The 72,089-nt window shown below is 27.7% G+C and overlaps 4 protein-coding genes across 6 annotated transcripts; 2 read left to right on the top strand and 2 right to left on the bottom strand.

Annotated features, from left to right (window-relative positions):
- Positions 1-28,040: 28,040 nt before the first annotated feature.
- LOC113552984 lies at positions 28,041-34,680 on the top strand. Of its 2 annotated transcripts, none has more exons than XM_026956067.1 (3): positions 28,041-28,350; positions 31,856-32,331; positions 34,453-34,680. In XM_026956067.1, the coding sequence occupies exons 1-3, from the start codon at positions 28,336-28,338 to the stop codon at positions 34,604-34,606; spliced, it is 645 nt and encodes a 214-aa protein (XP_026811868.1). In that variant the 5' UTR covers positions 28,041-28,335; the 3' UTR covers positions 34,607-34,680. The 2 variants fall into 2 exon arrangements, with proteins under 2 accessions (XP_026811868.1, XP_026811867.1); XM_026956066.1 differs by having other exon boundaries at positions 28,042-28,350; positions 31,856-32,373.
- Positions 34,681-38,246: 3,566 nt separating this feature from the next.
- On the top strand, positions 38,247-43,578 carry LOC113551221 (5'-AMP-activated protein kinase subunit beta-1). Of its 2 annotated transcripts, XM_026953333.1 has the most exons (8): positions 38,247-38,371; positions 38,486-38,910; positions 39,023-39,177; positions 40,732-40,825; positions 40,887-41,004; positions 41,633-41,745; positions 41,816-41,967; positions 43,301-43,578. In XM_026953333.1, exons 2-7 carry the CDS (start codon positions 38,743-38,745, stop codon positions 41,960-41,962), a joined length of 795 nt encoding a protein of 264 aa, XP_026809134.1. In that variant the 5' UTR covers positions 38,247-38,371; positions 38,486-38,742; the 3' UTR covers positions 41,963-41,967; positions 43,301-43,578. The 2 variants fall into 2 exon arrangements, with proteins under 2 accessions (XP_026809134.1, XP_026809133.1); XM_026953332.1 differs by lacking the exon at positions 38,247-38,371 and having other exon boundaries at positions 38,407-38,910.
- LOC113551220 (nidogen-2) lies at positions 42,026-60,121 on the bottom strand. Its single transcript, XM_026953331.1, has 21 exons — positions 59,922-60,121; positions 56,137-56,630; positions 52,795-52,898; positions 52,369-52,503; positions 51,968-52,201; positions 50,303-50,506; positions 49,011-49,232; positions 48,506-48,605; positions 47,927-48,111; positions 46,777-46,858; positions 46,370-46,545; positions 45,898-46,074; positions 45,714-45,839; positions 44,151-44,399; positions 43,885-44,087; positions 43,643-43,805; positions 43,276-43,410; positions 42,890-43,175; positions 42,646-42,821; positions 42,295-42,403; positions 42,026-42,231 (listed from the first exon to the last, which is right to left on the bottom strand). Exons 1-21 carry the CDS (start codon positions 60,117-60,119, stop codon positions 42,114-42,116), a joined length of 3,876 nt encoding a protein of 1,291 aa, XP_026809132.1. The 5' UTR covers positions 60,120-60,121; the 3' UTR covers positions 42,026-42,113.
- Positions 60,122-60,274: 153 nt separating this feature from the next.
- Positions 60,275-69,385, bottom strand: LOC113551400 (proteasome adapter and scaffold protein ECM29). The gene is made up of 35 exons (XM_026953627.2): positions 69,286-69,385; positions 69,132-69,202; positions 68,922-69,052; positions 68,744-68,857; positions 68,559-68,677; positions 68,246-68,495; positions 68,037-68,176; positions 67,773-67,959; positions 67,320-67,405; positions 66,792-66,990; positions 66,502-66,731; positions 66,284-66,437; positions 65,937-66,215; positions 65,625-65,880; positions 65,397-65,557; positions 65,233-65,334; positions 64,943-65,167; positions 64,698-64,812; positions 64,494-64,638; positions 64,319-64,424; positions 64,104-64,259; positions 63,891-64,022; positions 63,694-63,804; positions 63,527-63,633; positions 63,234-63,456; positions 62,818-62,977; positions 62,579-62,737; positions 62,387-62,509; positions 62,165-62,325; positions 61,933-62,096; positions 61,671-61,848; positions 61,487-61,598; positions 61,209-61,403; positions 61,036-61,107; positions 60,275-60,515 (listed from the first exon to the last, which is right to left on the bottom strand). The coding sequence occupies exons 2-35, from the start codon at positions 69,160-69,162 to the stop codon at positions 60,388-60,390; spliced, it is 5,211 nt and encodes a 1,736-aa protein (XP_026809428.1). The 5' UTR covers positions 69,163-69,202; positions 69,286-69,385; the 3' UTR covers positions 60,275-60,387.
- Positions 69,386-72,089: the final 2,704 nt, after the last annotated feature.

The following is a 72,089-nucleotide window of genomic DNA, read 5'->3' as shown; positions in this document are numbered from 1 at the left end:
ATTTTGATACATGGCCTTGATTTTCTATAATTTTATTTTGTTTGTTATTATTTTTATTAATCTTTTGTTATCTACAATACTTATTTTATCTAATGTTATAACAACTATTGTAGTATGTATTATAACATACTGCTTATATGCAAATAGCTGACTGACGTTAATATCAATAAATATCAAATATTGATTATAAATTTACTGTAATATAATCTTATTTGAAATTTCAAAATAGTACATGTAGTGCAGGGAGGCTGTGGTTCTATACTTTATATACCTCCACTTTTTTAGTTCAGTATGTTATCTATCATGATGTTTGAAAACTTTAGCAATCCTGTACACAATTTCAATAATTGTGATTATTTTCTCTATTTTCAGAATTATTGAAAAAATTATTTGAATCTGACCTAGATAACTTATCAAACTTTTATCCTTTTTTTTCAATGTATGTCACTTATTGTCAACTGTATAAGTTGTACTAAACTTAAAAATTGATTAAATTATGGTTTATCTGTAGGTAGATAACAAATTACGGTTATTGCAAGTATCTTATTAAAACAAAGTATTAATAGTTCAATATTTTATAACTGATTCAATGTAAATATAATATCTCATAGTTCATGAAATGCTTTGGTATTAAGAATTTTTTTTTTGGTTTTAAGAATGTTGAGAGATTTATATTAAGTTATTTAACCTACTTTGTTCTGGCCACTTTGCCTTCTAACTAACCTTGATTATGATGTGTATTATGTGTGACATAAAATTGGTTAATAATTGAACCTCTTTGATAGTTTGTTTAAATGTACTAAATAAATCAATGTTTGTATTTAATAATACTTAAGTTGTTTGATGCCAATTATGTATTGTTAATCCTATTTATGTTTATCCTCTTGGTATTATGATAGGTAGATAATGTGTTTCTCAATCCTCTCAATTTTTTTTTTTACATAATTGCATTTGATTTAGTAGGTTTTATAATTATTAAGTTATACTTTATTGTAGAGATCAAACCTTTTTTTATTATTTATAGTATTATGTAAATTGTTGTTAATTTTCATTGTATAATTTTCCTATATTTTTTTAATATGTATATTCTTATACAGCCAAAAACCTAGTAAACAATGTATCCGTTTTTCAAATCAACTAATTTAAGAACTGAGCTAAATCACCATAATTTTATATTTTAAATATACAGATTTTCCCCTAATGTGGTCCAAATAATGCCACTATATTAAGTATTAAACTAAATCATAATATTATTTTAATAAGTTAGTTTTCAATAGGTACAACAATACAAATAAAACAGAAATAAATTAAATTTTGTAGTTTATCTTGTTTGTAATGATTGTATAATATGAGTTTGAAAAAGTAATATTACAAAATGTTTAAGTCATATGACAAAATGCAATATATTTTAATATCAGAAACTTGTGATTAATTAAAGTTTGATTTTTAGAAATACAATTTTATAGTTCTATATTAATCGACTTAATTTGTTTATTTAATATTTAAGAATATTTCTATTTATTACCTGAAATTTATTAAGTCACTTGAATGTGGAACAATCCCTGTAATGTAAGATGTTTAATCACATTGTTGATAGTGTATTATAAACAAGTATAGGCAACAAAAACCGCTTCTTTTTGTACTAAGTTGCCTATTTTTTTTTTATTATGACTAAAGAATCACGTTAACCAAGTATTATAAAGCAAATTAATATTTTTAACTGTTTATTATCTACTTGTTAATGTAAGTTTTAAGTGTCTGAATTAATTAATATCAAAATAAAATTGATTATTTGAAAAAGATCTGATTTAAGTTCCTTTTTTTTCTTTTTTAAGTATTCCTTTTGTTTTTAAAAACAAAAATTGATCTTGTTTTATTTTCTTTAACAAAATTTTATTTGATATTATAATTTATTAGATTCGTGCATTTAGTTGCCTATAAATTATTGATTTTAAATTTAAATTAAAAAGTTCTATATATTCATTACAAAATACAATAGTTTCTAGCTTGTGCCATCTATATACCTAAAAATTATATAAGGACATAAAGTATATTTTATTTTACTAATTTATTGAAAACAAAAAATATACATAATAATAATTTATTATAACTTATATTAGTCATATACCATAGGTAGATAGAATAGAAAATGTTATTTTAATTTTTAACATCATCTATGTTTCTAATTACAATACATGTCAATTGTCAGTACACAATTCTAATATTCAAGGCAATTAATATTTTGTAGTATTCATTTACATATTTTCCTCAAAAATTTGAAAAAATTAGTTTTTTGACATTTATGTATTCGGTTATCTTGTATAATATTCTGTCCTATTATTCACTAATATTACTTTTTCAACACATTTTTACACTTCACACGAGTGCATAATATGATAAAATATTGAAGCAAATAACCTTGATCTAAGAGTGCAACGATCTTTACGATGCCAAAACATGAAAATCAAACCAGTTCTTTTATTTAATTTTGATTTTATTAATCACATTTTGTTAAAAAATGTAGGTATTCGTTATGTATTTTGTTTTTATTAAAAATATTATAAGACGTAAATCGTATTTTTAATAGAATTTTACACAGATATTTTGGTACCAAAGGTAATTTATTTACCTTCATTTTAATGTCATAGTCTTTAAATTTCGTAAAAAGACTTACAATACAACAAAGATTATCTGGAATATAAATTCGTCGTACACGTTACATGAAGATAGTCCATTCAATTATCCATCGAAATGTAGTTAATGATTTTGCTACTTTTGTTATTAATATATATTATATAAAAATTGACTCAATAATCGTAATTATAATTTACTATACACTTATTTAAACATAATATCGATAAATTTACTTAAAAATCTCGACATTATTAATCTTAAGATTATTATTTGTATCATTATCGAATTATATATCGATTGGTTTTGTGCGTACAAAAATGAAGATTAACTAATAAACAAATCGAAATTGTAATTTAACGAAAATTATATTAAAAAGATTTTTGAAGGTGCTATTATAATATTTCGGAGCAATCACGTTTGTTTAGTCATAAAATCGTTATGACTGCGTGTGCATATGTGTGTACTCCATCGATGCCTCATTTGTGTGCGTGTGGTATTATTTCGTTAAGCTTTCGTATGTGTGCTTTCTTACTTCTCAGGCACGGGCCATTTACGTCGACTACCGGTCGACCGACCGCTGTCGTGCGCGCGTGTGAGCCTCGCGGCAAAAACCGGTTTTCCGGCACGGTGGATTTTCTTTTGGTTCGTTAACCTTTTTGCGAGAAGAAAAAAAAAGATTGGAAAAAAATTGCATAATAATAAACGAATGGTAGCCACACAACGACGACAACGATGGCCGCCAGTGATTGCAATGTAATCGCAATTTTAGTAATTCGCCATTTTAATTTTTTTTCTTCTCCGAAAATTATACTACCTTCGTGCGCCGCGTACACGTTAGTACCTACCTATAATGTCTCGTCTTACTCATAATGGTAATGGCATGAGGGGTGGCGGTTGGCGGGGGCATCTCTATTCGTATATTTAATATATATATATTATAGTAATGTATATGTGTACGTATGTCAGTATGTGTGAAGTAGGAGGGGTAGTCTGTCGGGCTTGGCGGGTGGGCAGCGGCGACGGCGGCGGTTGAAGACGTTGACGAGCGTCGTCCTCCGGACGTTCAACTTGGCCGATGTCAAGGGCACACGCTGGTGGTTCGGCTACACGAATCACTGAACTCCTTCGGATCGTTTCTTACACAATCTCGGCCGCGAATAGCTAGAACATAAATACAAGTTGCACACACATTAAATGCGTGTATATTGCATTTATAAACTGTACCTACGTTGTTGTATGTGTTCATTTTCTCGTGTTCATCACATTATTATTGTGATTAACGCTGATGAGGTTACATGCATCCTTTTTGTAATTTGTTGTATAAAATACACGTATAGGTTACACCAGTACAGCCTTACGATCATGAAGATATTTTCGATGGTTTTCAATTGTTCAAAGTATAATGAATAACCTCTACAATTTTTTTAAAAACAACATTTTTTCACTTTTCTATAAAAATCTAATATTTTGTGGTCTTATTCTAAGTACTTGATAGGTTTTCAACCGATTTTTAATTTTCTAATTGTAAAAAAATTAAGTTATAATATGTTATTGAATAATAATTTTAATATTTAAGGAATTATATTTTATTTCTAAAATCATTAGTTATTTATCATTTTGTTTTTACTAGTCCATTATATTATTATCAGAATATTTCTTATTCGTATTAAAACAATTTTCGTTTATTAAATGCAAAAATATTTTATTTCTTCGGACGTCTCCCAATTTTCTCTGATTTTTTAATAGAAGATAGATTTTAAGGTCAAATTCAAGGTTTTTTTTTTTGTAAAAATTGTTTCAAATATTCTTGATAATAGTGCACATATTTTATTACGTGACTATAATATTGGGTATGTAAAGTATATAGTCGTATAGAATTTAAAAAAAATTAAAACGGGCAGTAACTTTGACTTTGTTATTTTAATTCATATTCTTGTATGGTAATATTACAGTGGAATGTTTTAATATTTAATAGGTTTTAAATAACAGTTTATTTTTAATTAATTTTAAGGTTTTCGTATTTACTTATGACAACATGTAATTATAACAATTCGGATGAGTTAAACGAATTAAAATATAATATAACAACAAACGCTTGGTAAAAATCTGGTCATTATTTGGCGTTAGGGCTAATTAAACAAATTAATTAACGTATAATTTAATATAATTAGAACTATTATCATATACATAAAATATTGATGAGAACGTGAAATACATATTATGAAGACCTTATAGTGTATATTCTTATTAAAGGATAATATAATTAATTAATGTTAAAATCTTCCTTTGTATGCATTGCAGAAATATTTTAACAAAACCTATAGCAGTTCTGTTTCTAAAGGCAATATGATATTCCAAAAATAAGTATTACAAAATATACATTTTGGGAACTATGTTTGTAGTTGGATGTCCAGGTGTTATTATTTAATAATCCCTTGTGCACTTCTTCTGAAACGTTTCAAAATCGATGCTAACTGGCGGCTGAAAAGATACCTTTGTCAACGATCAAATTTGTTCTTTTGTGATATAGTTTCAGGTAAAAATTCCATCTATTGTAGTGAGAGACCTTAAAATCGGGGCATTCGACTGTGGTAAACACTGAACATGTGTGTAAGCCCGGGTATAAACAGAAATGTTAGGAATACTTCTTATTTTCAGTTTGGTTTTCTTCATAATCGTTAAAATTGTTTGAGTACGAAATCTCTTGCATTGTGTATTTAACCGCGTGGGTAAGTTACTGGAAGATGCTTTGTCATTAACATTTTAATATTATATAAACATTATGAACTCTTATAAGAAAAAAGAAACAGGATTATTTCTTTGTAGTTCCTTTTAGATTTTCATATAAGTATTCTTGTATGTATTAGAATTGTATGTGTACACAATATTTACATTTTGTGTAGTTAGCTATTTATATGATCGTATTTAGATAGTTGAAGGTTTCTATTTTCTTTGTGTGAGATATTTAAAGATTTTAATAAAATTATATTTAGCTTATTATTTATCTAATCGGTTGCACCTGACATCTTAACTGCAGTAGTTCTTAGTTTGTAATAAGTAATAACTTTAATATTTGGAAAGTACAAAATAATGTTTAAACTTAGTTAAAATAAACGATTCGTTATCTGTTAAAAATATTCTTGTTTAAGATACTCGTGTTTAATTATATTAAATTGTATTACAATTTATTTAAAATTAGAATTTAAAATAATGTAGTAAGCAAAATAAAATATCGGACATATAGTATACATTTATTATGCTACTACAGGTTAAAACTTAATAGTTTATTAGTAATTTCTATTTTATTTTCAATATTAAAAAAAAGTTTTTAGGTTAAAAATTTTACTTAGTTATAAATTCAAATTAACTAAATTGTCGTATATCTATATATTATTCATTGATTATTGTAAATTGTAATAGTATACCATATAAATAAACTCTCAAGGTATTATAATATAACAAATAATTTTCGATAAAATGTATCTGTTTCATCTTTTATAGCCCACTTGAATGTTTTTGCCATGATCAGTTGGGAACATTCAAACAAAAATGTACCAAATAATATTCTATGACATATTTTGTGATGTTTACTTGAATTAGGTGTATTGTATTAACTATTATATATTTTTTTATAAAATGCAATTTTATTTGTTGAACCTATTTAGTTAGAATCCATAATTAATTTTTATTAATATTACACATTATATACCTCAAGAGTTTATTCGAGTATTATTTAAATTATTAATTTTGTTATATTTTCTCATTTTGCGTAGATTTAATATTTATAGACAGCATCACGAAAATCCGAAGATCGGTTACGTGTTCGTCGTCACAGACTAACTAGACTAAGTCCGTGACGTAATTTCCTTCTACAATATTGGCAGTGGTGGTTGTGGGCATGTGACCGTGGTGGTCGAGGAGAGTGAGATACTGCATGGCTGAAGCGTGTACGAGTCGTTACCGCACGCCTGTATGAAACAAAAGTTCGTGAAGCATTCGATATAAAAATAATTTTAATAATCATATTTTGTCGGTCTGTCCATCCGTCCGGTCGGTCGCGCGTCAATCCCTGGAATTGCCGCCGTCGCCGTCCGTTCGATTCCAGTCCGCAGTCGTCGGTTGTGGCAACACTGCGAGCGCGACGCGTCTGTATTGTGCGTTCCCTTGCGCGCGAGCCTGCCGCGCCGTTCGTCGTGTTGTGTTGTTACCTGGTGCATGTGTGCGTGTGCGCGCCGTGTGTTGCGGGGCGAGACCGGTTTGGCGTCATTCGCGAACACCGCAGACAAGGAGCATTTGACCATGATTTGTGCCGGGCTGAGGTCGTTTCTTCTCACCCATTGTCTTCGTAGACCTTCAAGGACTGCAACCACCTGTCCGTCATAATATTGAACATGGTATATTTTCTTTTATTAGTATTTTCTATTTTTGTTACGTTTCTCTGCACTACATGTCTCGGTATATGTTAAAATAATATTGTATGGTTTTCTTTTTTTTTCTTCTTTCCGATTTTTTCGGGTCACCGAGAAAAAAAGTTTACCTTACCTATAAGTCAGTGCACATCGACAACACTAATAATTTAATTATTTCAACCCCTTCTGAAAACTTCTCGTCTCATTAATGGGTAAGTATTACTGCTTAGTGCAACATCAATATTTTCGTTCACCACGTAAATTATTGTTATGTACCTTTTTATACTTTTTATTTTACTGATTTAGTGACGAGTTTTTCGTCGTATGACCAGAGAAACCTTACGGTGCTCGATCGATTTGTTATTATACATTATGTAATAGCAACGGCTTAGCAATTTTCCTCTCAAGGTCTCCAGTAGTCCAGTCGTTCGGGAAAAAAATTCTATGTTTAAAAATAATCGTTTTGTGTACATTTCCCTGTGTGAAACCCTCAAGGCATTGGCATCTTTATCTCTAGACGTCCGAATGTTTAAAAATAATTTAATTACTTTTTCGATTATACATTTATTTCTTTTGGTAGCTTACTATTATCTACTATCTACAATTCGTTGGATTTAACATTATAAAGTCATGTTATATATTAACATATAATGTTGGATACATTTAGTCATATTATAATAAGTCATATTTAATAGATAAAATATATTTTTTGTCTCGATATCAAATTAATCGACAGTTTTTCTTACTCTATGTATTATTTTAAGACTATTTCCTTTTATAAATAAAATAAACGACTCGTGTATTTTTCTTTTTAATTCGATTTCATTAATTGGTATTTTATTATAGCAAATTATTTTTATTTTAGTCAACTTTTTAGTATAAAACAAATGTTTCTATTAAAACTGAATGCGCTTATTTTGGGTTTATACCGGTAATAATTTTATTTTATATATGATGAAAGAATTAATTAGGATATCATAATCTAATATTGTTTAATATAGTTAATTACATTTTTATTATTTAACCAAGATTTTTGTTTATTATTATATTATTGGTGTGTATTGTAGAATTTTATCTTATACTTAGTATTCATTTCTGGCATTCGATTTATTCATCATAAATATTATCAATATTAAATTTAAAAACGTAATTAAATATCTATTTAAAAATTTAAATTTTATAATAAGTTTAAATTTTTCTGAGTTTAGGTGGTTACAAAATTTTAACTTGATTTCTCTTGTAATAGTTTTGGATTTTAAACATGTTGGTTTTAAGATTAATTTAATTTTAACACATTACACTAGTGTAGATTTGTTTTCCAAGTACCTATTATTTTTAACTCTTGCGTGTTGAATTTTACTTAATGGAGTGGTATAGTGCATAATTTATAATTAATAACTTTTATTAAATAAACAAAATCGATTCTAGAATAAATAATTTTTAGTTGAACGTTACATTATGTTATTTTAATTTTAAAATAAATAGCTCAAATGTTGGTATATAAAAGAATAATAAATTAATACTTATATTGTAACGTATAATTCAATAATTTTTCTGAAGTAATTTTAAAATGTCTGTTGTTAATATTATATTATTTTTACTGGTTAATTGTCTGTTAGAAAGGAGATTTTAAGACCCGTAATGATAAATATACATAATCTTCAAACTATTTTATGCAGTTTTAAATGGCTAATATTTTCATAAACACAATATTACTATGTTAATAGTATTGTAGACTGTAGTGTGCCCTTTTTTTTGGAAATTTATTATAAAGATTCTCGATTCTTGGAATTCAATATTTTCGTGATAAATATGTATTAGATAAATATACTTGTTTAATTTTAACCGCTGTTCTAAAGCCGCTTCCTAAAAATTAACGTTTGGTGTTAGCAACGTATTCAATTTACATTCGAAATTTTTTCCTATCGACGAGGAGTAGAAGCCCCTTCTTTCTATGTATTACAATATAATATTGTTATGCTTGCAGGCCCCCGAATTTCGTTAAAATTTCAATGTGAATATTGTGTTTTCACACCGTCGGGACCGCATGTTCATAGTATTGTTGTCACCCCTGATGGAAAAAAACGGTTAATCATATAATGGATATTAGCCCGTATAGAGGAGTGACGGCAGCCGCGGATAGGACTGAAAACGACCTACACCACCATCGCTGACTACCGTATATACACGCGGTGACCATTGTTAAAATTCTTACCCTAGGTTAGTTGTTCACCCTTACTCATGGGCGTTGGCGCCGTATGGTATGATATTACGCTCGTCGTCGAGAGGGGGTGTCCCTTCGGCCTCTACGGTCCCCTCTCCACCCTTTTACGTTGTCGTTCGTTGCCAACTAGCAACGCCGCACACAGTACGTACCGCGCATACGCACCGGTGTACGTGCGGCTCTCAGACCTCAGTTGCCGGCAGTTCGGTTCTCGTCTCGGTCCACGTCCCTTGCGATCCGATACGATGCCTTTTACTTTTTATGTTTTAAATTTTATATTTTTTCGTCCGTGTTCGGTTAGTTTTGTGTATTGTTTTACTTTATAGCCCATTCGTGTTTGTAGTGTTAACCATTCATCAAGGTAAGAATTATTTTTAAACTCTTGTTGTTGGTTACTGTTAGTTATTTGGCTAACACGTGGACAATTTTTAGGTACATTAAAGTTGTACGGCACCGGTGTCTCTTAGAAACAATAATTTGTTAAAATACCTAATTGGTTATATAATACCGGCTACGTAGATCCTAATACCTATACGATCAAAATGTATATGTTTTAACTGCTCTCCGTTCAATTTCAGATCATTGTGATGTAGTACTCGTCTATTTGTGTTTTCGATATAGATCTAAATGAATAGAGAATTATATACTAAATAAAAATGTTCTCAATCGAGTGTATCTATAAGTTCAATACCGCAGTGTATAAAACCATTCGGTAAAAACAGATGGCAAGCCTGTGTATGTGTGTGTTTGCTGTTTGAAGGTCATAGCCGGCTTCGGCTTCCTACGCGACCCTCGCCCATCCCCCACAAGTCACCCTAATCGAATGAACAGTCTGTTTTTATAATATATACGTATAATACTTACACACAAAATCATCTATATATATAATTTTTTTCCTCTAACCCCCAAAGTCACGGTATTTCACGCCAACTCATTTTTCTTACACTCTTACCAATTCACATTTTAACTTTTTACTCTTCAGTATGTCTACACTAACTAATAGAATAAAATAATATTTTTCTTTTCGACTTTTAAACGTGGTAATTTATCATCCGACATACTCCACTTCATACAAATATAACGAACGCAAAAATCGATTTATATTGTTTTTGTTGTTCCCTTCATCCCTTTTGCGTGACCTATAGCATTTGTGCTCTTCCCTTTTATACATCCGAACATCTGCCTTGAAACCCTCGTAGTAGAAATTTTATATTATGTTGAAACGTTAAGTTTTTTTCTTTTGTACAACAAACCTATCAGAGAATATTAATAATCGTAATGACATTAGCTATTTATTCTACCTACCCGTTTATTTTTGGAATCTAATAAAATATAACAATCATTAAAATTATTTAAAAAAACATTATTGTTCATGTAGATGACAGATTTTACTCTGTTATAATATTTTATACTAAATTTATTTTCTTGTTATTTACCTACCTTGGATTACTTTAAATATGAAAACGACTAATTTGTTATTGTACAAAAATGTGAATTATATTTTTAATTTTAATTGTATATTTTTTTATTATTCATTAATGTTTCATTATCTGTTTACCTCCACGGATTATTAACTTATTTTAACAATACTATAATTTTATAAAATTATTACTCATTAGTCATAATAAATTAAAATTTATACTTTTTTTTATCTCGTAAATTCTAAAATAATAATAATATTCGATATAAAGATTGTTACTGTTACTGCTATAGTAGTTGTTGTAAGTCAATTATGATTGGCTGCTGGTGTGTACAGGTTACCAAGAGTTATTGAACCTGACAAGACAACCTTGAATCGTCGCTGAATTTGGCATAGCGGTATTCACCAAACATCGTCTCTCCTGGATAATAATGATCATATTATAAAAAAAAAATTTACTGTGGAGAGGGAATGACTATAAACACTGGAAAAAATCGTGATTCAAGCTGTGGTAACTCCAAACCATTGCCGGCGTTATTTATTTTGTATCCCGCAATGGTTGGAAGTTCCTCAATTTGGTCACGCTAACCTGCTCATTTGACTTCAAAATTACATTGCTGTGAACCCAGTCTTCATTTCAATTATGGATGTTTTTGTAATGGGTTTTGGTAACTCCACCACCGATTGCGTTTTTAATTTTGTTCCGCAGCCGGTGGTGACTGTTTCCATACACTGTTACAATATTATCTTCAGTTCCTCCGTAAATAGGAATAACAATAAACCTGGCTGTTTATTAAATATTAGTTATTATTAGTGTTTAATACTTTTAAAATCACTTTAATTTTGTTTCAGTCTTAATGTGTCAAGTATAATGTTTATTGTAATAACATTGATACTTTAAATATTTATGGTTATTTCCAAATAGGTATTGTAAACTATATATTTTTATTTGTATTTGACATTTTTATCAATTTTTCTACTTAGTTATTATATTATGTAAGTATTTAATAATATTAATAAAATATTTAGTATAATCCTAACAACTGGTGATGCTATTAATGTTTTGCTACCCAATATTTGTATGGTATATAAAAAGATTCAAGTGTCCAAGGAGGGCAGTCTTTTTTTGGAATCTTATAAAACACGTTTTATAATGACTCATGATAGTTTTTGATGGATTAACCTTAGATAACAACTAAAATAATTTATGAATTATATTTTGTGTCGATTTCTTTCTACTCTCTAGGGATCTTCTGTATTTTTAATGTATGACAAATAAATCATTGAATTGTTCATGATTTGAAATTTGTAATAAAATTAAATAACAAGTAATTACTTACCTTTATGAAACGGCTTAATTTTTTTTTACTAAATATTTTTAAATATAATGTGGAATGTTAATTATTAAATCCTACCTGTTTGGTTATATTGTGGATTAGTCAAGCGGTGATAAATATTTGTCTAAAACTGGTTTATTGAAAAAAAAATATACATTATTTTAGTCTTCTCACGAAGAATAATGAATATTTTTCAGACGAGCCACTCTATATATAGCTGCTTGAACTCGTTATATATCCCTCGACTGTCGAGACGCTCGGTAATGTCAAAATTAGATACATGCATCTTTATAAAAATGGTGTACACGGTATCTTTATTTTAAATGCATTTCTTGAAGAATATGTATAATTATTGTTCTTAGTTAAAAGTATCCAGGTTTTTTATTTTGCGATTTTTATTTTTTTACGATATTCTATAATATTGTGTCTACAAATTTGCTAACAGGTATTGCCAAAAAAAAAAATGTTATGATAAATACTCGCCATGGTATTTTATCATGGTTACTTTTATATTATTTACTATTAGTGGCTGTGGGAAATGAAACTTGGATAGGGTATTGTGTTACGCGTATCCTTGGTCAATGATGTATTATTTATTATTGTGTATGTATGAAATCTTAACTACATACGTGTGTATATATATATATATAATTGCACGGACATGAATTGCAATGATTCGGCGACAAGCGGAGGAGGAGGAGGTAGGCAGGTTTTGTTCAGGTGAATGGATAGAGTTCTTAGACCGATGGCCGGACATTCAACTCTTCTCCACGGTACATGAACTCGTAGCGGTAGTTGTTAGGACCATCTGGGAAAATTCTTTTTTGTTATTTTTAAGTTGATTTCACGTGCTTAAGTTGCAATTTTTTTATTAAATAATTATACAATATTAAAAATAAATTACAGTGGTTGGTGATAAAACTCTTCATTTATAAATTAATTTAAAATTTTGCTTAAAATTTTATAATGAGCATCACACTGCGTACCGAGTAGGATGAACTATAGGTGCCAATGACCATAGTCCAAGGATAACCGTTGGCCGTTTTTATTATTTTTATATCATTATCCATGGTTGAGACTACGCCCATTTCGTATAATATGAACGTTATTATTATATTGTTTGTGTGGAAAAATGCTCGTATTAAACATATACATCTGTATCTTTTATAAGCAGCCGATAGAACTGCCCAACCCGTTGAAGGTCGAGAGCCTCTTTCAAACAAAAGTTAGTTCCTATACTTCCTGACTATTTTTTTTGTTATTTAATTGTAGTTCTTATACATTACAGACATTTTGCAGAATTTATAATTTGTTCTTTAAATTCAATTTATTTTCGGTATATTTAAATACTTTCCTTAAAAAAAAAAAAAAATTTAAAACAATTTATAACAGCCATAATGGTAAATGTAAAATATATTTTATCTGATATCCAAAATGATTAGATTTTATATCTTATTTATCACATTATATTCTATGTATAATTTATTATGGATAAACGATGAATTATAATATAAAATAATATACATTTTAGACTAGAACAAATCAATTATAGTAAATGTTTATTAATGATTAATTTTGTAAAGTTAAATTACAAAGATATGTATTTATAATTTAATACCTATATTATTTTTTATAATTTGAGTTATAAGATTATAAATTATAATTAATTAGTTTTAAATTCATATTTATAATTAAATTTGTATCTAACAATGTATAATATTGAAGATAAAAATATTAATATATTGTAATATTATTTCAGATTTGAAGAAAGCACAAATATTAGTATGGTTTCTGGGATATTGAGATACCTAGTAAAATACATAGACCTTATACTTAGAAAAAATTACACATTTCTTTTATGTTAACCAATGTTCTGTGAGCATATAAATAAGTATACAGAGTGATTATACTCACGAGTACCTACTGCTGATATAAGAATCCTGCTTTATACAACAATAAAACTAGTACAAATATTTATTTTATTATTGTGACATAATGAATTTAATTTTTATTATTTCAGTAAACACAAAAAGCAGTTAAAGTTGTACCGATCTTACTACAGTGAAGTAGGAGTTAAATTAAACCAGTACAATATTGGCTAATGGTTATTATTGATTCTGTACATACATTTTGTTATATTGTAAAATATGTATACAAACAAAGTCAAAATAAATATTGGTATCAGTTTGACTATTTATTTCTCTGATGTGAATTCTGTATGTTTTTTTGTAGATTATTATAGAGCTGAGTTTAGACATGCAGTAAACCACTTATATAATTACTTTGTGATCAAATGTGATAATATGTCAAAATGTATCTTAACATTAGTTAAAAAATATTGTTTAAATTTTGTTCTGTATTATAATAGTTGTATTATGTGTATGCATACGTTGTTACTGACTTCCAAAAAACAATTTACTATTTAATGCTAGAAAAAAGCTTCAGTGTAAACCTAAATATTTATTTTACTAATGCCTTGATTTTATTTAATTTTTTAAAATTGTTTTTCAAGCCTTATTTACCGCAAAATAAGTTTGACTTAAGTTAATTTTTTGTAAGACATACCAATATGTTTAAAAATTTAGTATTAACAGCTTTTGATTCTTGTCAGTATTAATTTCACTAATTTGTTTTTAAAACTACTTTTAACTATTTACAGTGGAGCGTCGATTATCAGCACTAATTGGGACCGAAGGGGGTGCGAATAATTGATTTGTGCGGATAATCAAACAATCATAGAAAATTTTAATATAAAGTTAAAAAATAATTTACTATAGATATAATACTAAATATAATATTCATACATGTTATAAAAAATATAATGTATTTATTTAAAATAATAATCTAATAAAATAAAATAATCTTGCATTTCATAATATAACATTACATATATATAGTTATGTATAATATATCATAATAATACATGATAGTACATAACAAATGATAAAACTTAATTAAATTAAACTAAAAATAAATTTGTACTCAAAAATTTTGTAGTGCGGATAATCGACGCTCCACTGTATTTAAATTTTGTAATCAATCATTTATTCATAATTATGAATAAAGTTAATAATTAATTATGTTAATTTACATAGATATTAAATTAAGTTTTTAATTTTAGAAGATTAATATCATGATTTTTAATGTTTAAATAAATAAAATTTGATTGGAAAGTTTTTGAAATAATCATGTAGTTACTGTATTGTCTAAGAATCATTTTGTTAATAATTTTTTACACTAATTTTTAATTATATTGTAACTAAAATAATTTTTGTGCAACATTATTAATCATACATTTTCTATTTTATTATCTACTAATTTATTTTTTTGTGTACTTTTTTAATATTATTATTCATGTATGATATTGCTAAGAATTGTATTTAAGTTTTTTATTGTGTTCCTATGTATGTTAGGTATTTTTTTCTTTATGCTGTTTTTAGCACTAGGTTTTTACACAAGTCTTCTCATCGAGACTCAGTATTCTTATGTGAAATTGAATTAAGTAAATAATGTATATTGATGTTTCAAATTATTGATAAAATCTTTATAAACTTAAATCATTAGTTAAAATTAAAATAAATATAGTTTTTTTTAACACTGATTTGTTGCTTTGTAAATTTATATATTACACATATTTTCTAATTAACTTAATCTCACCTTTGTCATTAATTAATGCTAAATTAGATTTAGAGGTTTGAATTTTCATTTATTACATTTTTTTTTTTAAACAATTCTTGTATTTTAACACGATTTATAAAAAAAGAATATATTATGTTATAGTTTTACATTAACTTATGGTTTAATATATATCTATACATGGATTAGTTCAAATTCTAATACATTTTTAAATAAATATGTTAAGATTATAAACTAATTCTTATGTAGATAATAACACTGTAATATACTCAATAGTTGTTATAATTTATATATATAATATCCAACCTTAATATCATTATATTATGATCAAACATAATATAAGTAAAATATATTATTGAAGTGATATCCTAATTTTTAATCTATATTTAAAAATGATTATTAAATGTATATATTTTAATAAGATAAATTATTGATGTATACATAGGTAGATACTTGAAATTCAAAGCATGCAAATATAATAATTCCTCTTACTTTTATTTACCAATAAGATAATAATTTATTTAAATGAATAAAATGGGCAATTACATATTTAAATATTTTATATTTAAAACACATATCCAAAACTAATAAAATTACCAATATTAATAGATTATGTGAAAAATTGGTTATTTTTAATTAACACTTAAGATATAGTTTCATATTTCTATTAAGAGAATTTAATGTTATTTTTTTTTTTGCAGATTGCTACTATTTCTCTTTTTATTATTGATTTCAAATAGAAAGGATTAAAGGAGTATTGTTTTGATTCTGAATTAATTTATTTAGTCTTAATATGATTTAAATTTGTATTTATTTTATTTAAGTATAATTTAAAACATCCTATCCGCATGTGTTATCTCTGTCTTATGCATATTACCAAAACATATTTTCATTACCTGTGTAGCACAATTATCGTGTATATCACCATACTCTATAGTTTCAATTTTATGTTGTTAGCTTAAATATTAAAGTTAATTGATCTATTATCTTTTTTTTTTAATAAAAAATTTTCTATCTTCTCCCGGATTTTCATAATATTTAATTTTTAAACTGAGTATATAAACTTTAAAAATTATAAAAAAGATAATACTTACTCTTAAGTTTAATTATATGTGAATTTTTTCTAACATTAAATCAACAACAAAAAATTGAAATTGCTTAACACAAATTTGCTATGTTGTTCATTTATGATGAGTTGCAAGTTGTTTAATGTTAGTCTCTCTAGATTAATTATCTATTATAAAATTTAATATAAGATTCTTCATAAGTATTTCGTACTGACATACTGAAAATAAAATATATACAGTTTTTGTTTAATGTTTATGATTATTAGGATGAAATTATATATTTTAACAATGAATTATCTTAGTATAATTTACATCATAGCAATGACATTTTTAAAATATGTAAATTAATTTTAAGATATGTCTATATCTCTACATTATATGAACTTAATACCATTGACCATTTAGTTAAATTTTCAGGAAAAATTAAATCATTGTGCGGTAATACTATAATAGTAACACTCATTACTTTCATAGAAATATCTAAACAAATATCAAGAAATGTTCTCAGTAACGACAGTAACATAGACTGATCTATTCTTTGTTTAGGAATTACTATTCATAAACAATGATCATTGAATTCAAATTTAACACATCTATTCAGTAATCTACAATTTGTGACTGATACCTATAATATTATATATTTATAGATATGTATTGAAACTTGAAAACAATATTAAACTTTTTCAATTTCAATAACCAATATAAACATCAAAAATAACTTCTTATTGAAAGTTAATAAGTAATAACTATTGCTTCGGGTTAATTAAAAAACAATATTTTAAAAAAAATTAATAAGATAGGTAGAACCTAACTAAAAGTATTGAGTTGTCAATAACAGTATTTTCTTAAATAATTTTAGTATTTAATAAAACACTATAGATAAATTGTTCAACTATTCTATTCCCTCTATTCCTATAGTTATTTTTGCAATTTATTATCAATTATTATGGAATACGCTAACTTATACCCAACATTTTCTAAACAACTACAGTAAAATGATAAATGTGAAGATTTATTGTAGTAAATGGTAAATATTTAAACGTGTGATAGGCTTATGTTTACATCAGGACTCAGTAGGGGTTTTAACAACACTTCAAAAGGTTGGAGTGAATTTCGTACCATAGAAAAAAAAAAAAGGAGGACAAGTGGGTATCACTCTGCTGTATAGTAGGGGTGGAGAGTAAGTCACTGGTCACTATAATGGATGTGTTAAATTTGAAAGCAATGACAGGTATCATTGTATACGAAAAACGATTCTGAACGAAGATGATTTGTCAATTAATGATATTATAATTAGTAGGTTATATTAAAATATTACCTATTTTTAAATTGTAATATATCGTTATTTTACTTGATTTCGAAAAAAAATTGCATTTCATACGCTCATAAAATTTTTTCTATTGATATTGACGCTGGAATTTTTTTTTACAGTTACTTGAAGAAAAACTTATGGATAACCTTGTATTGGGTTTTTTAACCTTAGGTAGGTAAATCACAAAAGTTTTATGAATTTTCAACTTCAAAAACTCCTTGCAAATTTTCGCGATTTTGATATATTTCGTAAACATTTGAACTTTAAATACTTATAAACAAAAATTGTGACTAACGATTTTTGATTTTTTCTTTACTACGATAAGTACAGCATATAATAAATCTTAAAAATGTTATAGATTTTTTGAAAAGCCAAATTTTTTTTATCGGCATTTAAAAATTGAGAAAAATAGAAAATTTCAATTGATAACGCTAATAACGCTAATATAGTAATATAAATATAATATTATATATGTAATATATATATTTGGTGAAAATGTCAAGTATTTACAATGATTCTTTTATGAGTTATAGCAAAATCAAAAAATCAATTTTGTCGAAAAGTGGTTATACGTAAAAATTCCCGTTTTTCCGTTATTTTTTCAGGGTTTTTGCTGACACTTTTGAAAAGTACTGGACATTTTTTACTTTTGACCCCCCAAAGTACCAACTAGATGAATTTTCCTTTTCAAAGAAAAGCTGAAGTCCTTTATCCTTTAGCAGGTTAGGTTAATATTCATTTTTTAATTTAAATCATTATTACTACTCCAAAACGTAATGACAGACACAAAAATAAAAAATAAAACATACATCATTGTAGAATCAATATATTCATCACTCCGCTCAGAATCTAAAACATGAAAAACAAATTGTTTTATCCGCTTGATGAAGACTTCTCACATTTTATATTCTATAACTTTAATAATATTTACTGTTAATGATTGTCATTATTTATTATTTTTTTTAATAGTTACGTGATAAAATTAATTATGGAAGTCCAAAACAATATAACACTACTAAAATTTAAGTATACATTAACGAATTTTACAAAAAATGTAAATATTTTGCCTATTTAACCTTTTTAAGGCATTTTTAATATAAATTTAAAAAACAATATAACCTACCTTACTATTCCTACTCCTGTAAAAATTATACAATTGTAATTTTTATTGGTATATTAAATAAGTAGGTCTCAAAGTTTTTTTTTTTTTTAAATTGATAGTCCGCCAGACCGTATAACTAAAAAGATTGGGAACTGTTGCTGTGTAATAAGAGTTTACACGACTATAAAAATTTTGGTAAAGATAGTATTAATAGTATTATGTATAATAATGTTTGAATAAAGAATTGTTGACATCAATAATTCATGTTTTTTGTATATGCCTGTACTACAGGCCCTGTAGGCGTTAAGTTTTTAAGTTTGAACACAACATATACTTAACTAGTAATATTAAGTAATAAGTATAGTCAGTAAAATCACTTGCTAATATAATACAGTGAAACCTCTGAATAGCGGACACTCTCGGTCACCAAAATGTTGTCCGTTATTCGGAGGGGATACATTTTTTAAATTTATTTGTATAATAATATACTATGACACTATGTATGTATAACGTTATTACTTATTTTTTAATACGCTTTACTTATACAATTTGTTTTAATGGTAAGCAATTACGTTGCAACGATGTTATTTTGCTACAAATATACATGTGTTAAAATTAAACGTATAATCTATATGTATATGTTGTACTAGTGACATATATAGAAGATTAGAAGGGGCCTTAGGCCTGGGCCCATAGTGAAATTTCAGATTCAATCATAACATTTTATTATGTATTTTGCTTAATTGATTATATGTATAATGTAATAATAAATATGTATGTATAAGTTAAAATTCCTCTATTTATATTATTTATGTCATAATTAAAACCACCCGGCAACCTAAAAAATGTTTCAGTTGTATATGCAACCATGCTGGTGGTAAATTGGCCCATAGTGAAAATAATTCCTATATACGCCACTAAATATAATATATCCTAGACTGACAAATCATCTCCGTTCAGAATGGTTTTTCGTATACAATGATACCTGTCATTGCATTCAAATTTAACACATTCATTATATAGCGACCTACTCTCTATCTCTACTATACAGCAGAACGATACCCATTTGCTCACCCTTTTTATTTTTTACAATATTATACTACAATATAAATTTGAAATTTGATTTTAAACTTATAAATTAGTAAAAGATGATAATTTTAGAAGCGGGGCGATCGCTCCATCGCCCCTATATACGAGCCGCCACTGCTATACTTTCCTTCTTGCAACCAACGACCAAAAATAACTACGTATTATATTTTGTTATTAATAATTGTATTATAATTCAAAACAAAAACAACGCGAAATTTAAATATGGATTTAAAAATTGCAGTGGCGTACTTAGACCTGAATTTTGAGCGGGGTTTTAAGGGGTTACGGGTACTAGAAATTTTAGTTTTCTCATAATAAATAAAAATTCAAAAATTTCGGGGTGAGGAGGGGGGGGGGTTATTTCCCCCATGTTAGTACGCCACTGACAAATTGTATGGTACTCGCGAGTGATTTTCGTTCGACGTCGAAAAAGACGAAGTTTCCGCGTGAAAATCGAGTACGCGTGACAGAATATAAATGTGGTCGCGTTAACGAACGGTCGGTTAGCACGAAGCTGAACCCACTTTCATACACTAGTAAAAGCTCAATTACTCAAGAGTAATAATTGCAATGTCAGAATTAACTAATGCAGAAAGAATTAAAACGTTTTAGGTATAAAGCACGAAACTGTGTATTTTACAATATAACAATATAACAGCTGGTTAAACAAAACTTGGTGCAACGGCTGGACGCACGAAACTGACCGTCACAGACCGTCTATAGGCGCACCAAAAACAATAACAACTAAAAGGTCTTGCTAAGCTAACAATCGGTAATTAAATCGATGGGTCCAAGAAAGGTCCAGGCATAATATTCTTGTCTATGGGAATTGCTGGCTAACCAACGGCCTTCCTCTTCTCCTTAAATGTATGCAATTTTCTGTGGTTTTGAGCTTGCTGCGCTTCTGTTTTCGGCTTCACCAGTTACGAAGGTCACTCTGCTGCCTTCTCGGACATCACGATGCTGGGTCCGTCTACTCTGCACCGTTTTTGGCGCTGCCCGTTGCTGTAATTTTTTCGTCAACGACTGTGACCCGTCTGCTAAGACTCGCCGGTAAATAGCGGCACGCACCAGGTCTTGCTATAAATGAAGGATGGACATGCGGTTTATCCGTGCGGCCGTCCGAACATCTTCCTGGTGACCCGACGCCTGCACTCCTATCTGTGGGAATAGTTCCACCGCATTAACGCTGTATTATTTCTCTTCCTCGTCACATTCTACCGTTGTATCTGCTGGAAATGACGGTGAGTAAAATGCAATTTTATTTATTAAAATAGAATGCGGTTACAGAAAACATTTTTGTAGCTAGCAGTTCGTTGTGTTAAATTACCGAACTACACGCGCGTTCATCGCGTAATTTTTTTCCATGTGTGCCTACCGATCGAAACTCGTTCACAAACCCCCAACCTACACAACCAAAATTTTCTATAAAAAAAAAATAAGTTGCCTTAAAAATTATAAGACAGTTATAGATTAACAATTATTCACAGTCATATTTAATCCATACTATGGTCATAAATTGATGTATATTGTTTAATTTAAAAAAACAATAATAATAACATGTTTTAAATAAAATAAATGAATACTAATTTTATGCTAAGGGTAAAAACTTACAGAGGTTAAAAATATTTTTGCATATTTTTATAAACCATTACCTAGGTACATTTTTTATAAAATATTCGAATTGAACCCCGATATTGCTAATATTATTTAATAGATATTATTTTCCAGATATTTTTTCATAATCCACTATTTTTGTATCGGCCATCTTGCTAGAGGAAAATATATGGTTTTTCGTAGCCATTATGTATGGCAGGGCCCTAAATCCTAATGCCAGCATTGTTTAAAATTTCAGAAAATATCAAAAATCAAGATAATGTTTATTAATAATAATTATGCAGTATACTTTTGTCAACTGTTTACCTGGTTATTTATAAGCAACGCGTTGATGATAGCCAGAGTATTTTTTACTATAATATAATATAAAAATATAATATATTACGTTTTGTACAAGGGCAATAATAGACTGTTGTAATGTTGTATATATAACGAAATATTATTTTATATAAGAAGCTGGAGTCAATAAATGCCGATTCGACAAAAATTAATAATGTAATTGTCGACGGCGATGACAAGAACGGACAGTCGTGTTGTGTCATATATTTATTTTATTTCAATTAATAACTATTTGTTTTTGTTCTCATATCAAGGTACGCACCAAAGCGTTTATGGCAAGGGAACACTTTAGTAAAAATAGCAAGACACTATAATACTTCATTTCTCTTCCAATACCCATTATCGTGGTCAGTTGAGAAATAGTACGATTTTGTCCAGGTTAAAGAGATCTCACTCTCAAACACTCAGTACTCGTTATCGTGGTCATTTGTTTGAGAATAACGCAACCCTAGAGTTATAATGTGTATAACCCTGTGAGGTATTATTAAATTATCCTTTGTGTAGTACTCGTTATCGTGGTCACCAAACTCCAAAGCAAAGTGGATATTCACCTTGCTCCAAAGGATTGTTGAGTAAGTTTCATTTAGTATTAGCACAATTTGAGGACGTCAACTGATAACCGTTTGTCAACGAGTTAGGACAACCATCATGAGAAGCTGCAGACGTCGTCTCGTATTTTCGTTCACCAAACGATCTAAATAAATCTGACAGCTAAATTCTGGGAATGGGGCATAGATAGACCACGGTAGTTGTTGGTTTGTTTAGTTTGTTACTTGTTGTTACGTTCAAGGCTGTGTCTGTGGAGGGATCCAAGTGGTCCGGACTCCCCCCAAACTTTTTAAAAGTAACCACATTTTACTGGTCAATATAATTTATTGTCTATAAAAGTATAAAGAACCTATATTTAAAAAAATGTTGGACTCCCATTTTTTTTCATTTACGACCTTGGTTACGTTTAGTAGTGCACAGCGAAAACAACTGTATTTTATAATAATAATAATATAATTGTACAATATCGCGTCGGTTGCGTAGTACCTACGTGTTTTTGTTTAGCTTATTATTGTGCATGTCAAGATATTGTTTTGAAATAACATCAAGTCGATCGTCTTCGAAAATAATTTATTTGTTCAGATAACTTGAAACGCTCAAACAGCGTTGACAATGATTATCCTAAAAATACTCGACATCGGTTCACCGGCAGTGAAGTGCGGCTCCGACCCTGTATTTGAGTTACAGTGTCTAACCCCAGTGGCGCAACTAGAGTTCAAATCTTGGGGGTGCTACAGTTATGAACCGCTTAAAAAGTTGTATAAATAATAATAGTCAATCTTATATTATCTACACTAATTTGCAAAATACTTTCTTGTATTTTCTTGTGAAGTTAACTTTTTTATCATGATATTCTTTAAAGTCTAATACACATTAAGAGAAAACATTGCAAAGTTCCAAAAAAATAACCTTCAAAATATAGAAATATTATTTTATTACTTATGTTATTTATTGTTTATAATTTATAAATTTTAGTACCTTGGTTACATGAATCAGAATCTTCGCGGTGACCACAAAATTATATATATATATTTTATTTTAATAAAATAATAATTGTTCGTTTTCATCAGCCAAACTATTACTTTTATTAGTTAACTCTTCTATATACTTAGATTTTTAAAGTTAGAAAAAAGGATCGGCAATGAAAAATCTTTTTTAATTACTGTAGAAGTGTATTATTAAGTGTATTTTTATCAGTGTACATCAGCTAGGTGTTTGCAATCAATAAATATACAGTACCCCAAAGTATGGTTATGAAAGTAATCACATCAATATAAACCTGAAAACAAGGAAGTGCCTTTTGAAAATATTCATAAAACTATGGAATTTAATCATAATGGACAGTTGCAAGAATTTGTACTTAAAAGTTTTGTGGCATCTTTTGGTCACCAGGGGACTTGCAGTGGAGCTAGCTGTCTTAATTTCAAACGAAATATAGATAAAGCAGTTGAGTCTCCACAACCTTTAAATCCACTACCGAAACATCCTGATAAAATTTCACACTCAACTAATATCAAATATGAAAAAGAAAAGGAAAGAATAATTAATTAAATAAACGATCAATCCTTCTGAAGTCGAATTAAGTTTCTTGGATTATCTCCAAAATTGGTTATCGTCACCAACTATATGATTTCAATTGATTTTATTTGAAAAACTGTTAGTGATAATACTAGTGAATACAATGGTTAGTAATAAATAATAGTTATTTATAATTATTTTAACTTTAAACTCAAAAATTCAAGTTAAGTACTGTTGTTTTAGTTTAACTTTTTTATTTTGATGATCTTTCAATATTTAAGATAATATTTATTTACATTTAATCTAATGTTAGATATCATTATTAAAAAAATACGATAATTGTTATAAAACACCATACCTACATATCTATATTAAACATATATTTACTTGCAATTAACACAAGATTATCCTATAAAGATTTATTGAAAATATTGTTATAATAACTTTATTAACAGCAAGATTCAATTTCAAAGCATATTTTTTTAATGCAAGAAATATAAGTAGGATATTTAAGAATTTTTAAATTGTCAAATATTCTCTATCCCAATAGTAGTGTGGTCCTCTAAACATTAATTTTTCTAAGGCGATCAGAAATCCCTATTTGTCACTATAACCATATATTTATAAAAAGTCAATTAAGCAGTATCAAACACTTTATATATTTATAGACAATTTGTTTTTTATTTATAATATTATAATTTTGAGTTCTTTCGCGTAATCATGTAAAAATTATCATGGACTTTACTCTTTAGTAATAACTCAAGTACTAATTATAGACTATAGTAAGTTCATTATGTATATATCATATGCAGTAAAAATAGCCCACGTTTTGTTGAGTTTAAATATCGCTATAAAACAACAGATTTATGATTTGTTTAATAAAACTAATTTGGTATGCAATAATATTAATAATAATGATAATATTAATATATGCGGGCGTTACCTATACTTTCATAATTAAATCGCCGTTTCATAAGCAAACATAAATTTGAAATGATGATTAGTGATAGAGGTACCAGGTACCTAATCAAATTTAAATCTATGTTTATTAATATTATTCAACCTACAGAAATATTTCATAATATAATAATTCAATTTCCGGAAAAATTTAGAAAATAAAATTCACACAACACTTAACAATATTTCTTTCACATTGTGCAGAATTTCAAATATCTATAAATTATTATTTTGGATTAATTGATTATTTTTAATTGTATTGAAATATCCATAACAAATCATAGTCATAAACTATGAGTTTTATTTATTTTGAAACTAAAAAATATATAAAATAAAATGTTTTACTTTATGTCTTAATTAAATTTTATGAAGTAAGATTTTGTATTTTTATCCTAGTCGGGATTTCGAGGACAAAATAGATATTGGAAAAAAAGTTGGTTTTAAAAGGATTGGTATTGACTATCACAGCAAAGTGCATATATGCCTTCATATTATATAAATAAGTAAGTATATTATAAATTTATATTTATTAATTAAATTCAGTAGGTATATTATAAGATGTCTTTTAATAAATATAAACGTATAAGTAATTTAAATACTTAATAACACTACAAGGCTGTAATTCATCATTAAAATTTGCTTTTGTAAAGGCGTTTTAATCATAATATAAATAAAATAGACCGCGTGAATCGCGAACAGTATCATATTCATATATGTATAAAATTGATTCCGCTGAATGCAAATTTGCTATGTTTTACGGCCGTATAAGACCGAGACAATACGTGCGGGTATGACGTCCTCTTAATTATTATTTACGTACCTAATACATTACTAGGTACCTAATATTTTATTGATAATAAATATTTGGTATTTATTGTTTGGTAATTTATTTGTTTACTTACTTACTGTTACACTATCACACTGGGAGGTAAATTTAAACGTGTACAGAATTCGAAAATCATAAAACTATTGTCTGTCGTGATTCATGACTCACGTCAAGAACTCACGTACATCATCAGTTAATTTATTGGTTTATATGTAAAAATCTAAATACCTAAACACTTCAAATATGGTGTTGCAGGTTTAAAAATAGATGTTTCGACGCAGTTAAAAAAACAACTTTTTTATTGTATAAAAATATTATGAAGTAGGTATTATAATATGTATACTATACCTTTCTGTAATATTGATAAAATAATATAGTATAATTATAATATTATGTATCTACTAATAATTACTATATAACATAACATTAATATCGTATAAGTTTTATTTTTGCTTTCATAATTTATTATACTCATTAATTATTATAATTTAGATTGGATTGTAAATAAATTTAAATTAAGAATAAAATTTAATGTGATTTGTTGCAATATAATTTTTATAAACGCAAATGTGATACTGAGTAGATTAAACATTTAAAATCAGGTAGACAATTGAACAGGTATCGCTCTGTTTTTTTAGGAAAAAAAGTTGAAATTTGTCGAAATATCAATTTATGATTAGATACTGAAATCAATTAGAAATTTAGAAATAGATATCTACTATCTAGTCCTTCCTGTATATTAATCACAATAAATGTTATCTACTCCTAATTACTTCAGACTGTAATATAATATATATATATATACTTTTAGTTTTTATTTATTCATTTTTTTTTTAAGTTTTCATTTTATTTTCTACATTACTTATAGTTGTATATGCCTAAAAATAAAACTTAAATGATTTGTATTTAACATACGTATAAACAAGTTTTTCAAAACTTACATAATTAGTAATTATTTATGAGTTTATGACTAATGTATACATATCTAGTATCTATAATAACATATAACTAATATAACTGCAGTTAATTATAAGAGCAAAAATGTAGTTGCTTACTTGTGTCTTATACTATATAGTTTGTGTTTAAATATGTTTGCCTCTAAATGCTGTTCCTGTTCATCAATAGCCTTGATATTGAAATCGTTTCATGATAAACAAGAACAAAATTAATATTGGGTGAACAACAGATGATCAATATTATAACAAGACTAAACTACCTATTACATAATAAATGAATAATCGGTATAATGCATGAGGTCATTGTTTAATAAGCATGACTATTATTGACTGGAATACTATTTTTGTCGGGAAGACATTTTTTTTAAAATGTTTTTTAATTTTAAATATTTTAATAATCATAACTAAAGTAACATTTTCATAAAAAAGGTAGACAAGAATTTTAATTTCGGAACTAATCTTCCATACCAATAAAATATAATTCTAGTCAATTATCGAAATATTATTTAAACCTTCTCATAATTATTTTAGTTTTTATGTTAGACTGAACGTTCAATAAATATTATAAATAATAATTTATAAAATATATACAAAACACTGGATATTTTTAAGCTTTAAAAATCAAGTGGAATCATATTTATAAATATAATATATAGTGTAATTTGTAATAGATCATTTGATATGTCATTTATATTTATAATCAATCAACGTTTCAGTTTGTCCAATTTTCATTAATTAATTTTACCATACAAATGAAGTACCTATATATGCTTGTATTGCTCAATGTTGTTGATTATTTGTTTCCATTCCACGTCAGAGTTAGAAAAATATAATAATGATAAATAAGTAAGTATAATAATAACGTATTAACTCAATACTCATAAATATTATATAAATAGTTATCGTAAAATATTGAAAAAAACAAGACGACATTGAAACCCAGATCGGATATTAAGGAGTCATACGTAGAGAGAGAAAGATAACCAAGTACACTTATAGTTTGCCTGGAAAATGTTTACCTACATTTCAAGGTTTCATTGTAACGAAAAATGTCTGTAGTCATCATACAACCACCATTCATTGCATTGGACACCGAAAAGCCAAACCGTGTAATGTGCGACAAATCGATGTTATATAATTTTTTTCTTTCAGAAGATTTGTTGTGATTTAATCGAGAGCATCCGTTTTTATTAGTGTGCAAAAACATTACGCCAATATAGATAACCGTTCAAGGTCCTCCTTTTATAAGATTTAGTACCTATACCAAAGTGAGACGTTCATCTTGCAGTTCAGTTCGTTCAAGAATTCAGACATCAGAACACATATAATATTGATACAGAAAAATGAAAATTTCTATGGTAAGTCTATAGTTACAATAATAAGATAGTCAGATATGTAACTCGTAATGAATAATAAAAGTGTACATTTTCTGTGTGTCTACTCGATAATTTTTACATATATTGCGGTGTTATACTGTACATTATAAGGGAATATGAACTTGTAAGTTGTATATAATGTTCAATGATGTTCAATGTTTATATAATTTCTCAATGGTGAGTAACATTTTCTTTTTTAATTTTGTTTTATTCTTGGTTTTATTATTTTTAAGTATTATATAGAATTATCTAATTATAATATTTAAAAAGAAAAAACTATATATGCGGATAAATAAAGATCTAAAATTTTTTAACTCAACTAAGAATAATAATATACTTGTTAGGTATCTCGTTAATAGACATTCAATTCAGATAATTTAGTTTGAAACTTATAAGAAATAATTAAGTAATAGGTATACCAACTTATAATATGTACCTAATATATTATAGTTTTCTAAATTATTTTACTATTTTGGATATTCATATAAACATCAAGTATATAATAAACGTGTATATTGTTATTTATTATATAGGTTAGGATAGGTTTCTTTTATATGAATATGAAAATTATCCGTTGACTTGATTTTTCTAAAACCGTTAAAATAAGAATGTTGAACTGTTGCATATTTATATTTTATTATATTATTTTAAATATAGGTACATTCTTTTCAATTTTAACTGAATAAAAAACAACAGTTCGTCTTTTTAAATGGCATATTATTATTTTAGTAAATTTAAAAATTTAAAAACAAACATTTTAATTGTTATAAAACATTGTTACATTTTAAAACTTAATGAAAGTTTGTACATCCATTTTATACCATTATTAATGTAATTTAATTATATTAAATTATTTAATAATTCATTATAATATTTTCTGGTTTAATAACTCATATTATCATATATCTTTTGTATTTTTTATTCATTGGAATCTATTATATTCTGTACTGTATGTTCTAAATACAAAGATACATTTATTAATATAAAATGTATACATTTTTGATTTTTGTCGAAGGGAATCTACTTACTGAGACCAGGGCATTGCCGGGTATAGTCACACGCACTTTGAATTTGATATAGTTTAGTTTGATTTAAAATGCTAAGCTAGTTCAAAATCGGTATGGAAAAATAATTTGTGATAAAAATATATAATATTTATAAATCCGACAAAACGCTGAAACTAAGTAAAACAAATTATATTAAATGATCATTAGTTGTTTTAAAAAGACTGTATAGTACAATAATAACATTAATTGGTTTATGAGTTTGTTGAATTATTTTTGATTTTATTATTGAATTCATATATAATATACTTGCTGTCCCACGCTCCAACCAAGATGGTTACTGATTGATTCTGAGTTAATGATATGTTATAATATTTAAGAATATGTTTGTGAAATTATAAATTAAAAAACGTATCATTACGTATTTATGTTTTTTAATAAATAAGTATAATAATTTTACGATTTACATTAATAGAATTAAGAATTAATAATACGTGTTTATAAATAAATTATATCATATTATTTCAATTTAAGTAGATAAGTACTACTATATAGTCACTTATATCTATAGTCGAAGTTGACGTCCTTCACCAAAAAAAGCACGTACAGCGATATGTCGGACTTTGTAGTTAAAAAAAAAATATATAAAAATAATAATAAAACTGGTCATTTTCCATATTCACAAACATTTCGAGGTTTGACAGTTTATTTTACATTTGTATATGTTTAAGACCAGCTACTTGTGGTTGCAGAGGTCATACACTCATACCTGTACAGATTAAGTTAAAATTAAATCCATCGAACCATTTTATTAGTTGTATATATGTTGCCTAATTTCTAAAAGCTTTATAGGTGTCGATGTATCGTACAAAGTTAAATTGTAACAAGTACCTACCCACCTTCCAATATAATATGTATATATATATTATATATATTATTATTTTTAGAAATAATAAAAAAAAATAAAACAATTACAATTTCTAGACGTGACGTATTATGAATCGATAAGTATCAAATATTTAATGTCCGTGTTATTAAATGCATATTAATGTATTAATGTTTATTGTTGTTTGTACATAATATAAACAAATCACAGATAATATCCTACGAAGTGCGGGTAATAGGTATATAGTCATGATGTACTTATAGGTGTACAAAAATAAGAATAATATATAATTTATACTTTTGTTTAACTTTCAAGGGCGTATAAAACTTTAAAAATATACAACCGTAAATATTCCACCAGTTAATTTTGTGGTAGTGAATAAAGATTTATTTTAAAATGTTTAAATGTTAAATCAGCTTACTACTGATATATTCTTAGCCTATTACTTTTAAATTATAATTATTATTTAATGTTTTTATTTTTAGTGGATAGATAGGTAATTATAGTATATATTACTGTAGGCTATAGATACATCGAATCGAATTAGGTAACGAAAATCATATTTTATCGCTTACCTACCCGCTACCGTGTAAATATTTCGCTTCCTGAATACCAAATAGCCATATTTTCTTGTCGCGCCACCTCTCACACCTCCACCTATATTGAAAGTAAGTACTGCAGTCTCCCAATCGTCAAATAGGTTAATTAACTAATATTGGTGTGCTTGCATTAGATTATTTAGAGTATAAAGAATATGTTTTTAAACAATTATTATTTTTGGTAAAAATATTTTTACAATGCATCATAATATTATAATATAGTTCTTCGCGTGTAATATTTATTGTAAACAAATAAATTTGTATTTGTTAACGTTCTAATAATTAATATATGAAATTTACTTTAATTGTATACAACAATTATTTAACAAATTCCAAAATATCCGATTGTGGTTTTGAGTTCATTAAATCTCACGACGTCATACTTGAAAATAAGTTGTATCTTTCAGCAGTTAATCGTGCAGACAATTTCTCAAATAACTCAATTATGAACAGTTTCGGAAGGAGGCTTAAGTGACCTTATTATTTATTTATGTCCTATAACATATTGACATTCATAAAATCATAATCGTTCGATATATTTTATTAATTATTAGATATTCGATGCATATAATATTATAAATATACATTTATTTTTTTTTAAATAAACATTGGAATATGTCAAATTATAAATTAAATTTAAAAAAAAATTGTTTTTTATCGTCAATGGTAAAATATAAATTATTATTATTTACTAGTTATACATATGCTTGTATATTAAATTAATGTAATAGTGTATACATTTATATAATTCTGTGAAAAAATAATGAAACATTTTTCTAAATTTTCAGTATAAAAATAATCTTTGTAATAAGTTACATTTTGGGGAGGGGCGCCTAACTTTATTCCTCTTTCTAAAAAACCCTCTCACTATTTGTACCATTACGTGCACGTACAGTGTACAATGTTGGATTGTTGGGTATTTATTGATGAGGCTTACAATAATGTATTATTCTATTATACACTCGCTCGTAACAATAATTATACTATGGTGTTTGCAGTGTTTGACGATCTTCGCAGCGTCGGCCGTATTAGTGGCCCACGACTGTCGGGCCGCGCCTGCTGTGCCTTCGTTCACCGACGAAAAGGCAGACCACGAGAGTTTAGACGTCAACGAAGTGGGGCCGGCCGAGGAGGACTGGAAGCTGTACAGCCTGTTGACGAAGACCAAGTCGTACGATCCGTCGGACACCGAAAAGACCCGCGAGCTGCTGAAGGAGATCGAAGAGTACACGCGGCTGGTCACGACCACGGACGCGGTGACAACCGACGTTCCAGCGGACGAATCGACGGAACTGCCGGCTGCGGACGCAACTGACGCCATCGAAACGGATCCCGCGTCGTCCGACTGGTTCGCCTCGACGTGGAGGAACATGAACCGGGACGACGACGACGACGACGGGCCGCGAATGGGCAGGCAAGACGACGGTAACGTGGAAGAAATCATCAAAAAGATTTCCAACGACTTGAAGAAACTGTACGTCAAAATCAAGCAAGTGATTACGGTGGTGAAAAACTGGTACGCATTATGGAACGTTGCTAATACGGTGTTCGTCGCGGCGGGATAAATAACATAATAATATGCTAACACGACGTTGAATACAGTAATACGATAATGACAACACCAATGACTGTAGAATAACAGCTATACCTAATATACCTACGTACCCGTGTAATAACATAATATAATCTATTATTATTAAACATTCGTGAATGATAGACATCGATATTTAAGATAATAATTATAAAAACGGTTAACACATAAACGTCACCCTCTATTATACGGCTCCGTTGCTCGTTTGTGTAGTTACTGCAGCAGCAGCATCATCGACCCGTCTGTTTTTCCACTCGCGTATATTCACACGGACAATGATGGTACACCAAATCAGCATAGCGCATCCAGATATTTCCCGAGGGGGGCCCGTATAACAATGTTGGATAATATACGCATGACATCACATATTAAGTTTTTCTATCTCTGTATTATTATTGTTACGATTTGCATTATAGTATAGATATAAGTGTCCGAATGCAATGCAATATTATGTATAGTATGCCTCTGCACGTGCACTCTGCACATACAGCTCAAAGCGGGTTACGCGGAACTGCTCGCCGATCTTGTCGTTTCGTGCGTCTGTATACTACGTTTATTCGCCTATGGGTGTTATGCATTTTTTTACACCTATACGCTAAGATATATCGAGAAATGCATTCCAATGTATCTTGTTGAATTGTTGCTTGTGCCCTGTTGACAGAGATGAACATCATGGTAAAAGCTCGTAATTATCTACAGCATCCCACGTGTTCTTACATTGTATAACCCATATTAACGATCGAACTGTGCACCGCATAATATGATAACTAATTACTAATAAGTAACATTCGTGTTTAGAATTTAGATATTTTCATTCTACATAGCAATATATGATGCATTGAAATAGGTGTTAACTTAGAAAACTCATAGAAATTATAATCGTTCTGGTAAAGTTATTTAATATAATACATCTTTTTGAATTATTTCAATACTATTTGATATGCAGTACCTATAACAACACACTAAATATAAAAAAAAAGAATGCTTAGTATTAAGCCGTTGACTTAGTAATAGGTAAATGAGAATATTTAATTATGAAATCAATGATTAAAATATTATAAAAAGTATACTTAATTAAGTATTAAGTACTAAAGAATTTAAAACAAGTTGAAATATTAATAATTTTACTATTTATTAATTTACTATTGTATTAACTAATTAAGTACATAATTATTAATTTTTTATTGTACTCTAATAACATTTTTACTTATTTTCACTAAAAGTATTATGAAAAAAATGTGTACAATTGTTTATTTTTCTTATTAAAAAATGGAAGTAATAATAATAAATTTTATACAAAACAATATTGATAACTTTTAAACATTAGTTATTACCAATAATTAATTATACTTTATTTTAAATATAAATTGATATTTTATTGGAAATCCAGTCCTAAATACGCTATAATTGTTTACATTAGTTATATATGTAGTACCTAGGTATACTAAATATGCACCTAGAATAGATTGTGGTTATAACTCAATGACATAATTTTAACCTTCACTAGTTTACATGTTGTTTTTAATTTTTATAGATACTTTTTAATATTTTACTTTTCATATTTCTTTAGAGCTTTCATTATCTTAGTTATATATTGCATATTTATTATCTACTATCAATATTCAATTGTCTCTGTTTCATTTTCACACATTTTTAATAATTAAATTGTATTATTTTGTACTTCATATTATTCTATTTTATGTCATTTTAATTCTACTCTCATTATATATAATATAGGCAATTTGTACTTATTGTTTATAATTGGCTTTTTCCTGTCAGATGATGACAAAATAAATTTATTTTTATTTTTTTTTGTGTTTTTAGAAATAAAAAATTCTTGGTAATTTAAATTACTCGCCCAAATATGAAATTTATTTTTTATCATTTTAATTTATCATATTCATAAGTTATAACTCATAATTAATGTCATATTGTAATACTAGTATACTACACTTCATTGAACTTTGTATTTTAAAATTATTATGATACGAATTTTTTTTGCAGGGTCAATCACGCTAGGGGTTCAACAGTTGAATTTGATGGATATCCAATGTCTGCAAGTGCTTCTGAATCGGATGGAGTGTTTGTAATTGCCGATCCTCTAATTGGGGATATAGATAAATCTAATAAATATATTTTACCCATAAATGAAGATTAAATCATAAATATTAATTTCCGATTAAACTTATATGATTTATTTAAATCGCATATCAACCACAAATTGGTTATTTAAATTATATTATTTAAGTTTAGTTTTATTTAGTAAAATATTGTTCCTTTATTTATCTTTGTATCATTTATTTATTCTGTACTTACTTGATCATATTTTCTCAAAATATAAAATAATAAATTATTACACAAATATACTTTTAATATAGCATGGACATTGATTATGACAATTTTTGAGTTTTATAGCTAACAACACCTCAAGACACAATAACTGAAACATTTGCATATAATTATTAACCTTTTACCAATTTTACCATTACTATCTATAAACTATGTTAATGATGCATATTGCACATATATAACTATATAAGTCACAAATTACATTATTAAAATATATATTAAATTCTGTATACGGTATACCCACCTACTTACTTAATTAGAACTTTTACTTAACCTTACAGTTTTATTATTTGTAATTATACCTTAGATACCTAAATCACAGATACCTATGTATGTGAATATTCAATTATGGTATTTCATGTAGTTTTATACTGTTAAATGTGAATTTTATATTTTTGTTACATAATTTCAGCAGACAAATAACCAACGTTTTTTCACTATAGTTCTTAGTGTATATATAAAATATAGAATAAGAACAGACTTGAGAAACGTTTTTAGGTATTAAATTTAAAATTTCTGGACAGTCAGGAATTTTACTATTAAGTAATTATAAATTAATTTTAAATCAATACTTTTTTTATATATAAGAAGAGGGAGGTAATACATCCCTTCCCGATCACCACTGAAATAAAGACTGTTTATTGTTTTGTTATATGCTGTATACAGTGGTGTTGTAGTGGTAGTGGTATGCTTTCGTAGAAAATATTCGTTTCTTTATATAATTGTATCTAAATAGTAAATAGTGAATAGTATATTTTTACTCACTATATTTTTGTGAGTCAGAAGAGCAAAGAAAAGCTATCATTTGAAGAGCACGTGTTTTTTGTACACATTTCATACGAGGAAAATGCTGCGGAAAAAAATAGTTATAATTGTCCATGTATTTAAAAAACTTCTTCGGACAAACAATAAGAAATTCAAATTGATTATCATCATTTCCCGTGTCAAAATGAAATTCGTATCACAAAAATTAAAAATTAAATTAAAACAAGCTAAATTATGAAAATCTACGGCTGCCCAGTTATTTTCAGAAACTCTATAACGGGTCTTTCAAGAAATATTCTAATAGAACTTCGCAAAGAGAAATCAATAAAAAAAAAGATTCAAAATCAAAGTTTTCCAAAAGTAACTGATAATCTAAAAATTTAAAAACATAAAGCATGTATTGCATATATTTACACATACAATCTACATGATAAATGAATTAATAAGATATAAAGGTATAATATGATGTATCCTGTACACTTTCGGACCACTGCGGTGCGTCTCACTATCGTATTTTAAACAAATTTATAAAATAAATATATTAATATTATAATTAATCATAATTATTTTACTATATTTAAAATGAAACATACCTCTAGGTGCCAAGGGGTTATTTATATTGTTATGAAACCTATGTGAATGAATCGATGAGTGAAATTAACTAACAAGATGTTTTAAGTTTAACCGTTTTTCAGTGATACTTCTTTCATCGTGCAAGTAATGTTTGAGAGTCGTGGAACAATCGAATTTATTATTTAGTTAGAGATAAACACCCATTTATTTGGATTTTAATTAATAAAAATAAAATTAAACTTGCTCTGCAAATTGCAATACATATAGAAGTGTCTAAACAAAATGTTCCGAATCGAAAACGTTAAAAAAAATTAAAACTTTATGTTAATAATTAAACTCAAATTAAATTAAACTTATTGAAGTGGACACATATTAAAAAAAATATATTCTTCAATTTGAGAAAATATTGTAAATATGTACCTATTATGATTAAAAATTTGTTTATTTATTATATATTTATGTATTATTGACATTTTGACATTTATTATTAGGTTATACTATCTCACTAAAAATATTATGAAATTCGTTAAATATTAATATTTAAATTTTAATGGTTATACTATTTAATAATAATTATTATGATAAAATAAATTCCAATTAACATAAAAATATAAAATACTGACAATAAAAGTTCGTGAATATTAAATATGTTGGATATTTCTTTATTATGGGGTTATTTTTGGGGATCTAAATTTCGATCGATAAGGTCATTTGGGGTTTTCTTAAAATGTGACTAATAATTTCGATTGTATCAGTAAAATAGATAGTTAAGTAATCCAGCTTATAATGAATTAACTGAATTAATAATGGTCTTAAATATTTTACGTAATGTATTTATTTTATTTTATTCTGTATACAAATTAAACGCAACGAGGACTTGACTGGATGATCAACTGATGACAGCCCGCGTACCATTTTTAATTGGTCCGTACAACATTTCAAATTACTTTATAAAAATATTAAAAATATAAGATACTAGGATTTTTCTGTATTTTATTTTATTATATTTATAAAATCAATAAAATGTTTATTGTAAAACTTATAGATATAAATATTCTCATCTAGTATTGAATTATAAATGTCAATTGTTATAAATTGCATTTACTACAAAATATATAAATTTTATTGACATTTTTATTTTTGCTTTCTATGTTCTCTTGCTAGGGCCGAATTTAATAAGTGACGTGGGGGGGGTTACACCCCTCCCAACTTAAGATACCTGGTTCATTTTAGTCGGCAAATTTGTCTTTTTGACATAATTGTCAGCAAGTCGGCAATTATGATTTTATAATGTTGTATGATTATATTATATTAATATTTAAATATAATTTATTGTAATATTTAATAAAAAAATAATATAAATATTTGATTTTGATAGTTAATATTTGTATATTTATAGATTACTATCTGCCTGTTACTGGTAAGCAACATACCTACCTAACTAAATACATGCATATTCCCTTTATAGGCCTAAGGCGACACTTTATGATTTATATATCATCATCAACTCATTTTGTATTTACCACGTAGGTATATTAAATAATATTTTTTCTATGCTGCTGATGATCTATGTACAGGTACAACCGCATTACCGCAAACTACAGAAAGTTTTAATTCGTCGAAATCTATTACAGGAAAGTCAAATTTAGTTGACGGGCTAGAGTAGTGTGACGCGATTCCATACAATATACATCATTTTTTTTTTTTTTTTTATCATACAAAACTTTTTTTAATATTACCCTAATGTAACACGAATACACGATTTCCTCATAAAAATTGCCTTGAAATTACCATGTTATAGGTATAGGAAGTAAAATCAAAATGAAAAAATTTAATAATATGATTATTTATTTTCAAATGTTGTTGTATTAAAAAAGAAATCCAATTGTATAGCTAAAATATACAGAAAAAAAGTTATTGGAACACATTAAAATAACTATAATAAATATGTAAATCCAACCCGTAATATAGCATAGATAAGTAAACTAAGCATTGAGTAGCGAGTTAGTGAGTACTGACTAGTGACTACTGACAACTCTGCTGCACGTCAGATAGATTCGGTGGCCGGAGGATACATTTTACCGGAAACGTGACAACGAAACTTGTCTTGTTGTAGATAGTTGTTACGCAGAATAAAAAAAACCGTACAAAATGTATCCAATCAGTAATCACTGTGTGCTGTAATCATCAACGACCTTAGGATGATGGCGCCGTGGTCTTGATAAGAGACAAAAGTGTAAGACGAACATTTCTCTTGTTTTTTTTTTTTTTTTTTACAGTATTGTGTTTTAATTTTATATAAATGTTTTTGTTTTCATGTTCATTTTTTACCGTTCGTTGACTCGCACAGTATTCTAATTGTTTTAATGATCGCTTTCGATGGACCGGACGATAACGACGATGCGCAAACAACAAATTAAAACGTACAATTAAAAAAAAAAAAAAAAAAAAAAACAATTATTCCGTGTAAACGCCGAACTGGCGTCGCGTCGAACTACGATCGCGTTCTAAAGCCTCGGGAGTCAAGACAATAACGATTAGTGGCAAGTCGTAAAAAAATATTCATTCCGTTTGACCGTAGACAGTTGTGACCGATCGTGTACGGTTATGGGCAACACTAGTGGCAGTCAGCGACACAAGTCGGCAGGTCTGATCGTTCCTTCCTCGCCAACAAAAGAAGTGCAAAGTCAAGCGTTTGTGTTTGATAAGACTTCGGATTCCATTGGGCTACACGATACTAATGCGCTGTTCCCACAGAGTTCGTCTAAACCAAATGTATGTCAACAACAGTTATTTGATAGGCACATCAGTTGTGTACTTTGAATGTTATTTATTTTTCTTTTATCTGCCTATTGTTTAATTTGAGTTAATGTTCTCGTTCCACAAGGACGATGAGTTCACTGACGGCATCCCGCATTCAATGTCGGAAAGTGACACCGAAAATAAAATGTTACCGACCGTGTTCAGATGGGAAGGTGGTGGCAAACAAGTGTTTATCAGTGGCACATTCTCTGAATGGAAACCTATACCAATGGTTCAAAGGTAATTCTTATATCGTTTAATACAACCATACTTATGTGTATAACAAATCATAAACTTAAATTTTGTTCACTGTAGGTAGTTACCATTGTTCATTAAGAAGGGAAAGTAAGGTTTGAGTAGACAAACATTGGATCAATATATTTGATGTTTACAGTATACTTGATGTAATTACTGTTGATATATTCATTGACTTCACGAGTGTGGGTCATAATATAACATTCATTATTCTTAATTTCCAAATCATTGACATAACTGTAATACATAAGAGAACATTGTATCTTAAAATATAACAGCATAACAAATAACTAACATTAATGCTAAAAAAAATAAAATTGGTTCTGCTGAAAACAAACTTTTATGTTACTTGGTTGTAAGACATAGATACAACACATGATGATGTGACATATTTTATTGACATCAATTGCATTTTGAAAATTAACCCGGGTAGGTATATAGTTAACATTTTAATATCAATATTTTTAACATATAATTTTAATTTTCTGTATAAAATGTATAACCTATAGTTTTATAAAGAACACTGAATTACCCATAGAATTAAATCATACATTATTCTATTTAATTTTAAATGTGTTTTTATGTATATATGCTATGTTTAACTAAAATCATTACTTTGACCAAATTTAAACTCGTAATATCTTTATTTTACATTAAAACTGCCTTTACGTTTTTATTGTCGGTTATTGAATAGGAATGGGTTCTTGATCTCAAAAGTTTAATTCTCATATCACATCTAACTTATGAGAACACTTTAACTTTGAATTTTATAATCTCAAATAGTTTTAGCATAATTAAGTTAGAAATGTTCAAGTAACAGAATAGATTAATTATAACTTATTTTTTATTTTTTTAAGTATTTATACTGTTCTACAACTATTAAATTTTTAAATGTTTGAGTTTGAATAAAATTCAAGTTTAAATTTAATTTGAGAAAAAAAATTGAAATTGTTAAACTAAAGTTCCATCCCTATTTGTATAAGTTCAGAAAAATAGCTAAAACATAAATTTTAAATTTTTTAAGTACACAAACAGCTGATAAGATATGACATCCCTTCCCATTTTGTTTTCAAATTAACTTTTTTATATAACCAATATTACAAATCACACACAGAAATATACAAAAACATATTAATTTAATAATTATTTTTATGCATGTATTTTATTTTATATAGAAATTTAAAATTTAATTTTTTTATCTAATGTAAAGGACTATGTTGCATTATAAACATCAGTTTTTTATCATCTGGCTCCTCAAAACCTTTAATCGTAATTTGGATTTTATGTTTTCTATGCAATTTCTTAACTTTCTTTAATTCTTAATTTAAACAACAGCACTACACCAGAAAAGTCTACAGTGCTACAAACTTGGGACCACAGTTTAAGAACCACTACTTTAGAGCAAATACATATTTTTTAGTTTTTAGAATTATATCTAATTTTTAATTAAATACATGAACATTATACATGTGATTCAAATTTATTTTTCTTTTAAAAAATATATAAATAATACACTATCAATTTAATTTCTGATTCCAGTCACAATGATTTTGTAACTATAATTGACTTGCCAGAAGGTGAACATCATTATAAATTTTGTGTTGATGGCAATTGGCAATGTGATACTAAAGTTGTAAGTTTATATCTGCAGTATTTTGAAAAAAATCCGTTAATTATCTGGTTTTTATTTATAGAGCATGATTGAAGGTGATCCAGGTATAACAAATAACAAAGTGGTAGTTAAGAAAACAGACTTTGAAGTTTTTCAAGCATTGGATGTTGATTCAATCGATGAAAATGGCATTGAAAAAGGTAATCAACACATTTAAATTATAAACTGAAAACTTTTAAGTTCTTAAATATCTTCTATACTATATGTAAATATATTAAAAATCAAAACCAATTAGTACCTTAAAAAATATGTTAGCAAATTCAATATTTCTGTATAAATTATTGAATTTGCAAAAAAAAATTGTTAACATTTTAATTAAGAAAATACTATTAGCCCTGTGTAAAAGTTACTACCCAATGTTCATATTGTTCATAAATTGATCAAGAATTTTCAATAATTTGTACCTTTGTGGACATTTCTTCAAAAACCAAACCTTTTAATAAAGATTACACGATAATCTAATTTATAGATAATTGACTATTTGAGAAAAATTTATCTTGAAAAAGTATGTAAATATTAATTAATATATTTTTTTTAAATTAAACAAATTAATTCAAGGTTATATATTATAACAATGTTTATGGGTTTTAATTAACGTCTGCACTGTAATTTATATTGATACTTAAACAATTCAACTATATTATTTAAGAAATTTAGTAGTTACTAGTTCATCAAATAAAAAAATATAAAAGGTTTGATACATTTATATGAATATCTATAATTTTAATCTATCTATACCACTTTTTCAATATAATTTTTTACATTCAGGTGGATTTTCCCAAGATATTCCTTCATCGGTTCCTTGGCAGAAAGTTTCTGGACCACCAATTTTACCACCACATCTTCTTCAAGTGATACTTAACAAAGACACTCCAGTTTCGGTAATTATTTTATTATTTTACTCTTACAAAATAATAATTTTTTTTTTTTAAATAAAAAATGTTGTTTTAGTGTGAACCAACACTTTTACCAGAACCAAACCATGTGATGCTCAACCATTTGTATGCTCTTTCGATTAAAGATGGAGTCATGGTGTTGAGTGCAACACACAGATATCGTAAAAAATATGTTACTACTCTACTGTACAAACCAATCTGAACATGGTATATGTTTTATTTTTTTACTATCAATACAATAATTTTTAGTACAAAACACATTAAATTAAAGGTCTGCTAACATACATGGTTTATTGTTTTCATTGAACTTTTTAAACAAATTTTTATGAATTACTTTTATTCAGTCTTAAATATTAGGGACATTTTCCAGTAACTGCTGCAATTCCGTACAATTTGCCATTACCATGCAGAGGTACAGGTAGACTTTCTCTTTTCACTTTTTCATTTCTTCCAGTGAATTCAATTTTCCCTCTAAAATAAAAATATATCATTATTTTATATTTCATTTAACTTTTAAAGTATGAGAACACATACGATATCCAATCAGTCCAATAAAAATTGTCTCGGGTTATAGCTAGTCCAAATGGATAACTGCAATTAGCAACAGCAGTTCGTTGTAATCGACTCTCTATTCCAATACATTCTAGAATATAAAAATGAAAAAGAATTAAAACTTATTTAATAATCATATACATCACTTAAAGTCTTAATTTATTAATTAATATATATATATATATATATATATATATATATATATATATATATATATATTATTTATAATATTAGAAAAAAAAACAAATAATACATTTCTTAATATCAATTTTTGACAATATAATTAGAAAGATATATTTTTTTTTGTAAAATATAGTGTACAATTATAATTACCTATACTTTTTAAACCTGCATCTGCCCAACAGACTTCATCTGTATACCAATCTATAGCTATAGAGTTTGGTAATTTGACATTAGGTCCTTGAACAAAAACTTCCCTTTGGCTACCATCCAAATCAGACCATTCAATTTTAGGACTAATTCTATTCCAGTCTGACCAAAACAATTTTCTAGCCATAAATATAAATGTAAATTATTTTATTAAATTATTTTATTTTTACATTAATTATTATACTACCTTCTGTTTGGATGAACTGCAATTCCTCGGGGATTACTGAGTGAAGAATTTGCTATTATTGTCACATGGGTCTTATTAGATAAATCTGCTGCCATTATTCGTTTCAAACCTGAATCTGTCCAATAAATCTTTCTATTAATCCAGTCAATAGTTAATCCTTCAGTTGATGTAGCTTCTGTGGTAATAGATTCTTGCACATTTGAACCATTCAGTTTAGACGACTTAATTGTCCGGTCTGCTATGTAACTCCAATACATCTGCTCTTCTAAACAATCAACTGCTAAACCTTGAAATAAAAAGTAATTTATTATTAATGACCAGGCATTGAGAGTAATATTTAATTATTAATACTTATATATCATAATTATGTTATTTTTAATGCTTACCAATGGCTATTTTATCAAATTGCAGATGAATTGGATAATCTCCTCTTGTTTTGTTTGGAACTGTTGGAATATGCAATGTTGCCATCCCTTGATTTACAAGTAAGTAAATGTCTTCTTTTGTCGTTTTTTTATTTTCTTAAAACAAATGATACTTAAGTATAAGGGTAAAATAAGTCTGAGCAGAAGTGATTTGCTAACCACTTGGCTACAAAAAAAATATTAATTTATTTTTTTGATACATAAATTCTATGTAAATATTTAATATTTTGTTTTATAGATGCTATAAATTGATGTTTTATAAACAAACTATTGTAATTTAAATAAATGTTAATTATGTTTATATATAGTTTTTAAATATTTGTCTAACCTTTGCAATAATAACCATTTCCTATGTACCCTTGTCTACATTGACAAATATAATGTCCTGACGTATCAGTCACACACTGAGCCGATGGATGGCAAATGCTGGTGTTTACTACACAGGTCTCTGTGCACGATAACTCTAAACCATACCAGTTTTCTGTGTATCCCTTCAATAAATAAAAGATTAGATTAAGAAATTGTATATTTCATTATTCGTGTTAAGTAAATAGCTTATTTATTTGTTACCTGGGCACAAGAACATTTAAAAGTATTTCCTACATTGTTACATTCAGTATTTGCTGGACACGAATTCTCTGTGCAGCCAGTTTCGATTACCCGTTCACACTGTGTAACACCATTACCTGTATATCCATTATTACAACGACATACATAATTATTTCTTTCTCCTTGTACACAGTTGGCATATTTGTGACATTCATATGAACAGCCTGAAATTGATTAAAAATCTTACATTACTGTGGTTTATTATAAATAACATTTTTCTGTCTTACGTGATCTTTGGCATTTGTTGTCAAGCTTTTGATAACCTTCTAAACACTTGCAGCTATATATGTAACTGGTTTCGTTATACATACACATTTCATTCGGACCACAATTTGAGTCTGATACACATTCACCTGTTGGTGTACATATTATACCATCTCCTTCGTATCCACTGTTACATACACATATTGAATGACCTTCAACTATCTGACAGCTAGCATGTGCATCACAGATGTTTGATTTTGAACACGATAATTCTAAAACAATTTTAGTAGCAAGTTAAGTTCACAAAATATAATATGTTATGTATTAAATTATAAACTATTTATATCAGCATTCAGCAGTTCTTAAACTGTGGCCTACAACACTCATGTTGGGGTCTGCGGTGCTGTCTTAATGGTTTTGGTCATGGACATACAATAGCATCCCTAAACGGTTTAGGCTAAACCCTTTTATAGGAGAGGGGAGAATTTCATAAATTATATAATATATACTATATAATATGCACTATAGGTAAGTGATATAAATTATAAAAATTTGAATGAAAAAAGGACATAGGAGAGGCAACTGCCCCAATCATCCCCTCTAAGGATGACCCTGTGGTCACACAACATACATGTATGTAAAAAAAAGGTAAGTAAAAAAATTAATAAAACCATGGTTTTGAAAAGTCCTTCATTAAGTAACTACAAAAATTGCTGTTTAAAAAAAAAATTATCATTACTTACATCTATATGTTATATGAAGTTGTAGTTTTTATATACTTTGGCAAATACCTATTCTAATATACTTAATCACACAATATTATATTTTAATAAGTTAGTATATATTATGAAACAGTTGTTCATTCCTTTAAGTCAAAGAGTTAAATATAACCAATTTTACATCAAAATTTCACTTTTAAAACGTACTACGTTAATTAGGTAGATAATTAAATTGTATCTTTCTTATTATTTACTACTTATATATTATTCATTTAAACATTTTAAATTTCCATAAAATAATGGTTGTCAAGATTGTCCATACCGGGTCTTTTCTTCCTCAGAACCAAGGTCCATATTATTCTATGGAAGTTTAAAACCTGTTGGCTTATATAATATACATAGGGTTACATTTTTAATATACTTAATAAATTAGTTATTTTGAGTTATATATTTTAAAAATATTTATTCTTGCGCACACTACTGTACATCGAATGAAAATATATTTTTTAAACTATAGTTAATTTATAACTTATTATAATTATAGAATATATAACATTAGGTACATAATATATATATATAATAGAAATAAAAATAAAAATAAAATATATAACGTTTTATAAGATTTTCGTAGAACTAATAATATATTAATATACTATATAGTATTAGTACCTATTTAAAAATGAAATGTGTATGCCATTGAATGTTGAATAATTAATGGATATGAAAAACTAAAATTTGTAACTATAAGTATTTAGATAAAGAAAAACGCTCAAAGATTAGCTATAAATATTTTAAATTGATGTAATATATTTTATCTATTTTTTTTTTAAATTAATAGGTAACACTATTTATTATTTGTTTTCTTACCCATTAACGAACATTCATATCCATCTCCTTCATAGCCCGGATTGCATTGACACTTGTGTCGTTGCTGAGAGTTTATAAAGTTACACTGGGCATGAGCGTGACACGTGTTGATCTCGGCACACGAAACTACAAAATATTTTAAGCATCAATAACATAATTAATTAATTGTGAGACTGAGACTCACTCGATGATTCTGTTACGGTGATCTCCGGTTCTGCAGTAGAAACATCGTCATAGGGTGCACAATATTGTCCGACGTCAACGTACGATGATGGACATTGACACAAATCCCTGATGCAAGTTTTCTCCACGGGACATCCCTGACCTACGTATCTATGTCCTTCCAATCGGCATCTAGGGGCTATAAAAATATGTTATTAAATTATATAAAGCATCCAATCATTGCTGTATTATAGGTGCTTATCATAGTTTTATAGTAAATTTTTATGCTTTTGGAAAACAATCAGTTATTTTTAAAGTTTTAAATTGTTTTAAATGATAGTTAAATACGAAGAGTTTTGTGAATGAGATACTGAAAACAATTAAACTGTTTTGCCCTGTCAATGTTAAAAATATTGTTTCTTTTTCAAATATACGAAATTCAACTGAAAAATGTGTATACAACACTTCAAATGGATCACTTCAAATGAACTTACGTAATGGTAAACACCTAAGTCCATCGCCTATGAAACCCGTGTTGCAAGAACATGCGTAAGTGCCCGGATAATTCGTGCAATAACTATCCCTGTGACAGACTTCTGGTATACTGCATTCGTTGACGTCTACGCACTCGAAATCGGTGGAGTCGCTCGATAGCAATCGTATTTCATAACTATAGTCGACAAAATATCAAATATAATAATATATACTGTTTAATCCGAGGAAACGTAAAGCTAAGCACGAGGTTAAAAATTAAAATATACTTAATGTATATATAAATCTGCTTAGTTAAATAAAAGTTGTTTTTAAAAATAATTTGAGTACATTATTACGACTCATTTTTAATAACGTAATAGATAATTTATAACGTTATTAGTTTCTAATAAATAAACGACTAATTTACCCTTGAATACAGGAACAAGTGCTAATATTATTAGGCACATCACAAACACTGTTCTCGATGTTATAAGCCCTCGATGTTGGTTCTAAAAAATAAACAAATTTCAACGTTAACGTACATACATTTTTAAATATAACATTATAAGTTATAATCCTTTTCCAGGGCGTCGCGGTGATAAATATTTTTATTTAAATTCCGGTTTTGTTATACTGTTATCTTATGATGGTTGAACAAACTATCTTATATCGGATAGATATAAGATAGTTTGTAATCTAATCGGATAGAACTCATGAAAACTAATAAATTTAAAAATATGAAATTCGCTTAAAACTTTTTTTTTTTAAATAAAACTCAAACCATTCAATAAATAATTTTTAAGTTTTAAATATTAAGAATCTTAAAATGTTATAAAAAAAGACGGTTATAGTTAAATAACTCATTTTTAAGTAAACTTCGTGACAAATTAAAATCTGTTTTCAGTAATTTTATCTGACAACTATGTAATTGATTAAACTGGCAAAAGATACTTTAAAGTTGAGGACATCATCTTTATCTGTATATATTACACATGTTGGTTTTTTCGATGTTTCGATTTTCAAGCGAGATGTGTGTATAATTTAAAATATTTTATAGTTTTATACACACATAATTCGCAAAATAATCAAAATATACATACTAAAGAAAAAAATCCAACGTTCGAGTACAAATAATAGTCTTAACTTTAAGTTTGATAACTTATAGATCAATTCACTTTTTGTTAAAGTTAATCAATAATTACACAAGATCGGTTATGTTGATTAGAAATGTGCGATGTTACGCGTAGGTCAGAGAGAGAAAACAATTAATAATGTGCTGACAATTGACATCCTCTTAATATTAAATATTTGTTATTGATGTGTTATTGATAAGCACTTCTATATTTCATTACACTACAGAGTACAGTAGTTAATATAGTTATATCTATTATATTTATAAACACTAATGATAATGAATAATGATCACTTCCTAAGCACATTATTATATATACCTTTACGCCCTACACTACACAGTATACACCTATCTAATCTCATAACAAATTTCCTACGTAAAACTCCTTAAAAACGGTCAGTATCGACTATCGAATCCTTTAAAAATATAATGCAATGATATTTACCTGTATTCGGAGCCTCAGTAATTGCTCCGCAATAATAACCATTTCCTTCAAATCCCAGTTTACACTGACAGCTATAGGTACCCACTTCGTTAACGCACATGGCATTCGGGTCACATCGATCGATCCTATCTTGACACTCGTTGATATCTACACACCCGGACTCGGTACCGTACAACGAATGGAATCTGTGGAATATTATAATGCAAGTACACACATTGCAATTAAAAATAGCACATTCAATAGCGATTTCATTTTTATAAACAGATTCTGTTACGGAGCTTAAGAAATTACAATTTTCCAAAACAGTGTAATTTTGTAATGTAATTGAACCAGGCAAAAAAATGTATTTCGAATACTACATAAATCAAAACATATTATGAGATAAGATTATAATAAGAATATAATAGATTTATTCTGCAGCTGTAGTGTATAATTAATAATATTTATTTCGTTATTTTAAATTGCAAATCGAGTCGTATAGGTACTATTAGGACACTATAACTGCATTGTCATTACAAATATAGTTGGTAATAATATTATGAGTAGGTATGAGCTAAATAATATTGTATTTATACATACCCTAGATTGCATTCGCATCTGAAAGTACTGCCCTCCCTGACGCACGTGCTGTTCGCAACACATTTTACATGTCCGTCGCTGCAAGGGTCCTGCGTATCTTCTATGTATCCATACGAGTATTTCATGTATAACGCGTACAACAATAAATTAAAAAATATTATAATGACTTGTCGCTAATGTAGGTATTTACCCCCACTAGACATCGTTATTATAATCGTGGCTTAAGTACTAAGTAATATCTATACCGGGCTATACAGGAGATTTATTCGAAAGAGTTGAGGGACAGAGCTATCACACTCGAGCAGAGAATATTCTTCTCTACTCAATAGTTTACTAACCCGTTATTAAAGCTATATTATTGTTGTAATGGCGTATCACGTATGACTATAAATTTCAACTAAATATATATATATACTTTTAGTTTATAAGTCTTTTAGCTAAGTGGGTAATGCCAACAATTATTTGAATTATAAATTGAATATTTATTTAGTAGTTTAGTACGTACCGAATGGCAAAAATATGTTGTTTGTGCTGACCAGTCTCAAAATTTTTACTTTTTCTTCGTAGTAGGCGAAAGCTTTGGAACTCTGTAACATGAACGACGTAAATCCCTTGGCGGCCTTGTTACATGGTTGAGAAAATTCGAATTTTTGTGCCACGGTCACTTGTTGTTCGAAATCTGACCCTTCTTGTTTGTACCTGTACGTATAATACGAATGCATACGACCTGTTAACATTTTAAAATGAGAATATTATAAACTACCATCTATCTAATCATATTGATATTCAAATATTATATAGTATAATTATTATTATAAATTATAAGATCTGAGATTTCAACGCACTTTGAACGTTGACTCAATCTAAGTCTTGATCATCTCTAATAACAAACATATATTTTCCTCAAAATATTATTTATTTATTTTATTTTTTATAATTTTATTTATTACTTGATTTTAATAAAAACAATTTTCAAACTCTTTTTAAACTCGTAAAACTCATACATATAACTTAGATATTGTCGTATACTGTAGACAGTTATTGTAAATATAATATTATTATTTAATGTTTATGGAAAATATATGAGAATATTTTAATAGGTTAGGCCAGTGAAGCGGAATGTGCTGACAGTTTACACTGGCAACAACAAATTTTGATTTATAACTTTGTCGCACGCGCAGGCACGGCGAGTCCCGTTGTTGCTATAATAAGTGATTCGACGAGAACATAAGTACGACAGTCGCACGCATGTAAAGCGACAACCGTAGTACGGACTGTGTTTTAAAAATTAGTATAAATTTTATGTTTGTTTTGCACCTGAATAAAAGTATTTCCGACTAATAAACATAAACCGAAGTATGATAGTTTTATTTCAGTCATTTTTACGTTCTGACCCTTGATGGGAACAGCACCGGGATATATGGATAAGTACTATATGTGTCAATGAAGTTTAACGAAACTGAATAGTGCCAATAGGTACATGTAATCTTTGAGTCATTCTAGCCGATTAGGAACGAACGTAGAAATCGACAAGCGTATATCATTGTACAACTCACGAGTTAACTGTGTCGTTCTAAATTATTTTAAAGGGTGTTATTAGCTAGAGGGTATACTGTACAGTAGGGTATAGTAGGTTTAATTGTATATCACTCTACATAAGGTGATACCACAGTATCTATTATGCTAAATATTATAAAATCGATTGTTTACGATCACTGTAAATCGCGAAGCGTACATTAACCTAAAACTACACAGAGCAACGCAGACTATATAATATTAAAATTTTAATTCACTCACCGTTTGCGATCGTATACTGCTGATGATTGTCGTTGGGCAATGTGAATCTGGTATGGGGCAATGGGACTTGAGGCGTTGTTCCCTGTACGGTGGCGTCCATTATTAATTGGTCGAACGAATTAAGTCCGAAAAACCGTTGATGAATGGTTATTCTGTGTTCAGTTCCCGGAAAAGTCACTTCAGAAGTGTAGTTTACCACTCCTCCTATACATTGACATACACGTAATAATATATATCATATATTTTATGTAATTTTAATACAACGTATAATTTATAATTAGGCACTAATATTTAATAGTGGGTTTTTGTAATATAACGCATAAACGGAACTAAATACATGTAAATAAACATTATTGAACTTAAATTAATTTTTAAAATTGTCCAACAAAATGTTAGAACTGTTCGAGAAGTATTGGGTTTAGATAGTATTTCTGAATAACGGGGATTTCTGTAATATTAATATGTTATATGTAATATACTATAATAAGAATATGTCGTGCTGGTAATAAAATATGTAACTAAAAAAAGTCATTTTTATTTTCATTTTAAAATAAATTTCAATGATAATTTAACTATAGATGTATTATATTTAATTTGTATAGATAAAAAAATTTTTCCCTTATTAGCGTTTATCATCCCGCTGCTATATCAGTAGCGGATTTGAGTTGTATTTTTTTGGGGGGGGGGGGCAATATCCTTTTGGTCTAAAAATTCACTCTGTAATTCAACTTCTATACAGATTTGTGAAAGAAAGTATTATTTATAGGCAGCTTATGATGTCCAGTGTTTCTCAACTGGTGTTCCGCGGAACCTAAAGGGTTCCGTCAGCCAGTGCCAAAGGTTCCATGAGAAATTTGGGAAAATATAAATAAATTAATAATATTTTTGATTTGAATTATGGTTCTAACATAGAATAGCTCCAAGAATTATATGGGGGTTCCATAAAACGTTCAAGCTCCTGCAAAGGTTCTGCGAGTAAAATAAGTTGGGAAACACTGGTATAGACTATAGGGGAGGCCATAGTCCCTATGCCTCGCGCCCGTGCTATATATAGTACCATTTTCTACGGTTTTTAAATATTCTGAAGGTCATAGGCTCATAACCTATAGGTGACTGGGAAATAATATCAATTTCCTACATAAAACTGGTAGGTAATTTCACTATTGACAGTGCTAATTAACATAATTATCGATAATATATTACATTATACCTATACGAAAATACGTTATTATGTTTCCTAATGTACAATATTACATATAAAAACTACATATCCGGCATTCCGTTTAGGGTTTAATTTTAACTAAGTTTTTAATCTTTAAATAATATAATAAAAATCTTCAAAATTGCAAAATATTACAGTATAGTAGGTACCCATTCAAGCCCGGTAAGTGTTTAAACACGCCTAGGCAAACTTGAGTTTTGCAGCCCCTTACATATAAATACTACATCAAATCTATAATACAAAAATGTTAAATGCCGCCCTAGGCGTGGGCTTATGTCGCCTACCCCTTGAGCCGAGCTTGTGCCCATTATAACATAATTTGACGACATACACGTTAATTATTTTTTTTTTTTGTCCAAATATAATAATTAATATAACACAATATGTCAACATATAGTATCTATATAATAATTAATAATAATATACGGTTTAATCGCACGGACCTGTCAACTGGTATCCGTTGTACGCGTTTTCCGAGTGTAACGAGAAAAGCCATGCGACTACTGATGGGAATACGGACAGGTATTGCAACTCGAAACCCAAGTTGGTGGGCACGTCCGAGATGGCCATGTACACGCGGCCGTCCATCGTTGCCACGTAAGCCTGTAAATCTGACTCCGGCATTACGATCCCGTTGACGTCTATGCTGACTTTTCCACTGACGCGGACTGGTACATCTGCGCGCGTTGCATAAAAAACACAAAATTATAATTGAAATTTTCTCATTTATTTATATGTGAATAAAATGCTCTTAAATGGTATTTATTATTTTTAATACGTTCACGAATTCATGATAGTTCAAAGTCGCTCGTGGATATTATTTAATGTTTTGAATGCAACTTACTTTCTTTAATACAAGTAACACCGTTGCCAAAGTACCCTTGTTTGCATATACAGCACATATCTCCTTGTTCGTAATCTACGCATGATGCTTGGTTGTGACACAAAGCTCCGGCTATTGCGCAAGTCAAACCCTCGTCTGGAACATAATAGTAATAATCACCGTATTAGATAGCAACGCAATTATAAGCAATAGAAGAACGTAGGGGGGGAGGGCTTTAGAAGTTTGGCCTCCTCTAATATAATTCCCATTTCCAATCACTCTCAAAAAAAATATTTTCGTCTGACGATTCCGGAAATAGGTAACAATATTTTATTATGTCAACAAGACATCGTATAAAATTGAGAAATAATTTATAAATATCCATACAAAATATATAGTTTGTTTGACCAAAACGATATGTATATGTATAGGTATATAATAAAGTACCTGGTCGGACGCTTCCGGGAAATTCGGGTGGTTCCACGTTTTCATTCGTTCCGATGTTGCCCACACGATACAACCAAACACCCGGCGCATCCGTGTTACTCCATCTGTGCAAAAACAAGATCAATCAAAATTCAGAAGTATACAATATGTGTATGTAATAATATAATATTGTATAAATATAATTATAGATATACTATATACATGAGCGAATAATTATTATTTTCAAAAGATTTACTGCCGATGGTGGCTTATAACACTATTAATATCTATATTATTGGATATACTGAATATGTAATAGATATACTCGTTTCTGGGACTAAGTCCATCAACACAACATTTATCATTATCCAATATTCATACGAATATATAGTATTGTAACACGTAATAAAATAATAATAATAATAAACATGCTGGCTAATAATTGTATATAGTGCCAATACAGACAAAGATTTACATATTTTAATATTTAATAACATAATATTAACCATACTTCCCAGTATGTATTGTCTGTCGTCTATCGATGTTTTAAATATTTTTGGTAATAGACATTCTCTTTATCGTTACAGTACTAAAATTATACCCAATTGGAGTTAATAATGTTATTAGGTAATAAATAAAACGTAAAATCTGATATTGGTGTACATTTTCCTTTACCAAATAATACGATTGTATGATTTTTAGAGAAACTGACTGTTGTATAAATAAAAAAATACTTTTATAATGGTAAAATATCAACAGTTTACGCAACCTTTAATATGGCTTGAAATATAAACTAAAAATATAATAAATAAAAAGTGAACTTTGTGAACTATAGATATTTATTTATCAGCAGTTGACTATTGTTAATTATAGACGTTTTCACGTTGGCTACATAAATAAACTTTTCTTGTATTTAATTTAAAACACGAGCATATTACATAGGTATTTATATTATTCCTAGACCATAGTATAATATTAGATAGATATAAACTATATAGTATATGAATACGAAATTATTGTAATGAAATAATGATAACATTATTTTAGTTTATAATTTAACATTTCTAATAAGTTTCGACTAATTAGTTACATCCTAACGAGATTACACTCTTTAACAAATATTTATTTAAATTAAAATACGCTGCAATAATATAATTTAGAATCGTTAATTTGTTGACGGGAGCAAAAAAAAAATATAACAATTTAATCAAACGTCATAAATGTTGAGTAAGTTATTTAGATAACTAAAGAGTTTTTTTAATATTCATATAACGAGGTATAATAACTATAACAATAATTATTGGTAGATACAACTATATACTAAAATTAAATATCTATAGTGGATAAGTTAATGAATAAAACCAATTAAAGTTAGTTAACTTAAAATAATAGTTAATAATAATTAATCAATCGACGATTAAGTCAACATTAAAAACATTCAGTTATAACTTAAAATAAAGTTAAAAATTAAAAAGGAATACTTTCAACAACAAGTTTAAATTTAAAATAGAAAAAATATTGACTTGGTTCAATCTCGTAATTCATTCATAAGATTTCATAAATATTACTCATCATTATGGATGGATATCACTATTATAATATAATAAGTCGATGGTTAATAATATAAAGGGAAAATACTTGAAATACTAATAATGTATGATAAACATCATCTAAACAATTTTTTACTATCGGTAAAGATAATAGGTACTAATATGATTCTGAAATTGTATTGTATTCCGTCCACAGGAAATTTATATGTTTTTTTAGTATACTTTGAACTGAGTATGTCAGTATGACATTATTGTTTTGAATATTTTTTACATTGATATTATATAATCTGAGCGTTATTACGATATAGAAGTTATAGATTATAGATTTTATGCCGGCGATGGTGAGTTTAAGATTCAGCGAAATATCAATGGAGTGCAAGCAGATTTAATTAATTACTTATTTGAATGTTTATTATAATAAATGCGTATATAGGTACATACACGTATTATATGAACGTGTATTAGTACTTATCGTGTATAGATGTACTTATTGGATCTCACGAAAGGTTCCTTTTTATATACAAAAAAAAATTTAATGAGTAAAGTCGTTAGGGTATAACGACTAACGAGTTATTATAATATTATAATAGCAGGAGTAAATTGTTAACAACGTATATATACATACGTAGCATGTTACTGCCCATAACTGCTAAAGGTAATACAATTATAATAATGTCTATATTGGTTACTATGAAGAACTATTATGAAAAATACCTGCTTAAAATGTATATTAATAACGAGTGAGTTGGCATAAAACAGTTGGAAGAGGTAGTTAAAGCGATAATAGGTTTTTGTTTAGATAAGTATAGTAAGAGTTTACAGATGAGCGTTGTGAAGTGATGAGGGGCCATGCCAAATTTATAGTCCTGCATCACACTACTCCAGCTAGTCTGAATTTTAAACGCTCATCATTAATAATTTAAAAGACTTCATAAATATTTCTACTTAAGGTTATACAATTAAAAACGTGACAGTATTGAAAAAAACAAGTAGGTTTAAAAATGTTGAAACAGTTACATTTTTTGCTTCATTCAAAACGTGTTGCATACATATCGTTTTTAATTTATAATACCTACCTAGATAATACCCATACCAGCTACAGGCAATGAGGCAGCTATATAGTTTAAATCGGACAAAAGTATTGTTATTTTCGAAAAACATAAATATCTACTCTAATAACCCAGCGATGATGAATCAATCATTCATCATCGATTGATTTACCCCAGTAAAGCCGTCTACCGCGGGTAGGTTACCACTTACGCAAATATTGTGATATTTCTGGTGGTTGATAGGTATAAGCGCCAAAACGATACAGATAAGGAGGAAATAAAAAGTATTAAAAACATTGGATATTATAAAAGTGCACTACGTTCAATTTTAATCAACCCATTTATTGTAATCATTATAGTTTATAAGTTTATATTTTATAATTAGAGTTCGGATATGAAGGCAAAAACCTTTTTTTTTAATAATAATAGACAAATCATTTTTGTATAGAAATAAATGTGTGTCATTTAATATTTAAAACGATGGATGTATTTTTTTATTTTTTGCCTTTTTTACTTATAAATGCATTTTTAACCTATACCTATATAGATACTTACAATATGTTTTATATCATAAGTTATAATATATATTAATATATTGACGCAAATACTATATTTGTTTTTTTGTATTCCCGTTGACATTTAAATCAAAGTCAAATTACCATATTAGCTTAGAATATTGCATATTATAATAAGGATAAATTACGATCAGGTATCTATATTATGCGTACTGCGTATTATAACTTATCACGTCAGAGAGAACTTACCTGTCCAAATTGTGTATCTGATCGCTTCCCGATCCTCGGAGCACGTGTATGCGCCCGTCGGCGGCGCTGAACCCGGCCTGGGCCTTGGCGTCCGGTAGCCCGACCTCGGACATACCGCCGAACGACTGCACCCACTGGATGGGCGACGGGTACGCGAACTGAACGAATGTCTCGTGGCCATCCGTGGCCACGGCCACCTGGAACGTGTTGGTCCGGTCGGCGTTCTTCTTGTAGTAGCCCACCCGGTGCCACGTAGCCACGAACACAGACACGGCGGCGAATCGGCCCTGGTACCGCGGGTAGAACCGGGACACCTGTGCGTCGGCGTGGGCCAGAGTCCGCGGGTTCCGGTCTTCCCGGTAGTACACCTGTCCGCTGCCCCGGAGGTCCACATTGGCATAGAACGCGGCCAGCGCCGGGTAATCGAGCGGGAATGGCACGTTGAAGAACGTCGGCATCTCGTTGTTGAACGACACCAGCCCATTGCTGTTCACCTATGTATGTACAATATTGTAACCATTAGGCGTGTTAAAAATTAATAGATAAAAATATCAATCGCACGCCAGGAGTACATTAAAGTTCTAGAGAATAGCTAGAGGGCGACCATAGGCTGGTGTTTGGCAGGATGGTGGAGACTATATTCGGGTAGAAGGAGGTTGCAGAGCGTGTTCGGTTAATGATTACCTAACTGGTAGATTAATTATGGTTAATTCTGTGGGCCGAAGGCCAGCTTTCCAGGGTAGTTAGAGTCCCATCTCTGTATACATATCTATGTTTTAAAGCTCGGTGAATAAACAATACGAGACCTGGTGGCAGTATTGTGATAAACAGTTCCCACCCGTTCCTTGTTTTTGGTAAAGAAGAAAAAAAAGGGAGTGTGTGTTGATAAGGTATGCCCTGTGATGAGACGATTTATTTACCAAGTGCCCAACGTCTCAATCAATATGCCCATGTGTATTAATAATTGCCTCAATTACCTTAATTACCGAAATAAATTTTAGATAATATTTTCAAAGCGAATTTGAAAAATTAGGATAGTTCACTGTGTGCACTATATATTGTTGAAAGTCTGTAGTATACAGTTTAACGTATAGACGTGTAGTGATTACGATGTAATATTATATTAAAAATTGTTAGATATGAGTTATTGTAATTTGTAATCGTTTACTGAGAAACTAATATTGTTTAATGTTTTACTCGTGATCATCTATTATTGATAAAATGATAACATTAGATATTCATTTATTTTTTCTTTTTGATAATATTATTTTAATTTTAATATTAACCTGCCACGAAAACACTATCGAAAATGACCTGTGGTAGTGTGCAATTTGTATTTGTCTATTATATGTGTATTAAAAGCAGTAAAAGCACATTAAGTTTAAAAAAGTCTAATAATTTTAGTATAGAGATCCGACAATAACTACCTACTTTTCGAGTCTGTGCATGCCTATGAGAGGAACAGAAGTATATTGACAAAGGATTTAAAATACGTAGATATCTACTGAATTACGAACAAATTTGAAAATAAATTTGATTAGTGTGAATATATATATATATTATTAATTTCAGTTTATTATAAATATACCGGCTCATACAAAATTTTCATTCACGATTTATTTAGTGTACCTTATAGCACGAGTCGGCAGCTATAAGTTATCTACACCCGTCCACCACATTTTTTTGGTTAGTTACAACCTTGCACAATTAGTTAAAAAAATATTGAAATTGTCGAGCAATTCGTAATTTAAATATAGACAGTTAAATCGATATCCAGCACTCCGTTATTACTTTGTCTTTATTTATCTACAACTTACAAGACAGTTATTTATAATTCATACAATCATACGTAGGTGCCTACACCACTGTTACATTAGTACAAACTACCTTCTACCAGACCACGATTAAAAATATCTTTAATCGTGGTCCAGACCTACTGGCTACCACCATTGACTAGGTAATTTATATCAATACCGTTCAACAGTACTACACTGTCTACACTTGTATACAATTTTCTCCAATAGTATATTAGTATGATCTAGTATTCTAGTCTATATAATATAATTTTTATATTTTAACAAGTGCAAATAAACTAGCGAGTTAATACCGTGTTCTGCAAATTATAGTAATCGTTTAAGGTTTTCATTTGGCTGTCTGTATATTTTTTTTTCGAAGAAGAACGAATTCTGGGAAAAACTATATTTTTAGAAAATTCAGTTCGGTATTGCATTGTTAATAATTAATATTATTATTTAACTGTACCTACAATAGATTATAATTGTTCGAAGTAAAAACATCAATACAGTGAGTTTTTTTTTCTTAAAAATTAATGTTAGAAAATAAAAATTATAAATAATTTATGTTTACTTTTACTGGAGTAATCAGGCGTAGTCAAAACAAACGCTGATATACTGCCATACTGCCAAATTCGTCTAATGTTTACCGCTCGGGTCGATTAAATTAAATACGATTTAGTATTTTTGACTTTTGTTATATCAACTACCTACGTTCTACATAATATATACATTTTTAATTCAATTTTTACAACAATATTTTATTATACTTTATAATACTCATTAATCAATGAAATAAAAATGAATCTATTTTTAGATTGTAACTTTTATGTCGTCATATTGTCATCATTTATCACATACTAGTATTTAATATAAAATTATGCATACCTAAATCATAATATACCTCCTAAGTAATTTTTGCAACTCATGATATTTTGCCCAAATTACGCCACTGGTTTTACGTATACAATAAGTGGTTGATAGAAATTCTAATACTAGTGAATTACGCAGGGACCTATTTTACGTAATTTATGTACATTTTATAATTAGTTATATATTTATAAGATCATTATATCATTATTTATTAGGTATAGAAGTTTTAAAAGTTTAGCAAACATGATAATTTATCATTGATTTCACTATTTAATATATTGGTAAGTAGGTACACAATATATATAAATTAGTAATTACTTACTCTCAAAAACGTAATCTTTTGTTTCTTGACTGTTTGACCTTTTCTTTGATTTATTAAGTATTAGAAGATATAACTAAAAGAGTTTGCTGTACCAATTGATTAATAAAGTTCCGTATAATTTTGAGCATATTAATGTTATCGTTATGTAATTGTATTTCTGAAAACAAATTACTTACCTATAAACCATTTACCTATCATTAACTTGAACAAAATTCTAGCACTATAACTCTATGAGAGCACACAAGTTTTAATGTTTACATTAATGAACATATTAGGATACAATTTCGTATAAAATCAATGTAAATTATTATAGAATTTTTGATTTCATTGTTTTATTGCTTTATTCAATTCTTTGTTATGTAAATAAAAATATTTTATTTACCTATCTTGAGCGTTAAATATAAGAAAATAGTTATTTCAAATTAAAACTGAATGCTTTCTTACTTAAAAGTAGAAATCAAACGATTTTAGATTGTTTTTGTTACTGGTATTTTGCAACTATCCATAATATGATTTTGTATAACTAGGACCTAGGTAATAATATTGTTTTTTTTATGCAAAAATATTATAATGTAATTAAAAAATATTTTAATTTATTTTAATTTTTGTCATCACTCATAGAACAACTATAGATTATATTAATTTCAATCTTATTAACACATAGACTCCGTTATTTTTTTTGTTATTAACCGATTTTAATTTTGCTCTGGACTTAACTAATTTATTAGAATAGAAAAATATCTCATAAGTAGTTAATAGGTGTAATAAGTATGTTAACTGATGTTTTTATAACTTACGAAAATGGTGTCATAAGTCTCATTATAGAACTTCACAGGCACACTAAGCGGAATGCCGGGGCTAGCAACCTCGTATCCCACTCGCAACTGTGTATCACCGGCAGTTGGTCCATAAGGGTAAACTAATTGTGTAGAACCATTTATCCCAAAGACTAGGATTAAAAAGAAAAACTGTAACAATTTACTGAGCCGTTCCATGGTTTTTGTTAAACTGAAAGTGAATGATGGCCGTTACAGTATTCGTAATATGATAGTATAGGTTATCTATAAGATTTTTCATACTGTTTTAGACTAGAGTTCAATAGTCCGAGCAGATAAATTTCATATATTCACAGGAAAGAAAAAACAATCAGTATAGTATTAAAATAGTATTATTATATTAATATATGTATAAAAAAATTTCAAAGGTCAATAGTGATAAAAAATATTAATTTTTATAATTCATAATTCAGAACCACTATAACCACTATTCCATTGATTCTTTCATTTTCTGTAAGAGAAGTTTGACCTCCGGCGATTCATCTGAGATAAAGTTAATTGAAAACTCATTGTATAGGCTTATATACGATTCCAGCTCTTCTGTAGCTCTTAGATCTAAACAATTTACAATAATTTATTTAGTAAAGAAAACTATATTATGATGTCATCACTTCCTAAATATTGATTAGGTCATTAACATCATCCATCCTGTACAATGTACACTAAAAACACTAATAACTTAATTTTATTATGACAGACAAGTCTATATTGTATAATAAAAATATAGATTATAGGATGATATACACTATACAGTATAATTCATTAAATATATTCATTTTTGGGAATTACTTAGTAACAAAGCTATCAAACCAATAATTCACAAACACAAAGAAGTATGTGTTGTACCTTATAATATGTCGCATTGTTTACCTAACTAAAAAAATAATCTTAATTTAAATTATTTTAAACTAATATTTAGACTATAAATAAACCAATGTAAATAACTTAAGATATTTTTTATATAATTTTAATAAATAAAAGTTATGTTCAATAAATACTATTGATTTAATAATTGTATTTAATTTCATAAGCGATAAATTTAAAATTTATAAAATATACAAAACATTTATCTTACCTTTCAAGTTTGTTATCACCAATATGTAAACTTCTAGTGATAATTTTCTCAAACTTATATTTTTAGGCACACCTGAAATTAAATATTTCAATGGGTAAAATAATCAAAATGAATAATTGTAAATTATGATTTATGATCAATTTAATTTACCATTAATTAATTTTTAAACTTACCAAATGAAAAGTGTAAAGCCCTTTTTACATGACTAAGTATGTATTTTAGTTGTTGCTTGTGACTGGCATACAGTTGAGCAAAAGCTAATCGTTCTATTACTTTTAAGAGTGTACCCACAATAGCTAATTGTAATTGTCTAGTATTATTTTTTAAATGATCTGCACATTGAGCAGCAACTGTTTCTCCAAATTCAACTATATAAAAATAATGTATCAATGTTTATTTTTTACTTCAATCTATGATAATTATTATAGAACAATTTAGATTTATTTGATACCTTGAGTTGTCAATGTTTGAGGCCATGCTTTTCCAACCAATGAGAATAAAGATTCTTTTAATGTTAAGGTTTGTAATTGATCATCATTATCATCATCATCATCTTCAGTACTCTATAAATATAAAATTTAGATTATAAACCATTATTATTATTATAATTAATTAATGATGAAAAAGCATCATACTTTTTGTATTATGTGCATAACTAATTGGTAAGTTTGAGCAAATCGATCAATTTTCAATTTTTCCAATAACTCGCCAAGAGTTTTTAAGGCTACCATTCTATAGTTGACATTTTCTTTTTTACATTCATTAAAAACCAATTCTACAATTTCTTCATTTTTACGTGTTTCTGCTAAATCACTGAAACATACAAGTTTAAAAAAATATATTAGTAAAAAGTCATTATAAATAATGTTAATACTTATAAAATTATTTTTATTTTACCTTGAACTTAAGTTTAATTGTAACAAGGCTTCTAATAAGAATTCTTTACCATCCCAAGTTCGGCCAGCCAAACCAGTTTTAATTGTTTCTATAAACTTATTACGGTGTTCTTCATTTAATTGTCGACCGAGTTTATTGGCTGCATCACCAATCGATCTAGCTGCCTACAACATAACATATAAATTAAATAATTAAGTTAATAAACAAATAAGTTATTTTTCTGTGATCTCACTTGTGCTTTCATTGCCCATGATGGGGACTTGATTGCAATACCCAAAAATTCATAGACAGAATCTAAATAACGTAATAGTACACCTTCTGTATTGTGCACATTGTCTTCCCAAAGCTCTTTCCATATATCATGGTTTGACACAATTAAAATTGTTCCATTATCTTAAAGTCAAAAAAATTGTGTTAACTAATAACAATTGAGAATTATATTTATGTAAATTACTTGTTTCTTTTTTGTGGATAGCGAAGAATACCAATGGAATAATATTGGCCAAGTATAAATCAGGTTTCTCACATTGACTTATACCTTTTAGTGCATACCCAACAGATTGTCTGATACTTTCATCTATAAATTATTTTTTTAATTATATTTTCATTAATAATAAATAACTTCAAGGCACATTTTAACATTTACCTTCATTTTTGATGTACACATCTCGCAATGATTGAATTAACTTGTTAACAGTAGTCTCTTTTGCAACTGTAGTGATTACAGCTATAGTAGAAGCATAGCTTTTTCTAATTGTAGCGTTGCGATCAGTAATACCTTTCATTAAGGATTTTAAAATTTTTTCTAAAAAAAAAAATATACAATAAAAAAATGTATACAAATATAGAAATATTTATATTTATAATATGTAATATGTTCTTCACCTAAAAATTTTGAGTTGACTTGTAGTTGCTTTTGAGTGATCAACAAACTAATAAAATGTGATGTAGCAACTTTAGTAGGTAATCCAATATTAGTGGTTAGAAGATCTTGTAAGAGTGGTATTAAATCTTGTAATACTGTCTCATCAATATAAAGTAAGCTCTGAAAGTTAAAATAAGTTAGAACCAGGATTCAGGAGTTCTAACAACTACATTTTTTTTTTTTTTTTTTTGGCAAGTCATAGAACATCATAAGTATGATATAAATTTATTTCACACTTTCCTTGTAAAAAAATTGTATTTTATTAATTTATGTGCATTAATTTTTTAGTGTTATAAGTGTTTTAACATTCTAACCTTAGTAATAACTAATAACACAAGAATTTTGAATAAAAATTAATCATATTTTTTTAAGTTACCTTTGATAATACATCACTTGAACTCAGTGTTCTCGCTGAAGCAGCACGTTGAGAGTCTATAAATTCTTGAGTATTGGGGTTAGCTCCAGACATAACACTTAACATACTCATAGTAGGTGTTTCCACTTTATCTGCACCTCTTAAAAGTGCTATTATTAATTTTGCCAAGTCTCCTTTTAATTTATCACCACAGTTGACAATCAACTGAGATATCATATCCATGCTAAAATTAATATATATATATACATATAATAATATACAACAATGATAGAATTATTAAAAAAACTGTTTACCTAATTGCTCGTATACTTGACTCTGTATGATAAAGGCCTTTCTCTAAAATTAGTGGCAAAAGTAATTGTAGCAGTATGGTATTAGAAGTGCATTCATTCACGGATAGCTAAATATAAATATCACATTTTTACAGATCAATAAAAAGAAGTTATTTTTATATATATACTTTAGATAATGTTTTTGCAATAGATGTGGCAGCAGTTCTAGTGCCTTCATGAATATCATCCATCACTCTTATTAGTTGTTTCCAAGCTTCAATTGTTAAATCCAAACATTTCTGTAATGTACAGATCATTATAACTCAAATTGTTTAAATGTTAGTTATTATAATATAATAGAATACTAATGATAAGTAATATTTACCTTGAATATTTTATCCCCGGTATATTGCAAAAAAGAAGGGAAAGCATGACAAACAGATATTCGAACTTTCCAGTCGGGACAGGTTAAGTTTTTTACTAAATCCGTATAAATTTCTTTATAATATTTGTCAACCTAAAAGCAACAAATTATTTATATTTTAAAATTTTCCGAAATCAGATAATAGACACTAAAATAAAGTAAAATAGCATGTACCGTGAAACGTGTATCTGAAACAAGATAACTCCAAATAGCACTCATTGAAGTTTGTACAACTGGTATAGGATCATACTGATATCGATAAAGTCTTGGTATAATAAATGGTAATTGTTCATTAAGTTGATCATCGATTTCCAACTTTGATTTAGATTCCTTAAAAAAAAATTATAAAATTTAAAATTATTTTATTGTAAAACTACAATCATACTAACTTTTTTCTTGTCATAATTTGCTAACTGTATAAATTTATATAGTAATTTAGGTCTATTCAGATCAATTACTAGCGAACACAATTCTTTGTATGTTGACAAAATACCTCTAAAAATAAAAATTTAATTTAAAAACAACAAATATTAAATCAAATTAACTTTTTATTAATCTTCTTACCCAGAACTATCTTTTACATTATTTCCAATCACCATGTATTCTGATAATTGTTTTAAAAGCAATTTTAAAATAGGTTCTTTACGATCATCAGCTTCATATTTATATATATTTATCAAAGCCTTAGACGCAATATCTCGTATGTAGTCTAAAAAACAATTAATGTATCAAAATATATTTATTAATATTCAATAATAATATACATACTATTCTTTTCTGCCAGGAGTGCAACATACGCAGTTTGAATACGAGTAAGTTTTTGAGTTACTGAAGTTAATATATTACATTCTTCTAAAACATTAAACATCCAAACACAACATGCCTAAAAATAAATACAATATAATAGCAAAAAGTAATTATTGTAGAAATCTAAAATTCAAGGAATACTTTTAAAATATCCAAGTTTGTAAAAAAAAATATTTCAAAATAAAAATCATTTATATTTTAATTACTTGTTTTGAATTTGGATGATCTTCAGATTCAATTTTTTCTAATATATTGTTTAAAAAATAATCGGCCAATTTTTCACATTCATCAATTGATAAATCTGTTACAATTTTTTTTTTAAATTCATCCTCAGTATACTTCCAAAAGTTTCGAGACATTTTTGATCGAGGTCCAAGTATAGCACAAGATATACTGTCACCAATTGATAAATGGATCTCTATATCTTTTGTCTGTAATTTAAATATACAAAAATAATGAAATAAAATAGTAAAAAATAATAATATTAAATACATACATATTTGGTGTTATTTAAATATTCTTTAATAATATCTTTACTTCTTGATGAGGTTTCTCCAACACAAATTAACCCTGTGCATTTAATTGCTTTATTTCTAATCTGAAATATATTTAATTAAAAAAATTGTTTTAATCTTGGAATCATGTTAAATTTAATTTTACCTTTGAAAGCGTTGAGCTATTAAATGAAATGCTTAATAGTTTATTTGTTAGAGATAATTTCTTAGACTCTTCAATGGGAAATGGATTCAGCCTTCCTATTGCACCAATCACATCACAAGCAGCACCAATTATTAAAGGACTAGTATCATCGAGCAATGTCACTAAATAAAGATAAATGTTAACATGATATATTCAAATTATGTATGTAACTATATTATATTTATTTACCGAGTAAAGTAAATATATCTTCTCCTACCAATGGAGGACAAACTGTATTATTGTAATATTGATACTCTTGAAGCGATGATAGGGCATACAAGGAAGCATATAAATCCAAAGATTTACTTCGGTTTTTATCCATTAAAGATGAAATTAATTCTTTAATACGCTTTTCAGAGATTGTTTTGTCCACAGCTGATAGAATTATACCATACAGTATTCCACTTATTCGACGCATATCTTCATTACTCGACACAAATAATTTCTATAATTTTATTGTTTATTAATTTATTGATTTTTTAGAAGAAAATCAATATTTACCTGAATTGTATTTAAATCCTTGGTGAATTGATTTTTTAATTCGTTTGGTAATGCCGCAACACATGCTAATAAATTATTGAGGGGTATTACACTTGGTTTGATTTCTAACAATTGCATCATGAGTTTAAAGTAATGATCGATAATTTTTGCATCGGACTGATAAACTTTTGACAAATATTTACAAATATCCGGTGTATGTTTTGATGGATGATATAAAGTGTTGTATGTAACTGGTAAACCAGCACTAAATATTAAGCAATGGTTGAGATATTCAGCTATCTAAATAGAAAATAAAATGAATAATTTAATATTTATTCAAAATTTTTATCTATAGTTTGAAAACTAACATCTAATAAAACAGACGAGTCATACTGTTGATTACTTTCAACCACAGTCATCACCATATCTGGGAATCGAGGCAATAGCAATGGCTTGTCATTTTTACCAACAAGATTACCAGCTTCATCCACACTGTACAATATCTTTTTCAAATCCGAATCACTAAAATATACATTTTTTTATTATTAGAATCATTCATTTAAACTTCACAATAGTATTTTTATACCCAATTGAAGATGAATGAGACAGAATCAACAATAATCTTGACTTTGCATCATCAGCAGGAAATAGGTTAGACAAATAATGTGTGGTAACTTGCTTTAGAAGGCTGTCAGACATTTTACAATAATGAGCCATCAGATTCAACATTTCAGTAAGTTTACTGGAATCACTATATGCACTGCACATAGTAATTAAACATGACCGAATTGATCCTTTTAAATCAGGGTTAGTTTCCTGAAAGAATAGTAAATAATAGTAAAAATTATTTATTTCTTTTATAAATAATTTGTATACCCTTAGCAAAGCATCAACAAATATAATCAGTAGCCTTAAGTCATCTTTTACTGAAGTAGGTACTTTGGAAATCAGTAAGCCAATCAAAGTAAATGTCATCTGTTTTACATTTGAATCAAGGTCTGGTGCTTTTAATACTTTTAATAGACCAGAATTTAATAAAACTGGAGTAGCTTGAAGCAGAATTTTAGCCGGTTTTCTATAAAAAAAAGTATAATAATATTTAAAAATATGGTTATAGATTTTAAACTATTTCATCACTACCAATTAAGTAATTACTAAAATATTTGACTATTCAAATTATTCAAATATAATATATTTGGTTTATTAGAAATTTTAATATTTTATTTTTCATGAAAATTTATTTGATCATAAACTACAATAATTAATTATTTAATGTTTATGATAATAAGTGAATATATACTATTAGATTGTATTTATTTGTTGTTTTATGGTGACCATCACTAACACCAAGTTAACTATAAATTGTTTATAAATTTAAATATACTATTTTGCAAGTAAACTTACTGTTGTATGATGATTTGTGTAAATTGCAATGCCAAGGCTTTAATTCTGTGATTAGTTGTTTGTCCATTCCAACAGTCAAAAATAATCTAAAAAAATTAGGTATTTAAAACTATTTAATTATAATTACAAAATGTTTATTATTAATAATTAATATGATCACATCTGAACTAAAGTGGTCAATTAATAACATTTATTAAACTGAACAGCTTAAAATTAGATTTTAAAAATAAGATGACACAATATAATATTTGAAATAAAAATATAATTATTAATGATACGTTATTATTGACATTTAAGATCTGCATAAGCAGATTCTTTTGATAAACTAAGTTTAGGATAAATTGGCATCATTTTATAATGTGTTTGTTAACGTGGAAATTCATTTTTAAGTATTAACCGATCAGATTAGTTTTATACCAATCCCTACCAATAATTTATTGTTTATCTACTAACTTGTAGGCATTGTGGCCAAATGATCGATTCTTCGCCTTTGCTAAAACATAAACATGGCAATATCTTTAATCTTAATCGCACACAAGCTGGTTCTTTTTTATTTGCTGCTTCTTGCTTGTTTAAACTAGTGCCAAGAAATAATGTATATAATGGCATCATAGTAGATGATTTGGTCCAGTCAATCTCACTAATTTAACATAAATATTATAAATTAAATAAATCGTTAATGTTCAATTATCATTTAATAATTTAATTTTAACCAACCAAGTAATTTTTCTTAGTTCATTTTCACCAGAATTTGCCACCAAATACCGTTGATCAGCAGCCGCAACTACTGTATGTATTAATACAGATTGTGATTCAAAAATGTTTGCTGATATTAAACCCAAAATGCCTAATTTTACCTATACTTATTATAAGTTTTTCAAATGTTAAAAATTAAATAAAAACAAAAAAATATAATTGTATATTACTTGTTCGTGATAATCAGCATCCGTAAATATTAAAGGTATGTTGGTCCTCAATCTATTTAAAGATTGTACATTAAATCCAGGAACAGCCACATCATTTGGAGAATTCAATCTATATGGTACCAATAGCATATCTAACATTAACTGGAGTAATATAGTTTTCAACTTTGAGTGTTGTTGAATGACTATTACACCCTTACTTGCTACTTGAAAATTTGATTTATTAAGAGCTCCAATTATAAGAAATAAAATACTAGAAAATAAAATTGAAAATTATATTACAAATATATATATTTTCAAATTATGTCTTTGTTACCTTTCTTGGTGAGTAATCGTCTTATTAGCTATAGAATTAATAAGAGATGGGATGAGTTCTACTTTTTTATTGTTATCTATACGGCCAAAGCTAGTTCTAATAAACACCATAGTAAAGTTCTAAAAAATACAAACATAAAAATTATACAACTCAATGTATTAAGTATGTTATACTAAGATACTTGCCAAAACAAAATTGTTTGTGGATGTAGCCAAAAGTGTAACTAACTGATCAACAGGAAGTAAAATACTTGGACTTTGCTTTATTACTCTTGTAATGTGAGTTAATAATTCAACCACCTAGAATTTAAAATGATAAATATTAAAATGACAATAAAAACTACATTGATATTTGTTAAATTACTTTGTTTTTGACAGATTCATGGGGAGAAGATAACTTTTGTAATACTGGTACTAGAAAGTTATCAATGCAAGCCGAGAGCTGAGTATCTGTATCAGCCGAACCGAGCCGGAAGAATACTCTCTCCAAGAGCACTGTATACATAAAACCATTCAGATAACTTATAATTGAAAACAAATGCAGTTTTATAAACTAAGCAGATAAAGTACTTACCTAATTCGTCATTCATGTTTGGTTCAGACATAATTATGAATTGACTCAAAAATATGTTCAACAGGTAATGACTAATGACCGATTAAATACATGTATTAAATTAATAATACATAATAAATAGTTATGTTTCAATAATATTTTGATTTAAGTTTACCTGTACAACTAATTTTAATTAAATATAACATTATAATTAATAGCCAATAGATAGATCGTTAGTATTACCAAACTTGGTAGACGATAGTTAAGTTTGTTCTAACTTTTAACTATATAGTAACTACTTCATATTATTATTATTAAAATTATTACTATTCATATTTTCATTTTCAAATTGTCATTATCATTGTCTATAGATATGATGGTGGTAACGAGTTCAGTAAAAACGTATAATTCAAATAACGTTTCTAACATTTAGTCTAATGGTTAACCAAAGGTCGCAAATATAGATATAGTTTATTATATTCTAAATCTGTGCCAAAGGTAGATTAATAAAGAGATTTATTATCTATGAGATTAATTTACTAACGAGAGGTGATAAAATATACCTTGAGCGGCGAGCGGCATGATAAATCAGCTGATAATACCTAAATAATAACAAATAACAAGTGAGCTGTGAACCATATTTTTGAACTTGGTTAAGATTTATATGGAAATCAACACTTGAATTAATTTTTTTCTAATATATAAATAAATATAACATACAAGTACTTAAATATCCAGTTGATAGATTGTAAATATTTCTACTGGTTATCTTTAATGTATCAAAAACAAATTATTTTAATAGAACAATTCTGGTCGATGACAACAAGATGAAAATTTCTTATTTTCTTTGATGCATCAATGTATCATCAATACATAAATAATAATAATTTTATTATATTTATCATTTAATAATTTATAAATATAGCTTTGACAGTTTGACTTGATTGAAAGTAACTCATTATTCAGTTAATAAAAATTAACATCAAAAAAGTTAAGATCAACTTAATTTTAACTATCTATCTAACTTGTTTATCTTTAACACTGTATAACAAATATCATGCACATGTAAAATATGATGTAATTTTATTAATTTTACTTTTTAGTTATTATTGATTTTGATTGTGAATTTATTCAAATTATGATTTTTGAAATTTTTAAATGCTTTTACTTTAAGCATATTTCGTATACCTGTTTTTGTTTATGATGTTAAGAATTTCGAGAATATATGTTATTTTTTACAAATGAAAATTACCTGATTAGCGAAGTAAAGCTTTTTTTTGTTTGTTTGTTCAATCATTTTATAATGGTATAAAAAAATTATTTCGATCTTTAACTTGGAGAATTTTTTAGTTAGAACGTTTATCTACTAGTTGGTACTTTTTTTGAGCGGGATCTCCGGGTTGAGTAAAAGTAAAAATTCTTAATACTCTTTAAAATACCCAATCGGGAGAAACTAAAATAAAAAATAAATTGATAAAAAAAAATGAAATTCTTACATGAAACCTGTTTTTGACAAAATCGAAATTGTTTAATTGTTATGATTTAAAACTTAACAAATCTAGGAATTTTCACTAAATATTAATATTGACATTTATATTTTTGTCGAATTAGTTGCAGCAGCTAGGTTGTTTAGTGTGGCCCTCAAAATATTTTGTATATTTATAGATATTTGAAATTTTCCTCTTCTTTTATTTTATTTTCGGTTTGTGTATAATGCAACTTTTGTTTGCGAACACGGTCGTAGCCAGGGGGAGAGTTTTAAGGTCAGACCCCTCCCTCTGAAATTTTTTTTTGAAATAAGATTTTAACTATTTCAAGAAGATTTCATATTTTATTACATAATATAACATTTATACTCTAACCATCCCCAAATATTTTGCTGGCTACAGTCTTGTTTGTAAAAAAAGCTTGAAAATGTTTAGGTACAAGGTCCGTTTACAGGAGATTGAACTTCTCCAGCTTAAATGCTTAATACATAATTTATTTTACATTTTTTACTACACATTTTAACAATCAAATCAGTAGCTATTTGCGTTAACATTTAGTGATGTAGTTGTTGACTGGAGTATATATACGAGTGTATTAGAGACTGCAGACTCTAATTTAGAGTGTAATGAGTTAGACTACTAACTAAGCATTTAGCAAACTTTTGAAAATTAAATGGAGAATGTATATTTTTGTGCAATATATGATCACATACATTTTTGAGGATATTTTATAGTTAATTTATTTTACTATACATATAAGTATAAGGAAATTTATTTTTCTCTTAGGAATAACGTGTCTTACAATTTTTGTTAAAAACTAAAAAAACGATACATAATATGGTATATTACATATCAGTTACTATAAATAATCATTTATGTATTATGTATGATAATTTGTCGTAATACACTAATTACCTACGCATGAAATATTAATGAGGACATTACACGCATCAACGGTAATTTGTGGTGCAATAACATGTTTTGGACAAATTAATATTGTAAAAGTCACGATTAAAAAACGTAGCACGCTACTCGATATTTTCTACTCCAAGTAAAATGTATGAATCATATATTATATGTTTTTGATGTTTTCGCGTTATTAGATAAATATTGAGTATAGCGTGTTACGTTAAGAGTTAATCTTGTTTTGAAATAATATCATCGTCGTCAAGCGTCAACGTCGAACATAAATTCCACTTTCCCACCTTAAAGTCATATAGTTTCGTTACAGGCGTCAAGTTTTGTACTTAAAAAGTGATACTTAGCGTTACCAAAAATCGACTAGAGTCAGAGTCAATCAAAAAATCAAAAACATATATATATATTATGTTAACTAAAATCACCAAATATTCATAGAAAAATTAAGGAGTGTATTATACACCTTTAAAAGTGCCAATTTTTTGTTGAATCAAATAATTTTTTTCGTATGTTTTTAACGTTCAAATTATTTTAGTATTTTTCAATAGATATGTTTTAAGAAACTAGAAACTAG

This window comes from Rhopalosiphum maidis, chromosome 2, assembly GCF_003676215.2.
Source record: "Rhopalosiphum maidis isolate BTI-1 chromosome 2, ASM367621v3, whole genome shotgun sequence".
Taxonomy (NCBI): domain Eukaryota; kingdom Metazoa; phylum Arthropoda; class Insecta; order Hemiptera; family Aphididae; genus Rhopalosiphum; species Rhopalosiphum maidis.
This window is presented reverse-complemented; position numbering and strand designations above follow the sequence as displayed.

Bases quoted from the DNA above. Each gene is read 5' to 3' on its own strand.
- LOC113552984 (XM_026956066.1), top strand. The intron at 32,374-34,452 runs GTACGCATTATG...TTTTTTTTGCAG, and splicing joins ATTACGGTGGTGAAAAACTG to GGTCAATCACGCTAGGGGTT.
- LOC113551221 (XM_026953333.1), top strand. From the start codon at position 38,743: ATGGGCAACACTAGTGGCAGTCAGCGACACAAGTCGGCAGGTCTGATC. The intron at 38,911-39,022 runs GTATGTCAACAA...TCGTTCCACAAG, and splicing joins AGAGTTCGTCTAAACCAAAT to GACGATGAGTTCACTGACGG. The intron at 40,826-40,886 runs GTAAGTTTATAT...TTTTATTTATAG, and splicing joins GGCAATGTGATACTAAAGTT to AGCATGATTGAAGGTGATCC.
- LOC113551220 (XM_026953331.1), bottom strand. From the start codon at position 60,119: ATGGAACGGCTCAGTAAATTGTTACAGTTTTTCTTTTTAATCCTAGTC. The intron at 49,233-50,302 runs GTGAGTGAATTA...AAATGTTAACAG, and splicing joins GCAGTATACGATCGCAAACG to GTCGTATGCATTCGTATTAT. The intron at 44,088-44,150 runs GTAAGACAGAAA...AATCAATTTCAG, and splicing joins CAACAAATGCCAAAGATCAC to GCTGTTCATATGAATGTCAC.
- LOC113551400 (XM_026953627.2), bottom strand. From the start codon at position 69,162: ATGTCTGAACCAAACATGAATGACGAATTAG. The intron at 68,678-68,743 runs GCAAGTATCTTA...TGTATTTTTTAG, and splicing joins CCACAAACAATTTTGTTTTG to AACTTTACTATGGTGTTTAT. The intron at 60,516-61,035 runs GTAAGATAAATG...TAAATTGTTTAG, and splicing joins GGTGATAACAAACTTGAAAG to ATCTAAGAGCTACAGAAGAG.